At 42.8% G+C, this 72089-nt stretch overlaps 1 protein-coding gene across 1 annotated transcript; it reads right to left on the bottom strand.

Annotated features, from left to right (window-relative positions):
* Positions 1-33841: 33841 nt before the first annotated feature.
* On the bottom strand, positions 33842-41319 carry LOC119648429. Its single transcript, XM_038050183.1, has 3 exons — positions 41240-41319; positions 34031-34200; positions 33842-33963 (listed from the first exon to the last, which is right to left on the bottom strand). The coding sequence occupies exons 1-3, from the start codon at positions 41317-41319 to the stop codon at positions 33869-33871; spliced, it is 345 nt and encodes a 114-aa protein (XP_037906111.1). The 3' UTR covers positions 33842-33868.
* Positions 41320-72089: the final 30770 nt, after the last annotated feature.

The following is a 72089-nucleotide window of genomic DNA, read 5'->3' as shown; positions in this document are numbered from 1 at the left end:
CTCATAAATTTTCCGCTGTTATTCGTTCTTCCAGTTCTGAGCCGTTTCGCAATGTGCCTAATAAATTAAGGCATAGGATTTTAGATATGCATGCATTCCTTCACTTCCGTTCTAAATACAATCGAAAACGCGTGAGAGAATTCTTTCGTGATATGACCAAGGATTTGCATTTCGTATATCAGAAAAACGTCAGCGTTTTAATTAAAATGTTGATTTTTTGGAATTTAACGAACTGATTGGGTGCAAGGTGTTATACGCAGAAAACAAACTTTCCTCTCCTGGAAGGAGGATTGCTAATCCTCTCGTTAGTCAGTGGGATTTAATACCAAGTAAGCATGAAATTGGATTCTGTGGATGCTCTTAATGTCACCTAAATAAGTTCTAGTTTTCGATAATCGGAAAGTGGCTTTCCTAATTCATCGTCTCCAGTTCTGTCAATGACCATAACGCTCAGTACTTAATAATGAAGTACTGGTGCATTGGCTGATTCCTCCCATCTTTTCTCGGCTCCGATAAATGTGAAGCTTTCACTATTTTATGAAATTGGAGGCTTGCGGACCGTCGTATATACCATACAGCTCTTTGTTATACCTGATTGTCTCCATCTGCCATCTTCTCGAATTGCTCAAAGAATTTTTTCAACAAATTTCCTTCAATGGCGTTTCACCATCGTCATCAACGGCGCAACAACCGGTATCCGGTCTAGGCCTTAATAAGGAACTCCAGATATCCCGGTTTTGCGCCGAGGTTCACCAATTCGATATCCCTAAAAGCTGTCTGGCGTCCTGACCTACGCCATCGCTTCACCTTAGGCAAGGTCTGTCCGCCTTCTTTTTCTATCATAGATATTGCCCTTATAGATTTTCCGATTTTCTCTTTAAGTCCACCCAACTACTGGCCTATGCTGACGTAGCCACCAGCAAATTTGCCTTACCTTCATTGATGTGCAGCCCAAGATCTCGCACCGTCTGCTCGATGGATGACTTTCTCCAGGGACAGGTGAAAGAGGACGCATAAGAGGGCATCCCCTTGTCGTAGACCGTTGTTGAAGTCGAGTGGTCTTGAGAGTTCGATGAAGAGATGCAACTGATGGCTATAATCCAACAGTTTTTCCATCGCTTGTCGCAGAGAGAAAATCGGATCTGTTGCTAATTTACCTGGAGTGAAGTCTCTTTGGTATGGGCCAATGATGTTCTGAGTGTATGGGGCTACCCGGCCTAGCAACGTAGCGGAGAATATCTTATAGATGATACTCAGCAACGTGATACCTCTATAATTGCTGCACTGTGTGATATCTCCCTTTTTATGTATGAGACAGATAATGCCTCTTTTCCAGTCGTCGGGCATTGATTCGCTCTCCCGCACCTTGAGCACTAGTTGATGAACCACCTGGTGTAATTGGTCGCCTCCATATTTAACCAATTCGGCTGTAATTCCATCGGCTCCTGGCGACTTATTATTTTTAAGTCGATGAATTGCACGGACTGTTTCTTCTTTGTTCGTCTGTGGAGTTGCTTCTCCGGTCGCCGGAGTTCGTGATAAGTCTCCGCGCGTGCCCGCGTCCTTTGAGAATGCAGCATTACTCGGTATGCGGCATTCTTCCGTTGCGTGACTAGCTTATATTCATCGTCAAACCAGCCGTTCCGACTGTTTTTGCGGCTAGGGCCAAGTATGTTTGTGGCCGTATTTATGATAACTTTCTTCAGGTGATTGAGAAGATCATTTGTTGGTGCTTCCTCTCCAGGATCTCTGTTGACTAAGGTTATTGCGGCATCCGTTTCTCTCTCAGTGGGTTTTAGCAATTTTTAAGAGGCCTTGATCAAAGTTAAAATTTAGTATTTGTAACATAATGTGGGTCTGATATTTGGTTGACACGTAGCTTCGTCTTGAAACTCAAACTTCTATAATTTACTCCTCAAGTATGTAAACTTATCAACACTCCCTAAGTTATATTCATCAATTGTGAAACTTTACCCAGCTGGCATCTTTTCTTTAGTTTGTACCATGGTACTACCTCTTTCGTTGTTAAACTTCTTGAAGGTTTCTTTGGAGCCGAGGAGGTTTTGCGGTAAGATATTGACGTATCAACAGGGGCGTTACTGACTGCAAACCGTCCCGCTGTATGAAACCGTTGCATGTTAAAAATGAATAAGCTAGATTGTTAGTAATTTGCACCTGCAAAGTTGAGCCTGTCCTGACTATTTTCGTGAGACGAACTAGATTTGTTGGGATGCCAAACTTTGTACAGTACCTTGCGATGGATACTGTCGTATGCTCATTTGAAGACAATGAATATTTAGCAGATGCAGAACCGACAGGACTGGTTTCAGGGTGAAGACTTGATCACGGCCCTCTCCGATGACTGTTACTGACAGGTGCTGATGCCAAACCATTATGACTGATTACACGATTGAGCATCACTCCTAAATGACAAAACTTTTATATCCAAATTAGTGGTCGTTAATAGAAATATAGTGTAATGTGACCCTTTCAAGTTGCCTCTCCAATATCTGATGACCATATTTCAGGCAGCCCGCTCAGTAAACGATCAGCCAACTCACTCACAGTGAAACGCTAGATCGGTCGCTAATACCACCGATGTTGATAGAATTCTGTAGTCTTCAACTTGGCGAATTTTACATAGTAACATATACTTGCACCCCTACAAGATTCAACCGACCAAGGAGTTTAAGGTTAATGGCCATAAACAACGTCCTTTGTTCGCTGAGTGATTTTTGGAACGCTTGGACGGATACTCCAACTTTGATAAAAAAAGTTATTTTTAGCGAAAAGTCGTATTTTGGACGAAAATCCACAAAATTGTCATATATATATGGGTCGACGCCAACCCTCACGAAGCTCACCAATCGGTTTTCGTTTTTTAAGGTTTTGTGTAAAAGAAAACCCTTTTATAATCGCTTTGTTGCCACACGCACTTTTCTCTAAAACGGCTAGAGCGATTCAAACGAATTTTCGTCAACATATGAAATTCCACGTATACAGTGAGTGATATAAATTTAGATGGAGTTTAAATGGGAGGGTATACCATTTTTCTTTCACCGGTCAGTACCAGTACCAGCAGAGTTTAGTTTGTTTTCACATAACCTGTAAAATTAGTGCGCTTATATCAACTCTACTCCTCAAAATATGTCCCACTGAAATATTAAACTGCCATATACGAAGAAGAAGCTACTTCTCTTCAGCCCTTTTGTCCTTTACCGTTATTAGGTGAGGCGTTTTTAATGTTTTGTGTAAAACAAAAACTTATTTGAATCGATTCGATGTCTGTCTGTCACAAAACTAGATGAGAATGTGTAATCTCTGAACCCTTTTACATATACCAAGTGGCGCCATTTTGTGTTCAGTTTGAAGCGGGTCCCCCTTACATGTGAAAGGGGAGTGTACATTTTTTTCAACAGTATATATTCGTGTGGGATCTCAAATGAATGGGATCAGTTAGTACTTTTCGAAACTGATGATATTTTTGATACTGGGTAAAACATAGGGAAGTGAGGGCTCAAAACGTGTGCCCCAAAAAGTGTAACAGGTTTCGTTCTCCAAACATGTGATGAATCCATATGAAATAAAGCCCTCAAAATACGTCCCATTCTAATATCAGCTTAAGGGGACGTGGCAGGTTCAATGTTTGTAATTTAAAATATGATTGATTTTGTTTGAAAATACATCCGAAAATATGTGGTAAGAATATGAAAGTCATATACGATTTTAAAAATGGGTAGCCAGTGTATATAGCGCTGCTGGTCAAAGCCGCGTTTTGAGCCCCTTACTTCTTGTTTCGAGCCTTTCCCTTCGAAACGTCTACTTTATGTGTGTTGTTTCACATTCTCGTTTTGTTAGCATGCTGTATAAATAGAAGGGAACACTTTGAGAAATGATGATGATTCGGCTTTCGTACTGAAAAGTTACTACTGTCAATAAGGTAGTAAATTTTTAAACGCGTTTTTCTGAAAGCATTGTTTTTTAAGTTGGCCTGGAAGATTAAAAAAACACTTTACCATTCGCTTTGAAATTTTAATGTCGTTGCACACATTCAAAGCAATAGAATGAACCTCAGAGGTAGGTACTAAATATTTCGATCAGGTTTTGACGCCAAAAACAGAAAAATTTAAAAAATCGCCGCCAGTTTGTTATTTTTTGGCGAAATTTTTTGGAGGTGGTTCATTCTATAGAGAATTTCAAGTTAATTCAAACTCCCGTTTTTGTTTTTTTCTCAGACTTTTCAGTAGGCCGAAATCAACCACGCCGTCAATTTTGGACTTTTTATTAAAAAAATCTTTAAAACTTTAATATCCTGATAATGTATATGGAAAATTTCATCAAAAAGGCATACAAATCAAAATTTGAGCTCGTCATGCCCCTTAAATAATGTTAATAATAGTATATTACTATATTTTAGAAATTTACCCGAAAGCCCCCCTAAGTTCATTCTAGAAATTTGCTGTGGTTATAAGTAATAACGTAATGCATAATTTTGGAAAGTTTGACAAAAATCCAAATATTATTATCAAAGTTATAGAAGGGTCAATTGTGTCACTCGTGTATGTATCATCATATAAAGTGAATTCATATAAAGGGCGGCATTGAAGTTGGAAAATACATATATATATCAAAGAATATTTTGAATTGGAGGTATATGCGAATGGGAAAATGTTAATTCGCGGTACAGTTGGCCCAATGTTTAAGGTCGTGGGTATAATGGCTACAGCCAAACACTGTGATTTATTATCGAGGTCTATGCTACCTCATTCTCGTGACAAATTGGACAACGGTTGGACTATAATATCCGACAATAATCCGAATCTTTCAGTTTGAATGGCGAATAGTTAGCTGGCTAACATTCATATGAACGCCCTTCAATGGCCTGCACAAACCATTGACTTGAATTTCATCAAATATTTTTGGGAAATCATTGACAAAGAGCTCAGGGAACGTAATTTCATAAAAACAACTGACTTATTCACTGGCAGTGAGTAAGGGTTCGCGAGATTTCCAACGGATCTGATTTCTTGGTTTGCAGTTACTACTGCGAAACAGGGAAAAGCATTCGGAAGGGTCGGAAAGTATTTCGTTTTGCATGCCAGACATACGACAACATATGTAAAAAAACGTAATAAAAAGCAAATTTCTCAAAATGATTTCAGCCGTACCTGCCTTGACTCTCAACTTCCTCGAGTTTTCGTCCTAATCTGGTAATACAGAGAGCACAATTTTAAACGGATCTTTTCACACAATACGAATATGCAGACGGTCCCGGGTTTCAGTTGATTTCCTTGGATGTCCGCTAAAGTAGGCAAAAATTGAAATTATGCATCTAATTCTATATAAGATATGCTATGAAATCATATATAACATAAAGATTAAAAATACATTCATTTTTTTAACGGAAAACATCTTTAAAAACTGTGAGCACGTTTTTTTTTACGCCACTACTGTATAAACTCACACCACATTAAGCCACCCGTTAGATGAAAGCGTTTTGCTGGCCACATATTCTCACTAAATGCACTAAATGCATTACGTTTAGCCTTGTTCAAGTTAATTGGGTGTGGAAAACAACGGTGACGGTTCTTTACTCCACACCTACGCAAAGGAAATGAAATCCGCGATGTCCAAAGCGAAATCAGCGCCCATGGAAAACCTGTGATACTGGATCAAGTACGAGTCATTAGATCTGGGTACCTCGAAATTTTAAGCTCTATAGGATGCCAAACAATGACTCCCCTTTCAGAGGGTCTCTTTGGTTTCCATGGTAGCAGATAACCTGGGATGAGGCTTCATAGCAAGAGCCACTTCAGCTGAGTCAACTGTATACTAAGTCTGATGGCCTTGTTGGGGAATACATAGGCCTTCAGTGTCACCAAACCACCCATGGCACCTGCCCGTCTTTTTGCCATGACCATTGTCTTTGTGTCGAATATTTGCGGCAAGGCAACCTAACACGCTTAAGCGGTCAACAATAAGTCTTACGGTCGACTGAAGTGATAGTGACCTTCATCATATAGCCTCCGAATCGCTCAATTTCTCTAAATAAATCACCGAAGCTCTCAAAAATGGCACTGCCGACATCATAGTGAGCGTGGGAACTGCTAAAGTATGTTCTATGTCGCAGCTCTTAGTACTACGGGGGGTGCATTCCTTCGAACGCCTTTGTCAGTGTCTTGGACGCGTTAGTGCTTTGCCGAGGTGTGATATCCTTATTATAAATTGGCGTGATCTCCCTTTGTTAACGCCACCCGAGCTTATAAAAAGCTCATAATGAAAGAATGTGTGGAGAACGACCAGTGCAGAATGTGTGGTTATGCGTTAGAGACGTTGGACCATGTCATTTTTGGCTGTACGGCTGTGGCACCGGTGCAATACACCACCAGGCATAATGCAGCAGTACACCATTCTGCATGTGTGCTCGGTATTGCGGGGAGTTCTTGACGGATTCTCTCATTGACTTACCACCGGCCACTACCACCAGCGTCCCTTTATAATTTAAGTAGGCATGATCGTCCGAGCCTAAATGCTTGGCACTTGGTGCCAGTATTAGGTAAAATCCGGCATCCGGATGAACGTCTGGAAAGTCCGATGGCGCAGTTTTCAACAGATTCATGAACAACATCGGAGCAGCACTTGTAGGATCTCTGCTCGATGTGCTCGATGAAGCAATAAATGTGCTCGATGATGAAATAAACTCGTTATTGATCAATTCTGGCCTTCAGAATATAACACGGAAGTAATGCCGACAAGAACTCAAAGAAGATCAAACTTAAAGTGGGGGACTAATCCATCAACTTACAAACAGCAGTCAAATATCTAAGATCGCTTGTAATACAGAGTCAAAAGGGACCTATAATGGTGGTTCAATGATTGAGAGAATATCAGCAAATATTATACAAAGAGGCCGAGGCAGATGATTAGCTTTATATATAGCCCCCTTTATATATAGCGCAATGAATAAGAAGGTGGTCTAAATATCGGTCCCTACAGAATATTGTCGGAAGACGTAGTACTTTCTTTATCAAAAATGAATCCAGATGTCTCTTCAACGGATGATTCAATTTATGAGTGGGCACGGAGGTTACCGGGCTTACTTCCGTCGATTTGGATATGACGATTCACCGTATTACCCCAAATGTTTGAACGAAGCAGATAGCGGACAACGTGCATTAGTTGAATGCCCAAGCGCTTTGACACAAGCGGAAATTGAAAACCATGGTAACCCCAGTTGAAATATGGACTGGAATCGAAAAAGCGATGGTAATTATTCTTAATAAACTCGAACAGAAGGAGTTTACAACAACACGAGGTTGGAATTCATACTCTTCCAAGGTACCCCCACCGCGGTGACATAAGGTACTGTCATTAATCCGTGATCTTCTGCTTCAACATAATGCACATGAAGAGTTGGCCCAGCTATGCAATATTTTCTATTTTCCCCCATTTATTGTCTAATCTGCATCAAATTAACACGGAACTATCAACAAATATTTACATGCACAATAGGACCCTTTGTATATTTACATGACCCAAAAAGTCATGCCTTTTTCCTCACTGATGACTAATTCCGTTTAAGTTTGCAAAAGAAGATCTGCTGAAGGCGGAGATCCCATACGTTATTGAAATGTCAATACCGCACTCAATCAACTTATCTACCGAAAACATTTCTTTCTGTAACTGGCAGACGGGCAGGTATAAATCCAGAAAAAGGTTATGCACCCGTTTTTCTTTCAACTTCTAAATTTTCCATTTTCATTTTTTCTACCTATGATTTGAAGAAAAAGGTGAAGGAATTGTTTGCAACCTTACCGTTTCTCACCTGAATATACGGTTGGTCGTTGGGTCGGCCGGTCGTCAGTCGTACGGAGGATTAAGCTGTGGAGAAGGCACTCGTGCAAATATGATTCACATTCTTTCTCGCTTCATTGTTAGATATATCGAAAAGGACGCTCTACCTGTCCGACCCTTATCGCATCAATTCCTTAAGATTCTTTGAGACGCTCAATTCAGGTGATTGAATGGGCAAATGCACTTTGCTGGAACACCTGTTATGTGGATTTTATTTTATCAGATGATTGCCCGCCCTTCGGTTGATGTCATGGAATTTTCCATCTTCTTTCAACGGATTGAGAATTTTCATTGTAATACCATTTGGTAAGGTGAAAAGTTGCAGTTAAGATGACTATACCCTTGAGTGAAATACTTTCAATTGAATGTCCTCCTAAATTGCATTCACATCTCATGTGGAAAATAATCCCTGAAAATTCAAAAGCAGCTTTCTGACACAGTGTGTTTGGAAGGTCCTCGTTCTCGGATCTACTTAACTGATACGGTTCAAGTACGAGTACTTGGCAGTCTTTCAGCAGGACTTACTTCAAAAGGAGGATTTACTTCATTCATGAAATCTCAATACGTAGGCAGTAGGAACCAAAGTCTTAGACGACATCTCTGGACCGAAAACTAGACTCGTAAGACTAAAGAAGGGCAGTTCCATCCCTACCATTTTAGTTGAAAACAGACAGGAACAAAAGAGTAACTGAAGCTGTTATTAATTAGCTGGTAATCATCAGCGATAAAGCTTCGGAATCAACTTAGATAATTTAACTCCTCTTTTCTGATTTTCGCGTATAATTTTCTGCTTTCTAATCGAGCAGGTGCAAGGATATATTTTTAAATAGAAACCCAACTTACTCTTAGTAAATTAGTTTTGGCTAGTACTATCCAAAAGTTTGTACTACTCAGAATGTTTTCGGGAAGAGTTTGTAAGATCATTTACACTCATTATCTATTCCGTGAAATTCTCTTCGCTTCTCGCGGGTGTCCCCGGGAAAACATATGGGAGTCTGACTATACACGTTGATGTGGATTACTGAAACTATTCAGAGAGTCTGACATGATATCATGGCCAGTTCCGCTACAAGAAGCTAATCGAAGTGAATCACGCAGGCAAGTTTAATTCAAATCCAAGTCCAAGCGTGATTTGTCGGTGAAATTAGCACGTCATTATAAGGTAAGGTTGATAGGGTGGAGAACTCCCTAAAGGAGATAAGAACGCCACGATCAATTTCTTCGAGACCATTGACATAAGGTCTAAGTCGTAGGTCAACCCAGTCCAACATCCAAATACGAATGGGTCGATGGACTCATGCTTCGTGAAAAACGGCATGTTGACAAATATTCAGAGGAATTTGATGCGTGTGTAGAATCCATGTTTCCGTATAATGCAATTCATTTCGTTTTACATTGGTCATGAAGAGAGCTGACGAAAAGATCTATTGACTTGTGTTATCCAATTTCTCTTAATTCCTATCCTATCGCCTCTGTGAAATAGCTACGACAAAACCCATTTGCGTTTTTGCCTAACGGATCCGCTCAGGCGCTTGTGAAACTTTTATGCATTTTTTGCGCTTTGTGATCTTCGTGCAGCAATCTGGATCGCACGTGAGATCAACGCATTCTAATGCGCCAGAAATAAATTCAATTTTAAAATAAATTGAGATTTCAAAGCTGGAGCGAAACGAGGTACTTCAGATTAAGTGCTGTTATGCACGTCTTTGTTTGGACATAGAAATGCTCAGTGCTAAGGCTAAGGTAGACAAATGCGATTACGTACTGATTGCTGAACTCCCGCAATGATAAGTCGTCAGACTATTAGCTAAATACCTTCCCGTCAACAAAAAGCTGTCCTGAAACCGTTTGACAAATTACTTTGAGCAAACATTTCTATTCTCCGAACTTAGGGAACCTCCAAGCAAGGAAATTGTTCTTACAAGCCAGCGGAAGGGGCGAGTAAAATAATAATAATAATCATTCGCGCGACAATCTAATTGGTTCAGTACCTTGAAGTGTGTTAGAGCACTTCTTTCAAGAACGCAGCGGTGCATCACAGGAGTACAGTATACTATAGATGGTAATGTGATCAGCATTGCGCTCGCCCGTGATTATTACCCTGATTTGACCCAGATACTCATTCACAGCTGAGTCGGCCAGTATCCGACATAGGATAATGATACAAATCCCCCTCCCGGTGGAATTCTTCTTCTGCTATGGCAGCTTAGTGCTCTAACCACTGCACCACCCGGACGCACGAGATTAGAAAGGGAAGTTTTTAATTCAGAGAACATCTGCCACTCGGCCCTTTCATACACCGAGCCCACTTCTCAAGAAGAAGAACCCGAATGTAATGTGCAACCCGGCACTGTTTGTCAGCGCACTTCAATATCTCTTTGACAGTGTTGTCCGAAGGGAGCTACCTTGAGTTTCTGAAGAGTTGCTAATCAATCTCACTTCACGTTTCAGAAGAAAAAGGGGGCGATCGGCGTCGGTCAACAATCCACCATATCGTGCCTAACCGATCTTGTGCAGATGATACTGTAAACCTCCATGCTCGTTTAAAAACGAGATAAGAAAATAATTGTCATGTTTCCGCTCCAGGTACGGCCCTTAGTTTCTGATAAACTGCGCGGTCCATTTACACCCTACTCGTCTTTTCAAAACAGCTGGCATTATCTCAGTGAATGCTGCCGTTTCTTACAAGCAACCTCCTATCTTGAGTTCTTTTCCTTGCCCTCATTAATGCTTTTGCGTCCCTTAGTATGGAGGGCGATAGGGATGGCTTTCATAACCAGTATCGCAAGGGGCTCTTCGGAAGCACAGTAGGCAGACACTCCCTAGAAAGACCGCTAATGATACAACTCTTAAATTCCGAGCATCATCCCATATATGACCGGTAATATAACCGACTAGGTGCGACTCTTTTGGCAAGTTAACTTAGGTTCTTCTTTGCCTTCGCCAATCAGGGTGAGCTTAGCCACCTTCCCTCTTCCAGGTAAACGTTCGCCCAATGATGACACGCCGGGCGTTGGCACCTTCTTATTTTTCTAGCTCTTTTCTATGGAATCCTAGAATCCTTGATGTAATCCAATGTACAGAGGATAATGATCATAGTTCGTATGACCTGTTTTAAACCAAGTTCTCAATTGGTTCCGATCCACTTCGTCTGCTCACTCTAAACAACCGTTAGTTTTGATTTTATTTATCACCATGCCGGGTCTCCTTGTAGTCGATATGTTATCTACTCTTCTGGTGCTCCTCATATATCAACCCTTTCACTGTTTAGTTTGTTTCATTCCGCTCTACTCCAATACATGAAAGACTTGTGCACGGGACATGGAAGCCTTTTGAAGTGACCCCAAGTGTGGATGTGCTGCCTCGTGAACTGCGACGATTTTGAAAATATTCACCTTCGCAACGTTTCAGGAAGAGTGGCTGGCCGGCGTATATCGAGTGGTCAATGTTACCCACTTTGATCACAATGTTTTAATGGGCGCTTGCTTAGAAGTCTTCCAGAACCCTTTACCCCTCATCCAACGATATAAATGATTATGAAGGAAACATTATCTTGAAAATGCAACCTCTGCAGTTGGAAATGGATTCGATGTTTAAAACGACGAATTCTTTCCTCACAACCATTTCGAGGGTTTGTTCCTTTCCCCTTTTTAGTCTGAATGAGGTAAACTCCATTCAAGTGACCTCGTCTTAAAAAACTACTCAAACCAAGATCCATCCCACCATCTTCAGGACGGCGCTGCAAAAGCCCTACCTTAGACACCGAATCCAGGCAAAGCTATCACTCCACCTTTAGTCTAAGATAACCCAGGTGGCTGCGATTCGTGATGCTATGAAACTGGGTCCCTTGTGCGCTATCGTACTGCATCAAATTGCTCTAGCAAACTATTGATGTTGATTTACAAAATACAGACCATGTTAGCCGGATTCTAGCCCTTTGCAGTTCTATCCTAAAAACCAGGCGTCGCTCCGAGCCAACAATAACGCTCTACCTGCACGCCTCTAAAGTTTGTTGTGCCCCGGGTAGGCTCTCGTCATATTGTGGATGTGCGTCCATATTCTATCTCTAAGCTTCAACGCGTCTTGTTTGGCAACTCAACACAAAGCGAGTTTTTGGTCTTCAGAATTCATAGAGATAAGGCCTAATCTATAAGGGCAATATCTATGGTAGAAAACGAGGACGAGACAGACCCTGCCTAAGGTGGAGCGATGGCGTAGGCCAGGACGTCAGACAGCTTTTAGGGATATTGAATTGGTGGACCACGGCGCAAAACCGGGATATCTTATTAAGGCGGGCCTATACCGGATACCGGTTGTTGCGCCGTTGATGATGATGATGAATGCGTAACCGAGAATTGGTTGGATATGATCATTCACCCTCGATACCTTCTTCGATTACGGTCTTCTCTGTAAAACAACCAAGATCAAAATTTCCGACTTGAACAGGGTATAGGCTCCCTTCCTAGTATAGCCTTGCCCCTCTACAGAACGTACCCTTATCAATTGTCTTCAGACCTAATACAAAAACAGAGGTTCCACCAGCCCACATTGTTCGTTTTTGAAAGACACTTCCGCTTCAATGTCTTTGGGTTTGATCTTACAGTGGATCTCGTCGAAGATATCAGCAAAAGTGTTGTCTTCCGCTGCTTTAGTGAACATCGGCGATCAACTCCAACTTGGTTTGGTCTTTTCTTTTGTTTGTTGTTGCCATTCATATGCATATACCAAACTTTAGGTAGACTGATTTCTATCTGTTCAATTTTTATCGCTTAATTTGCTGGTGTCCTTCTTATCCCCTCGCCTCCCCTCCCCACTTTGCGTACAAAGCACTACCTGCATCTCCCTATGTGCCTAGCCACCGAAGACCTTATGCGATAATTTTGGTGTTGTTTGCTTCGTTTGCTTCTCTAAAGTGTTCCATGACAATAGTGTGGACCAATTTCTCCCTGCTCGGTGAAGATCAAGTCGCATTTTGGGCAATTGTTCTTGTAAATCTGGCTCCGCTGTGGTTACTTTCTTTGTAGATAGTAGATACTTTAGCTTTGAGCAAAAATTGTCTGATCGTTATTGCAACATTGAAACACCCGTTTTTTATGGAAGTACTTTATGTCAAATATGTGTTTCTGGTAGGTTTTAGTGGCCGCACCGAGGAGCTAACCAGCGCTGTGATGTGCCGTTTTGATGGCAAAAACTTCTAAAACCATGACTGCTGTGATAAAAACAAGGAGATAGAGTTCAACCAGCTCAGGTCTTCAGAGTCAGTCAGTTTCTCGTGAAGTTTGGGTTGGGTATGGCGTAGTCCGTGGGGAATGCCGACAGTCCCAAGGTATTCCGCTTAGGATGTTGCTATGGCCGTAAGGCTCCGCTGTCTGCACCTGGACTTATGTAGTTTGAGAGCACTGCACAGTATAACGTATTTAATGTGAAGGTTTAGGAGGAGGAACCGCAGGAGTACATGGACGGCATTTACTCGGCAGAACTGCAGAGTCCTCATGTTTTAAGCTGTTGAGCTTTGTTCTATTGTACTTTTTGCTCAGCCCCTGCCATCATATAGCTACGCCTGTGTACCACCAGAGAATCATCCCCCGCCCGAGACCTCATTTGTTTGTAAAGGTCCTCTTGCAGCATAGAAGGCTATAAAGTCTTCTTAACCCTGAGTTCAATCTTTAATTTAGCTTCAAGTCCAGGATTATACCCAGATACTTTACATTGGATGCTTGGATTTACGCTGAGTCCGCGTCTTTCAGCCCGCAGACACATCTTTCCCAAAGCTCCTTCCATGTTGTTGCTGATAATGGAGAGAAACATTCCTGACACCAGTATCACCAAGTTGTTGACATACGGCTTCCCCTTGCTCCTGTTCAATATCCATAAAATTTCATCCATCACTATCAACCAGAGCACCGTTGAAATGATGCTATCCTCTGGCATGCCTCTGACACAGTTCTGGCCAAGTGGCTACCTCCCTGATCAGATTGGATTATCCTGGTTCTTAGAGTGGTTATTATCCAATGCGTAAAATATCCTTTCAATCGAACACTGTTCAAAGCTTCCTTGATGGCGTTCATATTAACGCTGTTGGATTCTCCCGCTAAATCCAGGAAGGAAACCAGAGTATACTGTTAATGGGTGGCTGTTATCTACTTGTTGTGTTTCGTGTCTTTACTTTTGAGGAAACTTGACCGTTTTATTATGCTTAAGTTTGCCCAACGCAAAAAAGGGCTTCCATGAGGGTGCAATTGTAAACATAATTAAAAGAAATGGTTTATCTCCGTTTTTAATAGTTGCTTAGAACTGGGTTCTTTTTCGAGGCTGCGACAAAAGTGGTTGTAGGTGCTGGCAATAAGTAGAAATAAACCACCTGACCAAACCGCGTGCCACGTGTTTATTGAACGGCTTCAAGACAATTAGCCAGAACTACTACGACTATAAAGCAAAGAGGGGGTAGACGAATATTGCGCCGACAAATCAATGATGGATATCACGGGGACTGCAGTTAGTCTAACATATGGAGCATTAAGAGGTGTGAAATGGAAAGATAACACGAAGAAATACTGCGTAGATACTACCATCGATGTGGAGAACGTCTTAAAATCTGCATAGAGGGAGCTTCTCATAGATTCCCTCAAAGCATGCAGGTATACTAATTAAGAAAATAGCAAGCAGGCCTACCATACTAAGAAGGGTTCGAGCCAGTCCAAAAATAAGTTCAAAGAAAAAGGTTTGAACCAGAAAAGTACTCTTCGTTGAATTTTGCCAATCAAATGGGTAGGGTCCCCTTAGCGACGTGAAGAGCTAGGGGTTTTAAGGACATCGACGTAGCCGAACTTAGCAGAAACAAACCTGCACGGTAATTAATTTGTCTAATCGAAACATTGATGACATGAGCATAAGAGCTTACCGAAAGAACAGAACTTTGCCAACGCATAAGAACAAATCATCCAAGTCAAATCAAGAATATACTCCCTTCCGTCCGAAGAAGCCAATGAAATACGGAGAAGAATTGTTATATACTTTCCAAAAAAAAATCCGCGCCTCAACCTAACGAGATAAAACAAAAATTCCAACATCATCGTCCTTCCAGCCGACAAAGGAAACACGACAGTAATCCTGAATAAAATCGACTACAACTCTGGTATCTCAGAATTTATAACCCATGGCTCCTATAGTAATCTCAGTAAAAGTAACATTAATAAACTATCAACAACACCAAAAACTTTCTGAAGAAGTCATAGTTACCGAAGATACACGAAACTCATCCTAGGGAATCAAATAATCCCACGATAATATGGCTTGCCAAAAATCCATAAACAAAATGTGCCACTCAGATCAATTGTAAGCACTATCAACTCTCCAATATACAAACTGGCACGCTACTTAACCGAACGAGAGAGAGGAGTCCCAAAGATCAAAACATGGACTCACAGTGTCGAGTAAAGTCGAACCAACAACAGTCGCGGTATTACTTTACACAAAAGGCAGTACGGAGCAAATCGGGAGAATCTTTAGAAAACACAGAATCCACACCATCTTCAGGTCCTAGACTAATATAGGCGCTACTTCAGACACCAGGAGTATATCAAATTCCTTGCTCCTGGGGAAAAGTCTATATAGGGGAATCCGGCAGAACGCTTCAATAACGGATTAAGGAGCATGAAAGCGATGTAAAACACAACCGATTCGCAGAGTCAGCCCTAGCGGAACACAAATTGGTATCTGGGCATCAATTTTCCTTTGGCAGGATCGAGGTACTGTCAAAAACCGCCTCACATTATTCCCGAAAACAACATGAGGCCATCAACAGGGCCCAGTATTACACCATAAATTCCTTATTAGATATTATGATTTAGGTAAACAACAGTCTCTTATAATTAAAATACACATACAATATAGGGTTAGATATAGACGCTGGGCGTCAGTGTCAAGTCTACCCTGAAGAAGTGGGCCGGACCGCTCACGAAACGTTGGAAATGGAAACAAATTACGGGACCGAGAATCCGGAAAATATCCAAAACAAGTCGAAAACCGGAAACTTAGCGCTTTAGGTATGAAACGTTTTGTTGATTTTTTATGTAAAGATATTTGACTACACAATGGTTCCACCTATATATAGCTAGTAGTATTTGACGTGGTACTGACATTTTATCTCATGGGGTGTTGTAATTTGACGCAAAAGGAGCAACTTTGACCTACTATAACCTTGTTAATAATAGTAGGACATTCACCAAACTTTCCAGTATGATGCTTCCTTTTAAAGTCGATATTTTTTTTACGGATCTTGTATGAACTTAAGGGGGTTTTCCCAGCAAATTTTTACTTTTTGATTACTTATCGTAATGGGGAGTATTTTGGGGGGGCCGCCTTGATTTTTTCGGATTTTTAGGTGGGGTAGTTTCTGGGAAGGCGCCTTGAACTAATTAACCCGTTTCCGACCTCCGCACACCACTATGGAACCAATGTCAAAACTAACCGTTTCTTCATAAACGACTGATTAAGACCTTTCATTTGATAACCGCACACGCTGAAGAAAAATTTACACCCACTCCATCGGTTCAACTGTATCGATCATATTTGAAGATGGTTTACTTGAAATTCTACAGTAAAATATCGGAAGCAAAAATCGATTATGAACAATTTATCCTAAACACGGGAAAACCAAGATATGCATTGATCAACGCCGTAGTTTCACATTTCGTGGGAACAAGAAGTTAGAGCCAGTGCTTAGTGGTCTGAGCACGCTGTAAGTAGCTTTACGGAAATCAAAGCTAAAATTTTCTTTAATTTAAAAAATAAGTTTGCCAAATGGGGGGAAAATCTTGTTCGTAATGACAAGAAATAAATTCAACTGGTTGGTCGAATGGTTTTTTCCCGCTAAAGGTCAAAAAGTGCCATAATATGCCCATTTCAATAGTTCAACGCTACACAGCTCCGTTTTCAAGAAATCTCAACCAAATTCAAGCGCATCGAGGGTCGTGCTCAACCCAGTGAACTCTAACATGATATAACTACTTTTTTCTCTCTAATTCATCTATCTATGTATCCGCACTAGTTGAGCTGATGGAAAGTATAAAGTAACATCCAAGAAAAGCAAAACAGAAGTGCAAAAAATGAAGCGGAGCAGAATGAGCCCAGCTACTATGTTTTGCTACGAACTATATGTTGTGCTATAATAGATTGGATCGAGATCAAGTTTCTGTTGTGTAGCTACGAAGCCTATCCCTGCTGTATCTTATTACAGTTTGTATTCTTATGGCACTCATTGTTGCTCCTCTACTTCTTGCTGGCGTAGGCAGTCGACTTGTTATTTTCCTCACTGCAAACACCAACAACGGCGAGTCTTTATTGTACTGCACAGTGAACCTCATTCGGTAGGAAAATGAAAACGTCACGATGATGGAGCTGGTGGTAGAGTTAACAGTTCGAAGACGAAAGCAGCCAAAGCCCAAATTATAGAAATCGGTAAATTACTGCTGATTAATCTTAACCAGCCATTTTTTCGCCGTGTCTGCCAGTGGAAATTCTGATCGACTAATTTCAACTATGAGTAAACAAAGGTGTTGCTTCGAGCCGCTGACTATCTAGTCTGGCAGCGCAGACTGCACAAATAGAAAACCCCAAATTTTAGATTTGTAAATTTCATAAATAGATACACGTGTTCCCCTTATTTGGGCAAATACGGAGCTTGTGATTTCCGGAACATGCATATTCGCAAGTGGCGTGAGGAATACGGTTGATTCCATTGATTTTTTGCACATGCAGCCATACAAGACACAGTGAACTCAGCCCCAATCGAACAGGTATCCATCTGAGGTGATTAACATAACCACCTGATCCCCCCGCTAAGGTGGACATCGAAAAATCTAATTAAAGTAGAGATAAAACATTCAAGTTTTTGTCAGGGGCTCGAATTTCCCTGGCAGCAAATTGGTGATATCACAAAGCACATTTGCATATCGATTTCATTATAAATGCATATATCTTCTGCAATGTCAATAGCATCAATTAGATATTCAATTTCAACATAAACACTCATTAAATTTGTTCATGTCTAATTGCACGTAAATATATCTGGTTGCAAGAGCTGGCGCCTTGGTGTACCGCCCAGCCCTCCCCCACCCTGGCAGAAAACCCGACTTGGGTTTTCGTTTCAAGTTGTTCACGCATAGATATCACAACTTGTTTTTGACGCTATCAAGACTCGGGGGCCCGCGAATGAAATTTATTGAGGCCCAGTTATAGAGCAGCTAATAATCTTTCTTTGAAAAGTCGACGACAATGAGAGAGAAGAAAAATCAGCCGCCAGCGCGAGTGCAATGAACCTTCTCCCCATTCTGCCTCATTGGGCCCCATCGAATGATAGCTGGCAGCGGTCATATCATAGCAACTTTCATTTCGACTGCAACTCGGATTTCATAGCCCGAGCCAGACTTGAATGGGCTCACAGCTAGCTCTTGGGGGCCAATATTACTAGCACTAATAATAACGTTGATGACTTCGACGAGAGCTTGGGGCTTCGGAGCTAAGCTACCAGCTAACTGCTCAATGGCCTATAATTAGGACCCGCTGACTGAGCAGTGCTTGAATTCGAAACCAACTTGTTAGCGTCGACGAAAATCGCTAATGTCTTCGGCACACACCTTTACGGAGTTGTGGCGTCTAAAGAGAAAGTTTCCAGCAGATTATTAATAGACGATTTTCTTGGTCTTCGCTGAACCTACCTGCCTAACTGTGAGGTGTCAAAACGATTAAATGGGCGCACTATGTACTCCTACGATGACTTCAAGAAAAACTCAGGGCATCGCACTGTGCGTAGCGCAGCCTAACGATTTTATTGTATTTGGATTATCTTACTTAGAGGTTGCTTCGTAATTGATGCAATCATTTCACGTAAACGGGCATCGACATATATATCTTCACTGCAGCGAGTATCAGTGCCATTAAATTTACGGTCGATTACCGGATTATGAAATAAATGGAAACTCAATTGGATGGAGTTTCTCTTGAACACTGCTGCTCCAGTGGGGCTGTCAATTTTCAAGTTGGATACCTTAAAAGCGAATAAAAGATACTATCAATTGCTGCAATCGTTAATTTTAGCCCATTTAGCACGGGGGATTGTTCTTGATCATGTATTTAAAAGGACTTCCCGGACTGATTTGTAATGAGAAGTTCGGAAATTTGATTGCTTTCACGGGCGCACATGGGGGAACACTGTGAAGAAACGTTAGCTCAATACGGTTCCTTGCAAATGTTGCTTTCATTACGAGAAAGATTCCAGATATAAATTTGCGTAAATTAGCTTACAAATATATGTTACTCGTCTGCAAGCTACCAACATACATAGCTGCAAATAAAAAGTTAAGGGACTAAACTATCGGTGACAAGTGGAAGATCAAATAACTCTTAGAGTTGATTTTTATCACTCAAGAAGGCAGAGAGGTAAGACTAGTTGTCAAAATGTTAGCGAATGATGAACGGACAGATTCACTCCCATCTCCAAATAACGATTTCAATTGCGCTAGGATGCTGTAGCGGTAGTTAGTTCATGAGGCCATAGGTTGGAATGTTATTTCCTATGTATATCCCTCACCATACTGGTCAGGAAAGTCACTTACTCTTACCCCATTGCTTCACTAATCAAATACGAGTATATCCTCTACTTGGAATATCAATAACTGCCAATGGAACGATTTTATGCACAAGCCGTCATTTTCTCATGTGTGGAATTCTGCCCGCTAAAACCACCTCTCGCGAAGCTACGACTAAGGCCTCGTCATCTAGCTTCCAGTGGCCAATTCCAGCACCTTGGCTGGCTTTGCAGTGGAACCGGTTATACCTCAAAAGCTCAAGTCCTTAGGTAGTGTGTCCTTTATGATAGTAAATCATTCAGTCGTCTCATTAGACTTGTGAAATCTGTCAATATTTGGTCTTCGTTATTCTCATGGGAAGGTAATCGCTCATTATGTTATGTATACACACGTTTCCATGCAGATGTTCGTTTCAAATGCATAAACCAACGCTTTTAATAAACTTGAACAGAAGAACAGAACCAGTACATAAAAATTTGAAATCGACCCAGGAAGCAGAAACTACCAACTAAAATGCGCAAAGCCACTCAATTCCCTCATGTTTTGAATCATATGAGGAATGTTCTTGGAGCCCTTACCCTTCGTGACATTTGTATTGCCTACCGCTCAGTGGTTGCTTGCGAATCTAAACGGGTCGTTCACGATACGGGGAATGAGGTTCCTGAAATGCTCGACTAAGTAATTTATAACCTCGATAGTACATTCGTCCTAGGTAGAAATCTTGAGAAAATTTCTAGGGGAAGAGTGAACCACAAGGAACCAATACAGGTAGAGGCACATTGGGTTTCCGCGGCCAAGATGGCAGTTGTCGCGTGCCATTCGGGACCCTGGTGGAAGGAATCCAGTAGGAGTCCTTGCCTTGAGCGTTCGAAGTTCCGCCAGTAATTTCTGGGATCAATTAAACTATTCAGGGATCAAGGGTAGAAGTTCCCACCCCAAAGGTACACCTATTCCCGACTATTGCCGCTCGCTCCCTTGCATTCTATATACCAGCGCATAATCTCCATGAAGATGCAATGCAAACCGAGGAGATAGTAGGGGAGCAGAAAGGCCTGCTAAATTTAGTCGCAGTATGAAGATATGTCGCCCACTGAGGTGAAGAGGGTATCAATGACTGAAATATTCGTGAAAACTTCAGGATGCACAAGATAAAATGAAACGAAAATATTCCAAAATGATGTGACTGTCGGTGGCCAAAATTCGGCACTCTGTAAGGCTCCAAAATCGAGAAAACGGAGCAGATAGCATTAAACTACCGGACCGTATTTCCTCAGGCGGATATGGATGGCAACAAAAGATGCGCGAAAAGCAGAAGCAGCCGTAATTCCTCTTAGAGCATCGTAATCGCTAAACAGACCACAGATAGTCCGTTGTGAACTGGGAAAAAGCCGAAAGAATAAAGACTCCCTGGGGCATATTACATCTAGGTAGCTCCTAAAGCACAAAAAGCTAATGCGAAGAAGAAGAGGAAGAAACGGCTCGCGACGCCAATAAAAAATCACTTGGTTAAAATCAAAGCGGATATGAATGGCAGTAACAAAACAAAAGGCGAGGAAGCGAAGAAGGGCTAGACCGCGACGTCTGCTCATTAAACCGAAGAGCAAGATACACTACAAGATCAAGTCCGGAGATAACAGAGCGGGCTTGTAGTTTTAAACAAGGGTATGTTCTGTTAAGCAGTCACCCACACACAGGTTAATAGCAGAGTAGGCTTTAGTAGGCTATGAAGCTATGTGCACTTGCATCTTGACAGTTCTACAGAAAAAAAAAAGAAACTCTTCAGGGAGGGAGAAATCCCAATTAGTTGGCTAATATGTGTGAGTACGAGCAGTCCCGACGAAGAGTTACAGATTTGTAAATTATGAGCAAGAGGACAATATGCCTCAGTTGCGGCCTGGTTTTCTGCAACGCTCAAAACTTCTAACGAGAAGTTGTATTCCCTGCAGGGACATTGGTGTGGATAATAAGAGTGTTACGCATGCTGCTCGGGACGGTATCCAATCTTAAGAGTGGAACTAAATGCGGTTCGAGCATGACCTTACATGCAATGGGTCATCAGCTCCTGATCTACTTGATTGCGAAGGAAAAAGCTGCCCTAGATGCTAATCACCGAATAATACTGGAACAAGGCCTCAGCTTTATGGTATCTCGATTCATTGCATTCCGCTAGTATTTGAATTTAGTGCGGCACCCAGCTGTCCAAGTACGAGACACGTTGATTTGATGCTTTGAATGGCACCGCCCAAGGCGCCAATGGGCAAATCCTAGTTAGGAGAGACTTCAGTACCAGATTATTTGAATAAGGTATGCGTAATAGTGACGGAAACAGATTCTGTAATGGCAGACTCATCGAAGTTCTTGGGACAGAAAAAAAAATGCATACTTCGGGGGTGGAGAGGTTCCCATTTACATTGTCGTAAAATTAATTATTGACCTGATAGAGTAGATAAGTCCTAATTATTGCCGAGGTATGCCGTTTTGGTAGAAAATAAACCCTGGTCAAGATAGCCTGTGTGGTTTTCATGGCCCGCTCAGCGGATAATAGAAATTTTCGAAGCAGTATCATAAGCTCCACCGTTTAGCACAGCACTCAAACGACTGGGAGCAAGCATGCACCAGAGTGCAGACCATCTGAAAGAAGACTCCCAACTCGATAAATAAAATTAAAGTAAGTGATACTAAAATGCTTTCCAAATAGAGCGGGGAGGAATGAAGGCTGATGAAGTTGACCATTATTGATCGCACTATTCGCTTCTTCACTGCATACGCACCAGAGATAGGTCGATCTGATGCCGAGAAAGATGCCTTCTGGCAACTTCTCAATTAAAAGACTTGTAACTACCTGCGGATGACTATATCATCATTGCCGGCGATCTTAATGGTCATACGGGTGAAAAGGCAAACGGTAACAAGTGCCATGGGAAACGGGGTTTAGAGCACGCAATGCGGGTGGTCATCGCATAATCGATTTTGCGGACACCCATGACCTTGTACTTATGAATCCATGGTTCACCAACGATTGCCTCATCTTCCTACATTCTATAGTGGGAAAAGTAAAACGGAAATCGATTATGTTTTTATAAGACATTTTAGCACTGTCACAGATTACAAAGTCGTTCCCTATGAATTAAGGGAGCGATAAAACGAACGAAATCGGGGAAAGCCACAGGATGTGACGACATCGCATCTGAGCTCTGGAAAGCGAAGAGGTGAGACTCAACACTGAGGCCAGTGAATTCTTTAATCGGCTTATTGAGGAAGGTAGAACACCACCTGATTGGCAAGGAAGTACGACAGTTCCAATATGGAAAAAGAAAGGTAGTCCAGCAGAATGTTCAAATCACCGTCCGATTCGGTTACTTTCGCATACTATGAAGATCTTTGAACGCATTCTTGAAAACCGTATTCGCGAAGTCGTTGAAATAACCGTGAATCAAGCCGGATTTGTCAAGAACTGTGGAACTACTGACACAATACACTCTGCGAAGCATCGCCATCTTTACTTTGCATTTCTGGATCCGGAGAAAGCACTTGACCGTGTGCCATACGAACTCGTCTGGTATGCTCTACGACAACGTTTAGTGCCACAAGAGCTCGTGCGCTGTATTCAATTGCTTTACCACGATCCGAAAAGTGAAGCTCAAAGTGGGGCAGGTATATCAAAACCGCTTTGTGCCTCTATTGATTTTCTTGAAGGAAGTGCCCTCTCATCACTCCTCTTTCTTCTTGTTATGGACACCGTCACACGGAACATCTAACGTACAGCGCCCTATACACTGATTTATGCAGAGGATGTTTTATTAGTGTCTAATAGCGCAAATGATCTCGAACGACGTATCTAAAAATGGATTGGTCGCCTCATGCAAAACGGTCTCAGATTGAATCTGAATAAAATTGAATTTTTAACAATAGATCTCCATAAGACAGGCACTGTCAGCGGTAGTGACCTGCCCAGAATTTGCTAGTTTAAATATCTCGGGTATATGTTATCACCCAATGGATAACTGCGATATAAAACTGCTTCACACATTAACGCAACTTGAATAAAATGGCATTCCACAACTGGACTTCTTTGTGGTCGACGTATCAAGGAACGTCGCAAATCTAAAATTTATCGCAGTATCATCCGACCCGTCGACCTCTATGATTCTCTATAATAATGAGTGTAGGTCGACTATGAAAGACAATAAATGGCGTCCTGCGGTAATGCAGACGAAGATGTTGCGTTGCACTAGTGGCGTGACACGTTTTGATCATATCCGAAATGAGGATATTCGTGATCGATGTGGAGTTGCACTGATCGTGGAAAAATTGCCAGAGAGGCGTCCTTGATGGAATGGTCAAGTAATTCGCGCTAATGAGAATTTGTCTGAACATCGAAGTCGATGGTAGGGACCAAAAGGCCGGCCAACACAATGGTGGCTTGATACGTTGGATGGGGATTTAAAAGCCTCGCGATTGCATCCAGATCAGGCATTTGATAGAGCCAAATGGCGAAATCGATCACGACGAGCTGACCCCGCTTTTGAACGGGACAAAGGCTGAAGAAAAAGAAGAGGTAATTTGCGCGGACAATAATTTCTTTCAACTGGTTCGTTGAAATCATACAACGCCAAGGTCTTCCGTTCTTCGTGGTTGACGCCATAACGTCTAAGGGCTTAGAACCACTCTGGTGATGTTGAACGACCCTAAACCGTGTTGGGTGCTGCCTTTCGTTTTCCTGGGATTCCATCAAAAAAATTTGAAATAAGATCCCCAATTTTTTCCCATGAGTAGTGAGGAGCGTTGCAACAGAGTCCCAAGTATTATTTATTAGTATTATTTATACGTCATGTCAAAAGAAAAAGCTATTTCAGTGTGGATGTCTGAAGTACTAAAAAGAGCTGAAACTCTGGAGAGTCTTCTTCATGTTTGTGGGAAATTCGACCTTGGACCAGGAAGGTGTATCCGAAGGGTTCAGCTTTATCATGGTGATGCAATACCATATCCTGCAACCAGAATCACCTATAAACTGTCTAAGACGCATTGGCATGCCTTTTCGTATATATTCGAACCTAAATTAAAATTACGCCCAATCACCGTACATAATGAATTTCTTTCTGAAGATGGAGAGCGGTCCCTTGACGGTTCCTAAATACAAAACTAAATTGCTGCTTTGTGGAAATCGAAGGAAATTCTCGTCTCCCTCAATATGTGACGAAACCAGGGTACGATTTCTATAATGTAAGATGCGAGCTCGAGAAGTGGTAAATTGGTGACCAGCTTTCTACTCAAGAGGTTCTTCGTTCCAACGTTAAGTGCTTAACTGCCTTCTGCTAACTGTGAAAATCGGCAATTAGGAATATGTAACCATCCATTGGTGAAATTCTGAAGCAATCGACACCACAAATTTCATTTCTCCTCCAACAACACTTTACACACACACTTACGAAATGTGGGCGAAGTTGACCTCTAATGTATGCCCTAATGACGAAAAATAGTCTCCGAAAGTTGTTATTGGACTAATCCCAGTCAATTATGTTAATGTTTACATTATGAAAATTTGTATGTGTCATACCATTTTGGTTGGGTGTTCTTTGTTTGGAAACTTGTTTACAGCTAAATTTATTAAGTGGAACACATCTTCATATGTGTCGAGCTTTCCTTGTGTATCAACGTGTGATATGTTTCCAATTTGAATGCGCTCACGCAGGGAAAAAAGTTCGAAGACTGTAAAAAAGTCAGTATCGCTTGTAAAGAAAGATACTTAGTACGTGACCACAATCAGCTATTCTCTAAAATTGCAGTTAGTATTTATTGTGCGAGTAATGCTAGTGCATTCAGGCTGGCCTAGCAACACGGGGAGCCCGCGGACCGGGGACCCGCTTGACGTGGCGCTCCCCGAACAGGTGCTACAAAGGCTGGGTTCACTGGAGTTGTTGCTGGAAAACTCATAGACAGCATCTGGCGGAACTCTGGGTTCACTCCGGTTACTGGTGAATGTGAGCATAGTCGTTTTCCGATATTTTCCGCCCGTATTTCAACCGTAACCGAAGATAAACTGCTTTAAATGATTAATGAACTTAAACTGAATGTAGATGGCCATCAGATGCTTTGTTGAGAGTTGGTAGATGTGGAACTTCCTCCGAAAGTGGGGCAGAGATAGCTTGGCTGATAGGTCGCTTACCAGGTCAGTTACCAAAGTTTGGATTTATGATGACTTTTGCCTTTGGTTTTGTGGTCTTTCGCTGTAGAGCACCTCAATTTTTACAGAAACATTAGTCACTGCGCTCACAAACGATCCATAGGTTGTCGCTCTATATTTTTCGAATTTTCTTAATTCTATATGGTGCCTCGACGTGTTTTCCATACGTAACGCCAAATGCTGTTACTTCAGAGGTGCTGTTGTTTTCGCAATTAATAAACAATTGTTTTTGGAGCCAATAAACAATGGTTGCTGAAAAGTTCGAAATGAACGCATGTATAATGTACTGGCCGAACGTGTTATGAATAGGAACTCGCAGCAGACACACGAAAGCAAAAGTTATACCGAATTATAACTCCATTGTGGTTCTATTTTCGTCGAAGACAATCGTGATAGGTTATCATATAAAAAGGAAAATATTCGATATTAATCTGTCCATGATGATTTTGCCTCCTTGCCTTGCACTATTCATTTTATATCCTCATTAATTTTTATGGAGGGATAGTCTGCAACAGCAAAAGCTCCAGAGTCTACGTGTCAATAAACCAGTCTCACAAATTTTCTTCCAAACTGGAGGACGGTTTTTAATAAATGATGAGTAACAATGGTAGTCAATTATGCCTCCTTGTGGTGTGAGACACTATACATTCATATATCAGCGAAGGGTCGGCAATGTGCAATGGGCTTAGATGGTCGAAATACTAAGCCGGGTTCACTTAGTCAGGAGGGCAGACTTGCTCCAAAGGTCGAAGAAGTAGCTGGGTAAGTCCGCCAGTACATAAGCGTAGCTTCACTGGAATATTGGGTCCACATCCACTTACACGTCTCTATGCTACCCAAGTTTGGGAATTTTTAGACGCATCAGTTCCTCACAAGCCGTGTATATAACTTCACATATTTTATACATTATGTGTGGAAGACCATGGAGGCCAACTATGAAGAAACTTAAGACTTAAAAAACAAAAGAATTCGAGAGCACTTGATGATGACGATCCAACCCTGAGCTCTTCGATGGAGAACCTGAGTGTAGATTAAAAATCGCCACTTATTCAAGTGGGAACCAAACCTATTGGGATCCAGTCCTTAACGGGTGAACCGAAGCAGACCGCTACTGTCAGCATTCCTCCGGGTTCCAATCAGCGCCACCAGCTGAGGCTAAAGTCTTAACTACGGATAAGCATCTGCCTTCGGGCAGCAAACAGCTTCCGGCAACCAGCCTTCGGGAAAAATACTGCCTCTGGGCAAAAAGCCCTGCGGGAAAACCGCCTCTGGACAAACCGCCTTCGGGCAAACCGCCTCCGAGCAAAACATAACCCCCGGATTGTCCCAATGTTGAAGGGAAAGGATCATGTGCAGTATCTGCGGCTAAGGGCAGACCAAAGCGGCAGCGATCTTCTGATGATCCCAACGCTTCGGCTCAAATGGCTGTAAAAAAGGCTCGGCGGGCAACGGCTAAGTCTTCATTTGCAGCCAAGGCTATCGAAGCCGATGAATGGGTGTTGTATGACGACACCAATCCTTCCAGTTACGATACAGAGCAGTGTGAGCAGCTTAGAAGGAAACTCCTCCTAGCTGTAAGGACTGAATCTTTACTTTACGCTTGGAGTCGATAGTTGTATACCGTAATATGTTACGGATAAACTTTGCCGACGAAGGCACGAACGAGTGGCTTACACAGTGCTGCTCCTCCTTCAACGATGTGTGGGTGCATGGGCGACTGACCCTGAAGCCGGTTCCCGAGCTACCATCGTTTAGAAAGTGTTTTTTCTAGCTCCCAGAAGAGCATCGTAATGCTGCAACAACTTGAAGTCCAGAATAACCTCAACACCTTCATCTGCTGTGCTACTAGGTAACAAAAAGGGGAAAGAGCCGATAGGCCGGAAAATATCGCCGTTCCTGGACCAGATATTAAGGAGGTTCGGGAACAAACGGGCTATTGGTTCTACTATGGGCTTGGAACCGTCACATTACAAGTGTTGGCTCCTAAAACCATCGAGGGAGACGTGCTGCCAACGGCATCGTCATCTGAACCATAGATGAGGTGTCACATCTCTCAGATCGTAAAGCGGCGACTGCACTTATAAGCCGTCGGATCAATAGCTGCAAGTAAAATACCTCATGCAAGAAACCTCCAAGCTATCTTGGTTAACGATCTATGTGATGTCGATACTACAATGATCCAATTGACCATAAAAAGCGAACAAGGAAATAAGGAGATCCTATGGTGCTCTATTTATTTCCCTTATTACGTAGATGAAGTATGAAGTAGCAGAAGGTAAAGTCATGGGAATAATGGCAGGATATGATGTTAAAGCCCACCATATATGCTGGAGGAGTTCCAACATCAACGCGAGTGGATCGAGACTACCGGAATATCTGGCAGGAACCGAAATGCAGATCCTCAATTTGGGTAATGAACTCACTTTTTCCAACGTGGACAGGCAAGAAGTCATCGACACCGCAGTTGCATCGCTTGATATTGCGACTCTTGTCGGAGAGTGGACCACAGGTGCATTGGTTTCGTAATGGCCATGGATCCGTAATGGGCGACGTACAAAACAGAACTGACCACTCGAGTTACAATCCCTGGGAGACGCATCAAATCCATTGCTAGAATTGAGAAACCAACCCAAATGATAACAGCTAGCATGAGAGAAGCTTTTGTAGAGAACCCTCCCCTCATGGTGCCAAAAAGGATAAAAAACTATGGTGGAACTCGGATTTGGCGAAACAGAGGAGAACTACAGGGATGTTCCTCAATCGAGCTAGAAAGTTTGATTCAGTCGCCTGCTGAATTTGTTATAAAGAGGCTCTAAAGAAGAACATAAGGGCGGCCAAACAATCATCATGGAGGCTTTTTTGCAAAGTGACCAACTTTCTTCAGGCGATCTTAAAGCTAGAGCGGATGCTTGTCAAAGAACTTAGCCACCCGTTGGGTTATCTACGTTTAGAGAGCGGGAGGCACACAGAAAGTGATGAGGAACACTTCCCAGGCAGCATCTAAAATCTCATCTCGGGGCGACAGACATATACAGCCCTCAACCGAAAGATTGCACTCTGGCATCCAAAGCAGTTTCATGCAAGCGAGTGAACCGTTTTACGATGGTTGCCTGTTCAAAACACTCTAAAAGTGTGCGGCTGAGAGTTTTCAATTGATGTTCTATCGCCAAAAGAGTCCTTGTGCACCTAGTGAGCACAAATTTATCACCAGGAGATTCATTGAACTTTGTCCAATCCGTTTTCCTAGGATTCCAGCTTTGTATTACAGGCTGTTCGTCTGCAATAGTCAGACTAAATTTTAAGTAAGTTTCTACAACTTGAACAACTTTGAAGTGCAGATTGTTAGGTCAATTGCTTCACTTCTTTTTGGCTTCATGAATGTAGGAGCGCATCCTAGGTTCACGGTCATCAGACCAGCTGAAGTAATAAAACCAAACAGATTCTCTCCTCTAGGATTGCATTTGCTACTCTCCCAACAAATATGCGAGGATTCAAGTTCAATGCCACTTGATTCTGCATACACTCCTAGATCCCTTCGTTCTTGCGTCGTCGGAGGGCACAAAGAATCATCTCTTACCATTAACCTGGTATTGTAACAACAACACAACAAGGTCCTGGGAACAGAATTGTCTCAACATGGTTGCCTTCGACAATTTTGACATCAGAGCACAGGCCCTCGGTCTCGAGGATCTTTCATCGAAGAAGATCTTAGTCCCCTTAACTGATCCAATACCAAAGATTCTGTTAAATAGAACCCATGGCTCTTGAACCAGAAATATATTAGGACAGTCCTGCAACTTTGCCAGCCTTGCCACCAGGAAGAAGCTTTGGCATGTTGTAGATTAATTTGACTGACTCTTATGATTGTAGCCATAAGTGCAGTCTAATATGAAAACCGTCGCTAACTGAAACGTCTGCTGCGTTCAGTGTGGATCTCATCGCGGTTACCAGCCTGTCTTCACCTTCTGTGCCACACTTGATGGTGTAGCAACATCCAGGTCCTCATTCCCAAGAAACTTCGCCTTCTTTGGCAGTCTCTTTCATTGTCGTCGGGTAGGAGCCCTCCCAGATTCACGGTGTCCGGGCGGCATGAGTTTGTTTTCACATACTGGCGCTTCCCTTTCTTCCGTGTCTTTAGTCTCTTCTCCTTTGTGGCTATCGAGCCTTCCTCTCCCATATTTTAGACGAGTTAGGCAACAGTGTCATCGACAGGTCGGCCTTAGTCAGATTTCCAATTCCTCTCATTAAAGGAGTTGCTGTACTATCCCGTCTGGCTGACCGCACTGTAGACACCGAGTGTATATTTTCCCCCGAAGTGGAGAGCTTGTCTTCCACAGATTTCTCCGTGTGGGAACATGAATTTGGTGAGGCCTCCAAAATCCGTGCTTCGGTCACGACCCGATTTCTCAATGAGGCGGGTGTATTCGAACTCTGTGATTTCTTACCACTTGGAGAGTTACAATCCTTTGTTTCCATCTTCATATGTTTTTGAACACCCTTAGTATAGTAGAAAATTACCACAAGCTTCCCCACCACGACAGGCTGGTGTCCGAGAGGAAGACGCAATCCATTCAACAGCGATTTGTCCACACACACACAACACACATCATCAACATATTTAACCCAAAAAGTGGACATTATCCGACTCTGTTCCATTAGTTCCTCTAGACGTGCCATAATCATTTCGCTTAGTAGAGGGGTAGTGGGTTACCCATTGGGGTTTTGTGAAGTAGTTTTCACTCATACGTATTGAAGCTAGCTTTGAATATTGGCGATTCTTCCTCTTTTCCTTCGTTGAGGTGCGCTATTTGTTGAGCCACGTTTCGAAATTGTGTACGGCCTGTTTGACGAAATTAGGATTTCATGTTGCCCAATTTTGTGATCGTTCAGTTTCTCGACTACCTGAGAGCTGTTTTTTACGGCATATTTGCTACGATAGTCACCGATAGGGTTGAATTCTTGTAGTAACCATTTCGCAATATTGTAGGTGGGGGAAATAGTGTCTGCGATAATTTCCCATATTTCGTTACTATTTTTATGTGCCTTGGGTTGTATTTTGAACCTAGGCAAAGAGGGATTAGGCATGCCTAATGCGGCTATGTTCTTAACACATTCCGTTGGTGTTTTCTCCACTCTTTTAATCGACTCTGGTAGAGCTCCAAGAAGCTGCCGTTATTTAGATTTGGGAATGCCAGGTCTTCATACGCCGTTCAGTCTAGTATTTCCAGTTTGTTACCTTTATCTGCTCTGAGGTAAAAAACTGGTTTTTGGCTTAGTTTTTTTTAATGACCCGCTCTTCCTTATTGTGTTGTTTATTTGTCCCTTTGCTGTATTGCTGACTAAGATTTTTAACGAGAGACCTTGCCTTCTTTCGATCATGCTTTTCCACGCAACTCTTAAATAAAATTTATAGGTAAACTGGAAACTTTTCCTTCTAATAGTTTTACTTAAATTAAACGCAGTTGGAGAGAGGCTTTCTAAATGTGACATTGCCATCATGATGGGTAATCTGAATGCCAAGATTGGATCTGACAACGCATTGCTTGGATATATGAACGCAACGGTTCGTGGATTTCTGTAACTTCTGTCGCCTCGCATATTATTCGAGAACAGAGCTGAGTTTGATTATAACTGACCGCGAACCCCCGTAAGAGCAATCAGATCGCAGTAGATTTAGGAGTTGTCACTTGAATGTGCATAACAGGAGAGGCGACATTTGCCTCGAAAGAATCATCATCTGATGGTCGCTTACTTTCGCTGTTGTGTTGCATACGTCACTACTCGCAGCGTCGGAGAGTTGCGATACCTAAGTTCAGCATCGACCGCCTGTATGACCCACCTGTCGTTTGACAGTGGGAGAGCCGTCTTGCTGGTCGATGCACGGAAGAAGTTGCATGCTCTATCGCCAACTACGAGTAATGGCGGAGGCGACGCGCTTCAACTCCTATACTGAGTGAAATCCCGAGGAGTTCAGCGTAGTATACGCCGTGATAAGACAGAATTTGCCATTGCGCTGGTCAGGGAAGCGGAAAATGCTGCAGATTACAATGATTGCGGAAATGTACAATGCACCAATCTTTCGATGGTCCTGGGAAGGACGTCATCGACTTCTCATCCACGATGATGAACTTCACCATGGTTCTTAACAGTATCACATCCAGTGAAGTTCCTCCTCTTGTGGAAGAAAAGGCTAATCACTGCAGCATACTGATACAAACTGTTCCTCCAAGCAGAAGAAGAATTATTTCGGTCATCAATGCATCAAACGGAGTAAAGTCGGTAAGCTGGACAGTCTCGCCGCTGCGCTTGACGGTCTCGACCCAGAGTTTTTTTTGGCTGCACCTACAGTTGCTGCATGTCTGCTATTCCCAGTCGTACAGAAATTTTGGGAATCGGAGATTTTCCACCCATGTGTTGCACTGAGGTAAAATCTCATCGATTTTATAGCTTCTTATTATCGATGACGTTCTTCATACTGCCTTGTCTGCCAATGGACGATGACATCTTTCCTCAAACACCTCGGCTACGCTGATGACATCTCTTTGTTCCTTCGCCGGATCATGGACCTTGGTTGAATGACTTTGAATTTATAAAGAGAGACAATTCGAATTGGACTGAAGATAAACACCAACAAAACCAAGGTTCTGAGTCTAATGGGTCATCGCACTGTCTATATATCTGTATTAATAGGCAGAGCATCCAAGGCGTCCATCAGTGTGCGTATATAGAAAGCATGGTTTCCACCGACCCGACGCATTAACAGTGCTAGATCCGCTTTCGCTGCCTTGTCTAAAATCGGGAAATGCAATTATCTCAACACCAAGATCTAGTTGAGTCTGTTCCGTGCTAGTGTTCTTTCTGTGCTGGTATATGAGAGTAAAACATGGAAGGTGAACTCCACTATTATTCAAAAGCTCCAAGCTTTCGTAAACACTTGTATGTGTTGTATCATTGGAATACGCTAGATTGAGACTATTTCAAACGAAGAACTTGGTCGCCTGCCACTAATTACGCACTCTGATTGAAAAGTGGAAGTAGATAGGTAACACATTAAGGAGGGGCGAAATTTTCATTGTTATTTACGCCATGCAGTGAAATCCACTCTCTCAAAATGGCCGACGAGTAGCTCTCTCCAAGGGCACTTGGCACAGATTAGTATAGAAGGAGTGCGAGCGTCGCGAGAAGTCGTGGGATAAGCTGAAGCGCATTTCAGGTAACCGCGAACAACGTCGCGTAGGTGTGGTTGACGCACTATATCCGGCGGCCTTAACGTGGATGGAATGTAATTGGTCCGCCAGTCTTGACTGTTCAGACGGTCGGTGATCGAAAGAAACATAATTCGTCCAACTGGCCACATATGCTTGTTTAGGATGTGAGCGAAAATTCTATGTTGGCGAACATTTTCTGGACATCTTTATCGCTAATGAACATTTTTGATGGATCCCAAATTCTCGTCTCAAGGCCTTCTACGTCTTGAGTTGAACTAATGATATTGCGGCTTGCCAGTACGTGGACGGTGCTTTCAGTTTACGTGGCGGCCGGGTGTATTGCGGACTTTTCCGGCGCAACTGACAGGTTGAACTGAAGGTAGATGACGGGCTTTATGAGTTATTTTGGTAATACACTGTCAGACTCATTCCATAAGTACGCACACATAGACAGTAGTAGCTCAATAAGTGGTGTAATAGCCCTTCGTGGCCAACATGCGAGAAATCGCCAGATTGAACGGGGAGTGATTTCGGACCACGTAAATGAAATGCTAACTGCGGCAAAAGGACATCAAATTTATTTATTTTTACAAATAATCCGTTTATGGAAAATTCAGTGATCGCGGTTCTACCTGCAATTCAGAGGTCATTTCTCCCTGCTCGCCACGAACTGATGAAATATCCTTCTTGTTGATAATCATATCAGAGCATCTACTGCAGCCACATGGATATGTAATACACCCTCGCATAAGTTTGCATGGTGTGTCCTATGTCCTACACAGATACATACATACAAATAGAGGCGCTGAAGAAATCGATCTACAATTATTCTATTTAATTAGGTTCAGCAAACTCGAGGAAAAATTGAGAAATGATATCCGATATTTTAGCCGTTCTCTATGTTTACAATATTTACAAACGCATATCGGCAAAAAAAGGATATGAATGTCCTACTTTCCCAATCCAACAGGCGAAATAGAATCCCGTTTTCTTCTCGACTGCATCCATTCTTTGTCTAGCAATATTAATTGTTTTCATAAGGTTCGGAAGTGATATTTCATTCGTCTCATTCCATTCACTCGGGAATTTTTATAGTCCTGAATAAAACGAAATACCAAATCGTTGCTCCCTGAAAAGATAAAGTGGTTGTGGTTCACTAGCAGCTATCAATCTTGTTGTTTCATTCATTTTCCTACTCCAGGCTGAAGTACTGGCCTCCGCGTTGCTGTTGCTGCTGCTTGTCCGATTGCCGATGTCCTTGTTGAGGAGGGTTGTAATGGAAAATTCCACAGATCCATATAACGGAGTGCAAACGTAGAGCAAAACTATAAAGACCAGGACGGCCGAAAATACTCTCAGATAAAACCTATGAAGGGATACGTTAGGAAAAAAAGTACACAATGTGGAAAGGGATTAGAAATAAGGACGAAAGCGTATGTTACAGCAACTGTGAATGTTTTCGTTGCATATGGGCGTAGAGGAGAGCGGGACAGCTAAGCTCAGACTTTGGTCTTACTACAAAGAGTAAAGAAAGATTGATAACATCTGGACTGCCATAGAACAAACGATATTTTTGGTTACATAGATCTTTAGAATGAGAAAAGGTTTATTGGATGGAAGTTACTAAATTTAGATGTTTTGATTTCATAATAATTAAATTTGTTGATTCCATCACGTCACATGTATGAGACTCACTATTTCCTGCCTACTTTCTATATTTCATGTCATCTTTAAGTATATTAATACGAAATGTGCAATAAACGTTTTATTTTAACCCAATTCAGTAAAATTTCAAAACGCTGAACAAATTGCATACATTTTTTATTTTATTGGTTGCCTGGGTCACAGTTTTGATGGCATTCTAAATTTGAATCCAGAGAAAAAAATGTCCGTCTGAAAAAAATCAAGAGGCTGTCACTATAAAGTGCCTTGGCTCCGAAATACGACCACTCAAATGTTTTTAAAAAAGAAATACACAAAACCTTTCATGCCTGAAGCATTCAGCTTACGTTTACCCGACTTGTTAAAGCATAATATAGTATTTCCGGTTGGCTCAAATTGTTAGAGCGCGGGGCTGCCGCTGCGGAACGTCGCGGTTCAAATATCAAATGTCGGATGCCCGTGCAAAGTAGGGATAATGTTTATCAAGACAAGCCTTGACGAGAAGCAATGCTTTATTAAAACACGAAATTCCTTTTTATCCATTTTTTCCAAACTAACAAAAGTTGCTTGACTCAAAATGCTTTATTCCGCAAACTAATAATCCGATAGCTGTAAAAGTTGTGCATGTGGCTTTTGACGGTTAGGGTTAACTAAAAATAATATGAATTTAATAGTAATAGCGCAACAACAGGTATCCGGTCTGGGCCTGCCTTAATAAGGAACACCAGACACCCCAGTTTTGCGCCGAGTTCCACCAATTCGATATTCTTAAAAAATGGCTGGCGTCCTGACCTACCTCTGAGGAATACAGGAAGACTGGTAAGTCTTGTACGATAAGAGCGTTGACCCTATGATGGGACATTTCGATCGGTACAGTTTTTGTAAGCTAAAATAGACTTTTTTTGGTTGCGGATTTCATCGTTATAGCTGTGTCGGTTGTGATTTTCGACCCCAGATAGGACAAATTTTCAACGGTCTCAAAGTTGTGGTGCGATTCGATGTTGTTCGTTTCTTTGGTTTTTGGCGCTGACGTTGCCACCATGTACTTCGTCTTGCCTTCATTAGTGTGCAGCCCGAGATCTCGTGCCTCTCGCATTCACACGTGCATCGCGAATCATTTTCTCCAGGACCTGGTTAACGAGGACGTATGATAGGGCATTCCCTTGTCTTTGACCGTTGTTGATGTTGAATTGTCTCGAGAGTGACCCTGCTGCTTTCATTTGGCCTCGCACATTGGTAAGGTCAGCTTAGTCAGTCTTATCAATTTCACTGGCATACCGAATTCTTTCATGGCCGTGTATAGTTTTATCTTGGCTGTGCTGTCATAGACGGTTTCCCAATCGATGAAAAGATGATGCAATTGATGGCCATATTTCAGCAGTTTTTCCATTGCTTGCCGCAGAGAGAAAATCTGATCTGATTTGATATGGGCCAATGATGTTCCGGGCGTATGAAGCCAACCGGCCTAGCAAGATTGCGGAGAATATCTTATAGATGGTACTCAGCAACGTGATACCGCTATAATTGCTACATCCTGTGATATCCCCCTTTCTATGTATGAAAAGATAATGTCTCAGCTATCCCACAGCATGAGCATCAGTTCATGAACCGCTTGGTGTAGTTAGTCGCCTCCATATTTAAACAATTCGGCTGTAATTCCATCGGCTCCTGGCGACTTGTGCGTTTTAAGTCGGTGGATTGCACGGACTGTTTCTTCTATACTTGGTGGTGGCAGCATTTGTCCGTCGTCTTCAGTTGGCGGAACCTCCAACTCGTCGATATTTTGGTTGTTGAGCAGTTCATCAATGCAGCCATTCTGTCGGAAATCAGATTTCCCTCTTTGTCTTGGCAGGATGAGCATCGAGGTGTAGGGCTTCATCCTGCTGCCTTGTTGGTGAAACTTCCGCGGTTGGTGCGATTGCTTTCTGTACTTCTCGAGTTCACAGACCTGTTGGTTCTCCCAGGCTTCCTTGTCCGTCTGTGAAGTCACTTCTTCCCTCGGCGGAATTCGTGAGAAGCCTCTGCGCGTGCCAGCGTTCCCTTTCCGTTGCTAGCTTACATTCATCGTCGAGCCAACCATTCCAACTTTTCTTGCGGCTCTTTAGGTGGTTGTGAAGGTCATTTGTTGATACTTCATCTTCAGGACATCTGTTAGCTGCGGTTATTGCGGCGTCCATTTCCCCCTAATAGATGTTATAGAGTGCTATTTTGTGAATGGCTTCAGTATTCAGTCTCATCTGATTGTCACAAGGGATCATAGATAGTGGTCCGAGTCTATTTTGGCCCCACCAATGTTCTGACATTCTTCAAGGCTGAGAGTTGGCGGCGTTTAATGAGCACGTACCCAATTTGGTTGTAAGTGCTCCCGTCTGGAGAGACCCATGTACGTTTGTGGACCACTTTCTGCACAGACCAGGTACTTCCAAAGGCCATTTCGTGCGATACTGCTAACTAAATAATCCGTAGTCGTTGCCGGGTTCGTCGCTTTAAAGTCCATCCGTAACGAGTTGTTTTCCGTGTAAGGTTGCCAGCCCTACCCAACCCCCAACCTGTGGGACCGTCTGTTGCAGTTTGTCCCGGTTTTAGGCGCGGGAGACTCGCCTTCATCCTTTTCCGTCTGCAGTTTGGTCTGGGTTTGGTAGAGCTGTTGGTGTTGGTTCAGCAGGCGTTTTCCAGGTTTTATGCTCCATTGTGGGTATCGATCCACGTTTCGCCCTGGGACCTATACTACCCTTTGACCGCCCTACGAATAACAGTTCGACAATCCAAGCGACTTAATAACTTCGCCACAGGCTCTCCATAGATTATCATTTAACCGACCTTATAATTTTCTTCAGAGCTTTCTAAGCCTCTTTGTACTGAGGACAACCTACAAGTGAAACAGACAGCTCGCCCCGGAAGCTTCTCTTATATTGTGATCATGTAGGTGGTTTTCATAATTCATTCCGCATTGAATTTGATGTACCTCCCAGGGATAGTAGCTTGAGTATTTGCGACTAGCTTGTGCGTTACCCATTCTGTGTAGCGCGGATTCCAAAATAAAACGCACGATGGAGGTCCATCCTCGTTACAAAATTGTAGTGCCTATCTGTGTGTACTAGAGGTTACCTCCTTGACGTCGACGACTTCTCGCCTGGGCTTTCCTTCCTCTATTGTGCTGCCGAGTAGCATCCAGGCGGAAGTATTGAGGATGGTGTGGTCATATATATGTTCGAGAAAATATTTACTGAACGATATCAATTCAGTGAAACTCTTCAGGGTTACCCACACACATCCTTGAGGGAAGAGCAGTATTGCTTGAGCCAATCGTTTGTGTTTTCTTTGGCAAATTTTAGCCCTAATATTTAACTATATACACTTGCTGACTCAAAACAAATAATAATAATCGTTGGCGCAACAATCCATATTGGATCAGGGTTTTGAATTATGTTAGAGCACTTCATTTTAAAGACCGTAACGGTTCACTACAGGATAGCCTGTAGGAGGCAATGCATTCGCCCGAGATTATTACCCTGATTTGACTCAGGTACTCATTCACAGCTGAGTCGGCTGGTATCCAACGTCAGATCATGGTACAAATACCACTGGCACCAGTGAGATTTGGGCCACGACCTTTCGTACGACAGCCTTGTGCTCTAACCACTCAGCTATCCGGACACACTTAAAACAAAGATAAAATCTTTACAACTAGGAAGAATTTTTTCGTAAGCTGCTCGCTGTTGAATTCTGTGGATCCGCCGCATAAATGTCGGAGCTACAGCGGGCGCGTGTGGGTTTCATACCGACTAAAAACCACCTCCGGTCTCTCGAGCAACGCGGGACCACCACTTGGGTATTACTTCGCAGGGTAGGTTTACCCTTAGGCCCTCGTCCTTCTCCTTCTTTCGGCTTTCATCCTTTCTTTCTCTTTCATCAATTCCTTCTATATTTGCACTATTGCTGAGCAAGCTGTAAGCGTTGTAATTGGATTTCAGCATTTCTGCAACTAACTGCTACGGGTTCACGCTCCACGCGCGGTTTGGGTTCCTCCTCCACATTGCCAATCTTGGGCAATGGAACATCTCATGTTCTGGTTTGTCCGGTATGCCACAATTCGGAGAATCATCCAACTCAAAGCGGTGCAGATACCACCTATAGCAACCATCGTGTCTTGAGAAGAACTGGGTAATGTGGTAGTTGGTCTCCCTACATTTCCGCTCAAGCCACACCCTAATGTTGGGAATAAGCCTGTACCCACCGACCCTTCGTAGACTCATCCCATCTGCGTTGCCAGAGATCTCCATACGTCTTGCATGGTACAGCATGCCGCCAGAATGTCAACAGGGGTCATTTCTGCCACCACTATTACTGTCTGGTTCTAAGAGCACTACAAACCCTCAGAGCCATTAGCCGGTAAACCGAGTTCATCTGCTTTCTACTCTGAGAGTTTGCAAACGCCTCTGCCCCCACAGGTAAAGAGTAGAGCAGGATGGAACGCACCACTCCGACTAGAGGCAACCTCGGATAGTGTTTCAGCCGCTAATATCCGGCAGCATTTTTGCAAGTGACGCGTGCCGCTGGCTGCCTTTTGGCATGCATACTTGTTCTCTAAAGCTCAATTTGGTGTCAGTTATCACCCCCAGGTATTTGATAGCCGGCTTTCATACGACCGTCTATCCACCAACTTCCACTTTCTCAGTGTTATTTTTCCTGCGGTAGTTTATTAAGACCGTACCCCGGCTGTGATAATGTACTCTTTGGCGCCCTCATTCGTTCCGTACCAGAGCGTCCTCTCTGAGAAGCAGTTTTCCATTCAATTCGCTAAATACCCGGGGATGCCTATGTCGGCTAACACTTCTTTAATTCTGTTTCAGTTGGCCGAGTTAAATATGTTTTTACATCCAGCGCCAACACGGCAGCCACCAGAAATCAGTGCGCCTTTTGTCAGGTTTACTAACATGCTAATTGCGTCCACTGTAGAGTGGGCACGTCGGAAACTGGCGTTCTGACAAGCCATTGCTGGCTTCAACGATGCGTAGGAGTCTGTTCCTCTTGCTCCCTAAAACGACACATAACCCACCCTATTCTCACTCTCCCTGCTGCTAACAGTTTGAGTGCTGTCTCTACTGGTAGGCTGATGATGATCAGCGTTTTCACCGCTGACTCTTGTAGTCCGATAAGGTCGAACTGTTCCTCCAACTCTTCGCGAACCTCCTCCTTCGTGGTGATTTCATCTATTTATATCTTTGCAGATTATAGTGATCTTCGGCTTGCTAGCCCTTATGTCGGCTCCCTCTCCTAACGACTTTCTAATTTGGATCAACAATTTGTCAGCAGTTACATCCTTAGATTTCTTGAAGTCTAACATAAGATTTCCCTTCTGGACCATCTAATGCGGCTGACATTGTCTCCGAAGTTGGGAAGTTTGGAGTCTGCCTTCACTCTCCTGAGAATTTTAGCATATAACCTTTCACCTCGTTTGGAAATCACCTCTGGTCTTACCTTATTCTGATCGCATTTTTTTCTGCGGTTCCACTTCCTTTCAGACACCCGCATTCGACTTTGAATGTTCGGTCTCTTTTCTCGAGGTCGTCGTTACAACAGCTTCGCTGGCTGCTTCAGTTGTTGTCCTCATGTGCTCCGCCTTTTTGGGAGTTGAATCCTTTTTCGCGCAGCTTTTTCCCCGGTTTCCCCTTTCGTATTTTGAGCAGGCGTTACTTGAGTCGCCTGGTTCACTTTTTCATTCGACTCCTTTCCCTCTCTTTCGTCCTGGGCCTTGCCGTACCCCAAACGGATGCCTCCTGTCATGGCCCTTATATTCTGGTGAATGTTTCTGCACTCTTTTACGAATTCACACAGCCCCATGATCTTTTTACCCAAAGCATGAAGGGAGCTCCTGACTTCACCAAGGATACTTCCTTATCAAAGACTCCCGCTACACACTTCTCACTGGGGGTGCCCGTGTGGGAGAGGACTTGCGAAGAATCGAGCGTCTTCTGAACGAGTCCGCCGATGGAGCCAGTTCTAGTCCCTCCCGTACGCTTCTAACATTAGATGCCATAGTAGCCAAGGTTCCTATTACTGAAGCATTGCGGCCTTTGGATATCTACGGCCGTCAGTACTGGGCTTTCGAAACCCTGCACCTAACTTTATTTTCCTTCTTCAATATTTGGTTTTCTTTAGGCGTTTCTTTCCAATAGCTAAAGGAAAATCTTAAACGAGCAGATATCCACCGCTTTGCGGTATCTTTTATAAAATATGTGAGCGGAGCAGGATGCATTCCTAATTAATGGCTCAGTTGGATCTGTACATTGTATACAAACTCCTCCGCTCTGGCGAGTAGTGGAAGAAACGAAATTTCGCTGCAAACATCCTTGAAATTTTTATTATCTTTGGCTGTAAAGACTACCGAATATATGCACGGGATTCTATGTACGAACGTGTGTACATCTGTATATGTGGATAGATAGACATAACAAAGTTTTTATTAAACTTTTGGAAAGAACCTTTACTCGCCACGTACATAATTTGATGCTGGCTACCATGGCTACTCAAAGCACCCAATAAGCACTTACACCCCCAATATTTCCATTAAAGTCAAACTTTTCAAAGGAAATTCTCGTTAACTTTATTTTCCAGATTTATCCAGAATTTTTAAATTGTTTACACCCCTTTCCTGTTAAATTTTAGAAGTCCACAGAACTTGTATAAACACACATATGTACTTACATATGCGTACCTATATGTGCCTTCGAGTCATGTACGCCACGGACGTGTTGTCCCAAGACACAGGTCCTCCTCGTATTTCCACAAAATACAAATCCAAATTCTGTGTTGGATCCATTTTCGTGGGCGCATGAAATATTTTAATTCCTTTTTGGTCTTTATTTATGTTGGACATTTTTTTCCTCATGTGTTCTTGCCACTGGGTCAGAGTCAAGGAAAAAATGTGAGGATGTTTGTGTGCACACGAGGAGTTGTTCGGATGGCTGCTTCTTGCTGTTAGCAAGGACAGGTTATTCATGTGATGAAGGAAGTCATTTACTAGAAAGTGGCAGAAAAAACCAAAACGTGTTCAAGCGAAGTTGCTCGAGACTTGTACATGCAGAGATGCCATAACTTCCTCCATAGTTCACGTGAAACCTATGTATGTACATATGTAGATTCGGGTTCAGATGCGGCAGATACGTAGGTAAGTCTATAGTAAATATGAGGCTATAACAATCTTGAGATTTCAGGGAATTTGACTGGATTTTCTGAAAATTGAATGAATGAAGGGAAAACTCGGAGTTCCAGGTGATCTCCATTAAATATAGACTTGTCTAGAATCTCACTCCGTTAGGAATTACATTCTTTCATATCAAATTAAAAGGGATCTAGGTAATAGGTCTGAGGAGAAAATCTTTTTCCCGAATATCTTATGGATAACAACGATCTGAAACGTCTAGCTCGTTTCCACGTTTGGGAACAAGTGACTTTTGCCATGAATGGCCTCTTTTAATCAGATCGATTAGGAGAAGTGATTTAAATGATATTCAATATAATCACAAACTCTCAGGGTGTCTATACAGAATAGGACAACACAATATCTCAAACATATTATACGAAACTGTGTGGATCATTACTTTTGAGTTGGGGTGTAAGAATATATTCAAAATATCGCTTGTCGAAAACGGTAGGCGTTAGTGTCCTACAAACCTGCAAATCCCAAAACACTGTTGCTACCGGAACGTCAGTCGCGCTTGGGATATAAGCTGATCCTATGGCTATGATTTAAACATGTATTCATATGTGGTTATCGCAATGTATATATTCTTTTCATCAACGGCAGGAAGGACAGCTAGAATCCCCGCTTTTTCCAACACGAGTGAGGATTCCGGCGATTTAACTTTGACATTCTGGGCCTAAGCGAGGAAAGGTAGCGTACTCTGGGGGGTATTCTTATTCTTCAAGCCAGTCCAGGACTGAGAGCGTTACAATAGTGAAGTGTTACGCACCTGATATAGAGAGGAATGTTTTCTATGAACAATTTCCCGCAGTTCACGAAAGGCTTCCTAAAGGTGATATTGTAATGGTGATGAGTGTTCCAAATGTCAAGGTGGGCTTTGATAGCACCTTGCTCAGGCATGTGATGGAGAGTTACGGCTGAACGATTTGTAGACATTTGCAACTTTCATTTGCCGTAGTCGTCACTGTCGGGGCACTATTCGAGCACAGTACCTGCCACAAGATCAGTTGGGTTCCTGACCCGCAAACGAATTTCGAATTATATTGAAAATACCACAATCAGTAGCATATTTAGGAGTTGCCTTCCCAATGCATATAAAAAACGATGTTACCATCCGCCTAGTTGACAGTTGTGTTAATGGCATCACCTTACAAAAGTACGAGAAGTACAACATAGCGTACACTATGACAAAAGGACTTTCACCATTGCTTTACCGACTGAAACATAAACTGCGGTAAAAAATAATGAGTTTTGCTACCGTATAATGTATCAGGAAAGAGCTAGGCCAACGATAGGTTTCTCATCTACGATTATGAGCAGCTGAAGATATGGAAAACACAGTCCAACACGAATTTGAATCGAGTAACATTCGGCAAAGTTATGCCTAACAAAAAGTGGAAAAGAGGGTTACTTTCTCAGAGCCCAAAGTTAGAGGGCCCATGCACCATGACATCCTTTCTCAAATTTCTCCATTACGCTGATAACATCTATTTGGCCTCTCACTGAGACATGGATTTTGGTCCGATCGCCTTGGAGTTGGACAAAAGATCAACATCAGTGAGGTCAAGTTTTTAGTTCTGAGTGGGTATCTCGCTCTTTCTATTTCTACTGATGGGCAGAACATAGATATTGTCGAATAATTGGTATATTTAGATAGGATTGTTTCTGCTGCCATCCCGGCAGTGCTAAACCCACCGTAGCCATTTTATTCAAAATTTGCAAATGTAACTTTCTGAATACCAACGTCAAGTTGATAAAATTCAGACGACTACGGTTTTGTCCAAGGCAGTGGTAAGGCCTCTACCGTGAGAGCAGTGGCAAATTAGTATAAGCGAGCGAACAACATCCTTGAACCGCTTGACCGGTCGCGCTGCGTCTAATAAGTTGCCTCTGCCCAGAACGAAACTGTAGTCGTCTCTTTTGAAGGTTTTGTGTAAAACAAAATTTTTTTCACTAAATATAGGGGTGTTGGGTATCAAATGAAAGGTCTCAGTTAGTACTTTTCAAAGCTGGTTTTAGTTTCGACATTTGTTGAAAAGGTGGGGAAGGTGGGGGTCGAAAGTGATCATTTCTTTAATGGACCCATTCTCAGAAACTATCCAACCGAAAAATCAGAAAAAAACAAGGGGCTGCCATTATATGGTGCACAGGCTCCGAAATACCTTACATACCGATATCTGTGCAAATAAAGCTAATAAGAGTATATTACTACAATTTTCAGTAATTGGCTGCAAAACCCTCCTTAAGCTCATCCTACCACACCATTGCAGCAATGTAGGTTATCATATAGGGCATGATCCTACCAAGTTTGGTAGAAACCGCAATATTATGAACACAATTATAATAAGTCAAATTTGTCGCCTCTTTGCAAATTTTAGACTTTGAATGTCAATATCACTTGAAAAGGCAAACGCACACCCAATTCTCTGCATAAACAAAATACACAAAACCTTTCATACCTGAAGCGTCTGGCTTCCGGTTTCCCGACTTGTTTTAAATGTTGGGTGGTACTCTAAAAGGAGGAGCCCATTGACCAGCAAGTTGAGAGAAAGTCTCTTTCCAATTGGCCAACTACGCCATCAAGTGGATGGTGGACTTAGTGCTTCGGGTTGTTTCGCATGGACTGAATAGTACATGGAAAGTGACCGCCACTGTTACTCGAAAACTTCAAGTTTTTATTACCTCGTGTACGCGTTATGTTTTTGAGGGAAGTGGCGTTATGTTATTGAGGAAGTGGCTACGTAGGTTGGATAGGTTACATATTAAGGAAGTGCGCTGCCTCCAATTTTGCACTGTTTTCATCAAAGGAATCTGCCCAGCGCTTCCACAGTTTTGCCGTCGATCTTTGTCCGTTTTAGGTATCGACTATCGTTTGTACGTTGAACGTGTCCAGCTCCGAAAAAGCTTCCGAAATTTGATTATTCTGGAGACTTCAGGACTCTCCAATCCCTAAAAAAGTTGTCGTGGTTGTATCTGATTCGCCACTGGTCGATTTCCCGTTTTGCTCCTATTATTCCCTTCAGGACGCTGCTCTTCAAGATAGTGGCCGGTTTTCTGTAGTTTATATTCGTCTGCTTCATTTCCATCTTCCATCAGTTGTACACCTAAATAAATAAATTTGCCTAATTTGCCAAGTTGTACTCGTCAAGCACTAAAGAAAACCGCATTGCATTATTTTCGTATTGACGCTGTTTGTACTCTGGCCTTTTTAAAGAACTGATGTAAGTTTCACTGGTTCGCTCTAACTAGTAAGCTGCTAGAGTCAAGCGTCCTTTGAGGTTTTAGCCCCACTAACTTACCATCTTAATCTCTCAGGGGCGTCATGAAGGTAAGAGGAGCTTAAAATTTTGGTTGTTGCTTTAAGGACTTGGTGAATGTTCAGGAGGTTGGGGGAAGTATGAGACCTTATTCTAGACATTCGTATTCTTCGTACAGTCAGGAATTACGTTCGTAAAAATGGGCTGTCGTGTTAATCACCCGAAAAATATTTTTCCTTCATTTAGGACACATTAAGGTAGGGGAGTGGTTACAGATATATTTATAAGCAACATGATTAAAAAAACTCAAAATTTCAAAATGAAGTTAAGGACTGTGTGTGGTGGCTAGGAGACGTGGTGAAACAGACAAGCAAGGATGGGTGTAAAAATCATGTTTAATTTTGTTTACATACTTTGCTTCCTCCGCAAACAGCTTTGCCCCAATTGTGGTGGTGAAAGGAGATTTTCCTGTGTTAGCTCTCAGAAGGCTATCCCAGCTTCCAAGTACTAAAACACCTTTGTCAAGGTTTCGTAGGAAGAATCACTTCATCCGAATCCCTTGCACACTTAACTCTTAACTTTTAACCGCAAGCAGTCCTAAGCCAGAAAACATCACTAACTATATACCTTTGCAGTAATGTTTCGCCCCTATTGATTATCAGGTTGTACGCTAAATTACCTTTAAATCATGAGTTGAAATACCCAACAGTACTTGAATAGCATCGGTGGAAACCGTACAACATATAAGAAGGCATCCAGATACAGCAATATGTTGGCAGACAAGCAGCGATTTCTGTCATGTACTGCCGTTGCATATTTACTTAAAAAAGGGTATCTATAAATTTGCGCATCTAAGGATCTAATAATATGCCATCATGGTTACACCCTATTTACCCTTCAGCACTCGCGCATTGAGCTTAATTAGGTGCGGGTATAAGGACATGGTTTCCCCGATGGTAACTTAAAAAAAATCGTTAAGATCTTCTCGTATTTCAGCCCTCTATTCTGTTTCGTAACCCTTCCTCCTAGAAGTAAAATGCCTTTTAGTCCCTCTAGTGGTGCGAAAGGTTTCAATTTTTTCGGTATAATGTAATTTATTAAGGGAATATTGTATTTCCGGAATCAGTTGTTCACGTTTTCATTAAAATACAGGATGCTCAATCCCGGGGGTAAGCGATGTGTTTTTTAATCCTTTGCTTAGTCTCTCAAGTATGAACAAGAAGGGGTATAACCCTTATATTAAGAAAAGAACTAGGTTCTTTCCCTTATTCTGTAATTTTTTAGATCTCTTTAGCGTACAATTGTTTCAGGGACCACGTGCCTTCTTCATCAATGCTAATGCCTAATTGATTGATCTGCCTTAAACTACCCCTAGGCTTTCGACTCTACTAATTGTTTTGAGTTCGCTGTTCTTGCTGCTGAAGGCGACGTCCCAACAATGTCTCCCCAGTTTTTATTTCAACGAAACGAAAATTTGGTTGAATTCCAAAGTTATTCTCCGTCTGTGCTGTTGATTCAGGATCACCTTGTTGAGCGCTTGCCGTTGGAGCGTTATCTTTCGTTTGCTGACCAAGCTGTTGTAGGTGTGGTCGATGTATCCATTTTATCTGGCAGGCGAGGGAATGGGAAGAGTTAGCATCCGGTGAATCACGTGCTTGAAAGAGACGAATTTGTGCTGATGTGTGCGGTTCAAAGTGCTGGGGATGACTCGTTTGGTGTCTGTCAATTTTCTGTAGATTTCCAAGTCTAATTTCTTTTGCTTCCTCCTCAACATCAGGTCCAAGAAAGGTTATTAACTTTCCTTTTTCATCTCCAAGGTGAACAGGGTGATACAAAACAAAACTTTATTAAAATTAGCTCACTGTCTGGCTGTCTGCCAGACACACTTCTCTCAGAAATAGTTACATCTATTAACATGAAATTTGGTGGAAAGGTGGGAACAGTGAACTCCCACATATGTAGTAAATGTTACACGTTGAACTCACTGGGTCATGAATCTTGGCCAGATAGCTCTGGATTCGGAAAGACAGTCAAGTAGAGTTGGACTGAAGATAAACACAAACTAAACCAAGGTTCTAAGTCTAACGGGTTATCGCACTCTCCTTATATGCACTAATGTCAAACTTGTGGCTTAAATGGAGCACCTCATTCTCAGGAGCAGATGACAGGTTGAAAGTCCCCGAAGCGCAAAATTTTGGCAACGAGAATCGTTCCTGCACGATGCAACCCTATCCAGTGAACAACATGCTCACATATGGCCTTTTAGATTATTTGATTTAGCTTTAAACTACTTAACATAGACCCACTCCGAAGGAGAAGGATATCCATCACCTTCTTCTACTCGTCTTCGGGTGGTACCAGCAGAGTAACCTCCTCTGATTTCAAACGGTTCAGAGTGTAAGACCTGATCTGTAGTGACCTACACTATGACCTTCGTGCACAAATCATCCAGTTAGAGTTGTACATCGGGTTTTCGTTATTAATTGCTGTGTTCAACTTCTGTGTATTTCGACTGATTGATCATTAAGGGAAACTCAAAATGTTGTCCTTACGCAGATTAACAAACGTCTTGCCACATGGTTTCACACTTTTTCCACTAAAGTCGAAACCTTCAACTGCCAACGTGAGCTTATCTATTCGAAGACCCTCTGTATGGATGTATATTTTACGCTTTTGCATAAAACATTTTGAATTTATTTCTATCAAATTGTTTGGATATTTAAAGATAATGTCTGTATAAACATGCCGCACACCTACGAACGCCAATCTTCATGCATGAGATACAATACGTTAGGCGAAAATTTCGTTGACTGACTCTTTTGAATGTTATTCAAGCCATAAACCATATTTACCTAATAAAATCTCGTTTTTACGAGTGTAGTGCAGTAATAGCTTTCCACAGTTTAATATCGAACATTAATAACGAATAACCCCTGGAACGGCCGCATTCATACACGTACTTTGACATCGTGTTTTCGCACATAAACATTAGCCAGGGAAATTCAATGTTCATCAATTATTCCCGACTAACGGCTTGGAAAAAATGGGTATGCTAAAAAAATGTTTTATAGGTAATGGTTTAATGATTTATTCGGATGAAATGCGGATCCAGAAGACGGTAGCGTATTTATAGTTGTAAGGGAAATTTATGTGCGAACATAAATGTTCCGTAAGTATATCAACAATAATCAACATTTATTTTCCCATAATATTGACGGAACATAAGTGATTGCTACCCCGAAGATTAGGGTCTTGGGTATAGGTTGAAAGGATTTGAATCTTTCCCGATGCCCCAGTTGTGGCTCACCCAGTCTATGTACAACTCAACTGGATGGGGAATAGCTGCTCCTTTATATGTAAGCTATAGCAGATTCCCCAAGCAGATGCCAAATGGAATTTGTGACAAAATGGATCGATAGAAATTTAAATATATGTGGCAATCGAAATATGGATGTCACTTCCTTCGTGATCCTATTGACAGAAATAATATGAAAGGATTTCCAAACAAGACAATTGGCGGTTAAGTTCAGTAACATGGTCAACTTCATAGGTAGTGTTATCTCACTTTATTCATAAGAGATAGAAGTCAACCCAGCAAATCCCTTACAATCGGCAAATGTCGACCAGGAGGATAGAACTCACCTCAAAGTTGGAAAAGTGTTCAAAAGCGAAGAGACAGATCCATTAAAACCTATTGCTTCCAAGAAGAAATGCTCTACGCTTTTTATATATTGAAGGAATCCAAAGCTGTTTCTACGTGAAACTACTAAACCTCTTTTTCCCCATTCTTAACCTCTTTCAAGCATGCAGGTGCCATCCACGGTTCCTGTCTCTGTCTTAACACTACCTACTCCCACGAGGTTATCATCGCCTTAATCGAAACTAAATACATTTGGCTGCAGCCAGTAGCTCCTTCCTATTTCGTCTGATAAATAATTGCTTGCTTAACGCCTACTGCGTTAAAACATGAAGATGTCCCTAGATCCCACATGTTCCAAAAAAGGTGAAAATCTCATCGGTTTTTTAAGATATAAGCTCATTTTTAGATATAAGCTCATTAGGGACAATCGAAATGAATATATTATCATCATCAACCGCGCAACAACCGATATCCGGTCTAGGCCTGCCTTAATAAGGAACTCTAGACATCCCGGTTTTGCGCCGAGGTCCACCAATTAGATATCCCTAAAAGCTTTCTGGCATCTTGGCCTACGCCATCGCTCCATCTTAGGCAGGGTCTGCCTCGTCTTCTTTTTCTACCATAGATATTGCCCTTATAGCCTTTCCGTGCTGGATCATCCTCATCCATACGGAGTAAGTGACCCGCCCAACGTATTGAGCCGGATTTTATCCAAAACCGGACGGTCATGGTATCGCTCATAGATTTCGTCATTGTGTAGGCTACGGAATCGTCTATCCTCACGTAGGAGGCCAAAAATTCTTCGGAGGATTCTTCTCTCGAATGCGGCCAAGAGTTTACAATTTTTCTTGCTAAGAACCTAAGTTTCCGAGGAATACATGAGGACTGGCAAGATCATAGTCTTGTACAGTAAGAGCTTTGACCCTATGGTGAGACGTTTCGAGCGGAACAGTCTTTGTAAGCTGAAATAGGCTGTGTTGGCTGACAATAACCGTGCGGATTTCATGATCGTAGCTGTTATCGGTTGTGATTTTCGACCCTAGATAGGAGAAATTATCAACGGTCTCAAAGTTGTATTCTCCTATCCTTATTCTCCTTGTTTGGCCAGTGCGGTTTGGAGGGAATATATATATATGAATTAACCGGCCACGTGGCCATCCGCGCTCTCTCCGGTATCATTTCGCCACAGCACTACGCCCCCAGGGATTTCGGCGAGAAAACCCGGGGGGCTATCCAGTCCCCACCATACCCACATTCTTCGAATTCCCTAGTAGTATGGACCGCCGGCTGGGAGTTGAAAGTCCTCCCCGTAGACAGCTCAGCAGAGCTGCGCAAGACCTGCGACCAGGACGGCTCGTCGGGCGCCATAATGGCTGCCTTCAGCGTCCGGTCCCAACGTCCTAACATCCCAGTGGACTACAGGTGTTATGCGTTTGTCCGCTGACTCATTGTTTGTTGTTGGGATTTAAGGGGGTCATCCCGTGTGTCGGATTCGAGAAATCGATTTTTTTTGTGTCATCAATTGTATCTAGATATAGTGTAGGATATATGGACAAAGTGATTTTTTGATATTCGGAGTGGTTCGGAAATTACAGTGTTAAACATAATAAACAACAATGTCGCATGCCAGGTTTATGTCGATCGGCGTAATAAAGGGCGTATTTATCGGTCCGAATGACTTCGCTAAAATCATAAAAATTGAAGCTAAGGCTTTACATGTGTTTCTTCACTTGAAGGTCAGTTAAGATTTTATGGTTAAAAATCGCATTCTACTTTTCAAAAGCATTCTTCTCGAAACTGTATGTTGAAAATTTGCTGCCCCTTCTCTAAGATAATCACAGCCCCCTCTAGCGCGATAGCGGAAAAATACCCTTTTTTGGAAATGGGTGTATAAATTGCTCTATATTTCAGTAGCGAATTATGCTATCGGGCTGGAAAAAAATTTAAGCATTCTCAAGATATTAATAAATATATGGTGTACCTTTATTCAATTCTTCACAAAAAATTTCTACAAGAACGGCCTTCACACGGGATGACCCCCTTAACCGTAAAGCAAACGTCAGAGGCTTATGGTCTATGAACAAGGTGAACAACCTGCCTTCAAGGGAATATCGGAAGTGCTTAATAACCACGACTAATAATTCACGATCATATCCGTAATTTCGTTGAACGGGATTCAACTGTGGTGAAGAGCAGCGCGATCGCTTGCACGTTGTCTGAATCGGGTTGTAAGCCATCAGGGGTGATAAAGTGGCTTAAAAATTTCACCTGCTGTGGAAAAATTCGCATTCGTCAACTTTGAGAGTCTTGAGAATATCTTCAGGAGCTACATGGATTTGATGGTAAGCCTTGGCGAGATCCAAGGTCGAGAAAACACGACAGTTTGCCAAATAAGTTTTGGATGAGTGGAATGAGTTATCTGGCCAGAATTGGCTGAGCATTCAAGCGTCTATTATCTCCTCAAAGTCGCAATTCGCCTTGTGGAACAAATGGAGTGGAGACGACCCACTGCTGTTGGAAGATCTACATATAGACCCTGCTTAAGCAGCTGTTCAAACTCTTTCCGCGAAACAGCGAACTTCTGGTAGAGGACTCACCTTCGAGAAGATTGGGGAACCAGCAGTGGTGACGGAGTGCCGGATATCACGCTTAACTGACGGAGAGAGACTACATTCAGTAGTAATGTTGTGATATTTTAGGAGGAGTGGCCGAATGCGTGTATCGCCAACGTCCTCAAAAATGATAGAAAGAATGATATTGTTCGAGGAAGCTCTGACGACCGGAGTGAGGTTGTGGAGTCTATCTGGGACCTATGCTGCATATCCACCAGCAGCCCATAGTGATAAAGGAAGTCCACGCCTAATATGGAGACAGTCATGTCAGCCAAAATGCCTGTAGTCGTAGTTGCGATGAGCTTGGAATTTTGGTCACTAATTTCAGTTGCTGAGGAAATAGCTTTTTGGGTCTGGAGATGGGGAAGACATCTTTTTCTCCTTGAACAGTGTGAAGCACGTGCTGATCCTTTTCCACGTATCAGCAGCTTCCTGCTGTAAAGTGCGCCCATCAAAACAATTGAACCATCTCTTTAGAAATACATGCCTTCAAAGTCTGTGTACAACTCCATCTAATTTATATCTTCTCGCGGTAATTAGTTAATAACCTGCTTCCGCTGGTAGTTAATTCAGAACATCTTCCAGAGGCAAAGAGTGCATAGATTCCTTATCGAACCTTCCCGAGGTATTTTCGTCAAAAGTCTAAAGGAGGCAGCCAAATGCATGTCAACTTTAGGACCATCCCCTCCTCTTCCCCATATAGGCTACACATGGCCACTCTACTTGCGTACTTTTATTATAATTTTCGCCTGCTAGCTTTCGGTAGAGGCAACCTTTGCAGCTTTAGTAACCAAACCCTTAGCAAGCCAGTCTGTCATTCGAGTTCCCTAGCATCCATAGCAGATGTATACGAAGTTGCTTTAAAGAGTATTGCTCTGTAGTGCTGATTTCGCGCTGGTGGATGTTGTAATCCTATCAATTTTGTTGCAGCCGTTCTTCGTTGGTAATCACAACAGAGTATATCTTCTCAAAGACAAATCTGGAAACCATATGATTATTAGTCAGCAGAGTTGCCTGATGGTTTACTAGGGGTTTCTATTATAGATTGACGCTTGACCATACGATTGATCACCTTTTTATGCGCCAATGATATCAAGTTGATATGTATGATTGATTGCTTCCCGTTTCTCTTTCAAATAAATTAAGGGTAAATCTAGGGTACCGCCAAGTGCCGCGGACATCATAATAATGTATTCATGGGTGCTTATGCAAGATTCTTCTAAGTTAGCTGTACTAATGCATACTCTTTTTAAAATATCGCGTTCGCTGTCTTCGAAGTGCTGCCTTTCTGAATTTGCCTTCTGATAGGCGTACTTCCTGTAGTGAAACCGTTATCTGGGAATATATTCTCACTTAGGAACCACTCTCGCAATATAAGTAGAATGAAAATTAGACTAACCGATCGGAAGCCTTTTGCACCCATGTAAGTGACTTTCTTTGGTTTGGAAGTAAATATCACCTCCCTTCCTTCCTCCCTCCCTAATAAGAATATAAACGTGTCAAACGTCTCAAATCTAAAATTTACCGCAATGTGGTCCGTCCTGTCGCTCTCTATGGTTCTGAGTGTTGGCCAACTATAAAAGACAATCAACGGCGTCTTGCGGTAATGGAGACAAAGACATTGCTGGACGGGTGGCGTGACACGATTTGATCACAGCCGAAATGAAGATATCTGTGATCGATATAGGTTTGCACCGATCGTGGAAAAATTTCGAGAGAGGTGTCTTCGATGGTATGGTCACGTAATTCGTGCTAACGACAATTCACTTGCCAAGATTGGTCTGAGCATAAAAGTCGATGGTAAACGACCAAAAGGTCGGTTGAAACAAAGGTGGCTTGATACGCTGGATGGCGATTTAAAAGCCTCGAGATTGCATTCAGATCAGGCATTTGATAAAATAAAATGGCAAAACCGATCACGACGAGCCGACCCCGCTTGTGAACGGCTGAAGAAGAAAAAAAAGTACTGAGCGGCGCCTCTCTTAAACTAATTATGATCATCTAGGTTGTTTCTCGACTTCGGTAAACGATTCGTTGCGCTTCCCAGAGATAGCATGGCCGGAAGTAGTTCTATGCCCATTATAATGATAAACGTTATCGCAATAATCCAATTAGTAATTTTATCGAAAATGTTTAGCCGTAACATTTTATGGCAAAATGTGATTCCTTCCGGTAATGCAACCCTTGCAGCTAGGAGGATACATTTCCTAGTTGGTGCCACCATAGACGACCCTTCCAACTGCTTCTGAAAGCTTGATAGTAAATGAAGGCTTATCCATTATGAGGCGAGCCTTCTTTATTGCCATTTAGGTTAAGGCATTAAACTAGACTTAGCCCCACTTGGCCAGTAAATCGGGGAAAATCCCAGAACTAAGTGTGGGAGGGATAAAAGACAATTAACATACCACCAGCCCATAAATCCGCTCTTCATTCTACCAAAAGTGATCGAATAACTACTAGTTCCACCGCGTTTAATGGACAACAAAGTGATTTCCAGGCAATGTTTTGGCTTTCGAGAGAAAAGCAATCAACTTCACCTGATCGGCTCTGAGATAAGGAGTGCAGTATAGGATAAAAAGTATTGCTCAATGGTTTTCTCGGAAGAGACCGAAACCTTCGATAAAATATGACACGGAGGACCATTTTTTAAATAAAGATTTTGGCTTCAGGGCAGCTTCACGGAATCTTTTCTTTTGGGGCGCGAATTCAGTGTGAAATATAAAAGGTTCTTGCTTTGTAATTGGTAGAATTCCTCCAAGCTGCGACCTATAAACGGTACTCTATCTCGTCTACACGTGGGATCTACCAGCTAACCTTAATCCAACATTCTTCCAGGTGATAATGTGATTTTAGATATCTATCGTGATCCCCCCTAAAAAGTGGCTTCCAAAAAAGAGAAATCACGTCAGCGAAATAAAATGTCCTGATAGTCAAATTACTACAATGCGTTAAGGTCTCAGTGGATTGTGTAATGATACCTCACGTAAATGAGGCAAAGAAGTTCGGTATACCCCTGAATCGTCGAGGAGACATATAGACACAAACAATCCGGATGTTCGGCTTCAGCTGCGAAGCTTAGCGTGAACAGCCAATATCGAGCTGTGCAAAAGGTCGAATTCAGGATACTACGAATGTTCATCCGTACATCCCGATATATGAAAAACGTAAGTATCCAAAGAAATTTTAGAAATGTGATAATAAGAGTAGAGTTCTCGCTAGAGATAATGAAGTCGAAAGGAAAGCTAGCCCCTCATCCTAATCCTTTAGCCAAGAACCTGCTTCAACAGCCTGATGTCGGCTGGTTAAAAAGATTGAACTTTCTGAAAGGTAGAAAAAAACACGACATAATTTTACATTGATAATAATATATTCACTTCGGTTTATCCGTGGCCAGCGGTGTCTCGGACGATCTCTTCCCTTCAACCTTGCTAGAACATGAGGGTTGTGGTTTGCCCGAAGGCCGTTTGAGTGAAGGCCATTTCATTATCATCAACGGTGCAACAACTGCTATCCGGTCTAAGCCTGCCTTAATAAGGAACTCCACACATCCCAGTTTTGCAAAGAGGTCCACCAATTCGATATCCCTAAAAGCTGTCTGGAGTCCTGACTTACGCCATCGCTCCATCTTAGGCAGGGTCTGCCTCGTCTTCTTTTTCTACCATAGATATTGACCTTATAGACTTTCTGGGCTGGATCATCCTCATCCATACGGATTAAATGACCCGCCCACCGCAACCGTTTGAGCCGGATTTTATCCCCAACCGGACGGTCATGCTATCGCTCATAGATTTCGTCGTTATGTAGGCTACGGAATCGTCCATCTTCATGTAGGTGGCCAAAAATTCTTCGGAGGTTTCTTCTCTCGAACGCGGCCAAGAGTTCGCAACTCTTCTTGCTAAGAACCCAAGTCTCCGAGGAATACATGAGGACTGGCAAGATCATTGTCTTGTACAGTAATAGCTTCGACCCTATGGTGAGACGTTTCGAGGAACAGTTTTTGTAAGCCGGAGTAGGCTCTGTTGGCTGACAACAACCGTGCGCGGATTTCCTCATCGTAACTGTTATCGGTTGTGATTTTCGACCCTAGATAGGAGAAATTATCAACGGTCTCAAAGTTGTAGTCTCCTATCTTTATTCTTCCGCACTGGTCAAACAGCGGTTTGATGTTGTTGGTTGGTTGGTTTTCTGTGCTGACGTTGCCACTATATATTTTGTCTTGCCTTCATTGATACGCAGCCCAAGATCTCGTACTGATAGCCGCCTGCTGGATCTGGATGAAAGCAGTTTGTACGTCTCGGGTGGCTCTTTCCAGTAGTTGGGTGGACTTAAAGAGGATCGTACCTCTAGCATTTACCTCAGCATCCCGGATCACTTTCTCGAGGAGCAGGTTAAAGAGGACATATGATAGGGCATCCCCTTGTCGTAGACCGTTGTTGATGTCGAATGGTCTTGAGAGTGATCTTGCTGTTTTTATCTGGCCTCGCACATTGGTCAGGGTCAGCAGTCTTATCAATTTCGTTGGGATATCGAATTCTCTCATGGCGGTATACTGTTTTGCCCTGGCTATGCTATCATAGGCAACAGTTTTTCCATCGCTTGCCGCAGAGAGAAAGTCTGATCTGTTACTGATTTGCCTGGAGTGGAGCCTCTTTGGACCAATGATGTTCTAGGCGTATGGGGCTATCCGGCCTAGCAAGATAGCGGAGAATATCTTATAGATGGTACTAAGCAACGTGATACCTCTATAATTGCTGCACTGCGTGATATCTTCCTTTTTATGTATGAGGCAGATAATGCCTCGTTGCCAATCGTCAGGCATTGATTCGATGCCCATACCTTGAGCGCAAGTTGATGAACCACTTGGTGTAACTGGTCGCCTCCATATTTAACCAGTTCGGTTGTAATCCCATCGGTTTTCAGCCGATGAATCGCGTGGACTGTTTCTCCTATACTTGGTGGTGGCAGTATTTGTCCGTTGTCTTCAGTTGGCGGGACCTCCAACTCTCCGATGTTCTGGTTGTTCAGTAGTTCATTAACATTAGTGCTCAACCCATCGCTCCAATATGCCAATTCTGTCGGAAATCAGATTTCCCTCTTTGTCTCGGCAGCATGAGCATCGAGGTGTATAAGGCTTCATCCTGCTGCCTTGTTGGTAAAACTTGCGCGCCTGGTGCGGTTACTCCCTGTACTTTTTGAATTCGCAGACTTGTTGGTTCTACCAAGCTTTCTTTTTCCATCTGTCAAGTCGGTTCTCCGCTCGACGGAGTTCGTGATAAGTCTCTGCGCGTGCCCGCGTTCTTTAAGAATGCAACATTACTCGGTATGCAGCATTCTTCCCTTCTGTCGCTAGCTTACATTCATCGTCAAACCAGCCGTTCCGACTCCTTTTGCGGCAGGGATCAAGTATGTTTGTGGCCGTATCAATGATAACGTTGTTCAGGTGGTTGTGAAGATCATTTGTTGATGCGTGATCTCCAAGTTCTCTGTTGACTGCGGTTATTGCGGCATCCATTTCCCTCTTATAGGTGTTGAGGAAGACTGTGTTGTGAATGGCTTTAGTGTTAACTCTCACCTGATTGTCAGAGGAGATTCTGGGTGGTGTTGTTATTCGAGCTCGGAGCACCATGCCAAGGAGACAGTGATCCGAGTCTATATTGACCCCTCTATATGTTCTGACATTCATCAAGGCTGAGAGGTGGGGGCGTTCGATCAACACGTGGTCAATTTGGTTGAAAGTGTTCCCGTCTGGAGAGGCTCATGTATGTTTGTGGACTGCTTTCCGCGCAAACCAGGTACTTCCAGCAACCATTTCGTGTGATACTGCGAATTGAGTAATCCGCAGTCCGTTATCATTTGTAGTATTTTGATGTAAGCTATGGGAGCCAACGTATCGCCTGAATACGGGCTCCTTCCCTACTTGGCTGGTAAAATCCCCAAGTATGATTTTGATATCATATCTGGGACAGGCTTCGAGGGTTCGTTCTACTGCCTCGTAGAGGTATCCTTCTCCGAGTCTGCAGTCTCCTCTGCAGGGGCGTGAACGTTAATGGGGTTTATATTTCTAAATTTGCCTTGCAAGCGCAGAGTGCAGGTTTCATTTTTTGGCTAACTAAGAAACCTACTCCGAGCACATGGTTTCCTGGATGGCCACTATAATATATGGTGTAGCGGCTCTTCTCCAGGAAACCGGTCCCTGTCCAACGCATCTCTTGTAAAGCTGTTACATCAGCCCTATATTGGCTAGCTGCTTATCAGCTTGATCTCTGTACAGGGAGCCCACGTTCCATGAGAAAATGCGCAAATCGTTATTCCTTTGTCGTTGCCGGGTTCGTCGTTGTGTAATCCGTCCAGTCCGAGGCTCCTGTTGTAGCTTCGTTACATGTTGTTGGAGGACCAGTTGGTACAATTTGTCCCGTTTTTAGGCGCGGGTGACTCGCCTTCATCCTTCTCCGTCTGCAGCTTTTCGTTAAGAAAGAGTTCCCAGCGGTCACCACGTGGAGGTGGAGATAGGATTTGGTATTAGGGCTGTTGGTGTTGGTTCAGCAGGCATTTCCCAGGTTTTATGTTGTTTTTCTTGGAGAAATTGTGGAATTGGGGAAAGTAGGCCGAAATCAGCAGCTTTGCTGTTTTTCGAGACAAGACTAGTTCAAACTCACAGTTCATTTTCGACACAAATACTTCGTTTTATCCTTGACTATCCAGGCTATCCAGAGGATCGACCTTATAACTGGAAGGTCAGTAAACTTTGGGGGAAGTACAAAAAGCCACTTTTCGGCCACTTTTCTTTGACATACTATGGACCGCAAAGTCGTTCAGTAACCCCTCGTTACCTAGTATCTTTTTTTCAATAAAATAACAAGGAAATTAAATGAAGCGGGTTGTAGAAAGGACTTGAAACAAAGGAGACTTAATATGCATTAAAAAGGTCATGTCCACTTAGAATGGAAGAGAAATACTAATAAGGCTGTGCAGGTCCATCAGCATCTCATATCGCAAAGATAAATATCGGCATCTGTTTGCATTTTCCTACGATGACCAGCTCAAAACCGGGAGAAGTCTCCTGTTTGACATCATTTAATAAAGTCACGTGTCTCACTTCGTTAACCTAATTAGAAAAATCTACTGAACATCAAAGGATGCGCATACGTACGAGCTCTGAAAAAGTACATAGAGGCAGTTATGTGCAATGACAACAATGAGCCAAGGGTGTCTAAATACTTACCCGATTAGCATCTGAAATATTCAGACATATTTGTTCAACGGGTAATTTTTAAATTGAATCTAGATCTATTTGCATAATACTCTCCTGACACCTTGGATTATTGATTTAACCTTGCCATTCTAAAGAAGTATAGGGCAGATGTGTATCTTACGTCACTCGAGCAACAGCACATCTTCCAGGAGCGCTACCGAAATGAATTTGAAGTCAAAAGGTGTGCTGTAAGATAACCGCCTTTGATACTCAAGAATAGATACGCTCATTACACCTAAAGAATAGTTGATATTATTAAGCATTATTTAGGGTGTTTAGTCGAACGAGGGGCACTTCAACCAGGACTAAAGATGATCGAGCACCCACTGCACTGACAGTTGCAGCAGCTCTGTGTCTTCTCCCGAAGGAATCTCATTATAGCTTTAACATAGTCAATGTTCAGAGCCATAATACAATACATGCATGTGTCGTAATAAATTTCTCGAGTATAAGTGTTCATATTTTCTTTGCACTCGACTCGCCGTGTCAAAAACATCCTGCAAACACTTTCACTCGCCATCCATTCCCTGCTCTGGTATCTTGTAATGACACCATAGTCCTCATCCGAATTGCTCACTTTAATTTTCCTCAAATTTCATTTCAATATTTGGACTAGGGCCGAAAAAATCAATACAAGAGCAACCACTTAGTTATTCCTGAAGGAAGCAGATAAGATGTTCTTTTGAAAACATTCAAGACAAGGAGCCGTCACAAATTAAATTTCAGAGTTGCCCAACATTAGCATACCAACGTATGTAATACATTGCCAGACTGGACCAAGGGTTCTCCCATCCCCTGCCGCAAGAAGGAGACACTCGGCAGTGTTGGAAACATAAGTGCAAGTTAAGTCAAGGAGAAATAATTGCATTAAAGTGGAACCTTATCCCGCTGTGCAGATTGAAAGAAGGAAGGGCCGGTGCCACTGGTTTCCGAGCAATAAAAAACATAAACGTGACAACGTGCATCTTTTTCGGGGGTTTTAAAAGGATCACGTCAAAAAGTAATTACCACATTGAATACTGAATAAATTTTGGAATTGGTGAGTCGTTAAGCAGATCTGGGGAAGAATGAAGTCAAAGGAAAGGCGTTTGTATATACATATCTCGTTCCCCAGGACTATTTGTCAAGATAGTTGCTTCTAACTTCGTCCTCAGTTGTGATGTCCTCTTGCTTCCTTGTTTGCGAACGGAATATTTATTCATGGACTCCCTAAATAATTATAATATTTTTCACGATGGAGCGACGACTTGTTCAATCATTCTCGAGTGTACAACTTGTAAATAAGATTGAAATATTAAGCATTTCGTCCTTCTGACACTTTCACTTTATCTCGGGTCCTTTTCCGAAGTTCCCATAACGATAATAGTCAAATGCTATTCACAGGGACATCGTCAAGTATTGACGCGTCCCCGACTGCGAGCATGATACATTTCTTCACGTCCTTGTTTAACTTCTTCTGTCCCAACAATGTCGTAAACTGTAATTAAGACAATAATATGCTGACATTAATTATATTCCGTCATTTTGTTTGGCGTTCAGTAACGCCATAAGGAAGATTAACTAAATTGTTTCGTTCAATCTAATAAAACTCCTCGTCGTTGGGCCGCTCGTTAAAATCGTTCCAGTGAACATTCGCCGTTGGCCCTCTCATCCGTTGCTGGGTTGTCCTGAAGTGGCGGCGGTGGTGGAGGCAGTCACGTTTTCCTTCCATTATGAAATTAACGCAAAAAATGTTTTGCATGATTTCATCCCATTAGACGCTAGTAATTTTTCATTTCACCATCATTAAGCCATTGAAATGAGTGAATCATTACCATTAGCAATCTAACTCGTCGGCATTAGTTCTCCGTTTCCACTTTTGTCAAGTCATAGAAACTACTTAAGATGTTCGCCTTCAAACATACCTCATATATTTTTCGACCCATTTCCCTTGAAAAAATAAACGAGAACGAGAACGAACAACAGTTTCGGAAAATCGGTGAGCTCCATTTTCCCGCTCGCCATTGTGGAATCGCTAAATGGAGAAACCACTGTCTCCGAACTCGCTGCATGGCATAAACAAAGGCAGATCAATGGAGTGGAGAATCAACAAAGCAGAGTCGCAGAGTTTCCTTGATTATAGGGAAATTGCTGGAAACCCTCATAAATAACTTTTCCCTTCTTTCGCTGGAAATGTTTCTTATTTTCTCCGGTTCCATTCCCGTAAGTGCAAGGATAATGATAGCGTGGCGAAAGCAATTTATCATCATAATTGCAGTAATTGTCTTTTATTACTAATATCGAAGGTTTCGTTATTGTTCTTTGTGGATTTCCTTAATAGGAAGCCGGAATTTGTGCCGCTTGGGACCGAGTCAGCTGTAAACCGTAATCCACATAATGCATGAAATCCATTTCCGATCGCATCGTGTTTATAATCTCTGCCCTATAAGGCTCGCAGCATTGAAATCCCAGGCGTTCTGAAAATCCCAGGCCTTCTGAATATGTACTTATCCGGTCCCTGCAATTGCAGACATCTGTTTGTGATTTTGAAAATTTGACACCAAACTTTCGAAGAACTGTATGATATGCGCTCATGGGCAGATGTAAATACACATATTTATGTATACTCAGCGCTCTTTTTCCAACATGTTTCATCGCATACATATGTACATATGTTGGAAACAATTATTTTCATAGGTTTTGCAAATTATTTAAAAATTGTGAAAAAAGTGGGAAAAGATAATACAACAAAAACATAAGATTACTTTTTCCAAACCCCACTGTTATTGATGTATGGTTACAATTTACCCCTCCCGCGTCAACCACACCTGCGCGTCATCGTTCGCGGTTACCTGAATTGCGCTTCAGCTCCCTCCAGGATTTCCTAAGACGCCGACACTCCTTCTCTACTGTTCTGCGCCAAGTGCCCGTCGGCCATCTTGGGAGAGTAGATTCCACTGCATGGCGTAGATCCACTGTCACTTCCTCTTTTCGATTACAGTGCGTACGAGTGCCAGGCCTACCAAGTTACTCTCATATAACAGTGCAGAAAAAACAATAGCAAGGAACAGCCTCAAATCGGTTTTGGTGTTGAGATAACTGTCATTTCCAGATTTTAGAGAAAGCAGCGAAAGCGCTTTCTCGCCCTGTTAATGCGTCGGGCAACATTTAATTCGATGCTACCGTCACGATTAATTGATATACAAATTGATCAACGCCTTCGATGCTCTGTCCATTAATGCAGGTAGACTAAGAACCTTGGTTTTGCTGGTGTTTATTTGCGGTTCGTTCGAAATCTGATAATGTTTCAGCAAAAGTATCGTAGTCGATTGAAATCCTCCACATCCTCCGGAGAACGCCTCCGATAAAAAGAGGAAATCATATCAGTGACATGGCGCGATCATGGCAGACTCTACTTTGGATCGGAGTTCCTCTGAGATTTTACCTCGATGCAGCACGAGATATTTTGCATCATCATACGTCGCTCTGATAATAGATATTAGTTTTTAGTTTATTCCCCGATCACACCATCGAAAGCTTTCTTAAAATCGATGAAGAGCAAATGCAGTGAAGATCTTAATTCCACTTCCAAAATGATCCATAGGATGTTGATGTGGTCAATGCAGGGTGTTCCAGAGCGGAAACCTGTCTATTCTCTGGCGATCAACCTATCAAGATGTTTTTTGATGCGTTCCCGCCTTATTTTAGTTAAATTCTCAGCAACGACAGGGAGCATCCAGATACCCCTTCAATTCCCACTCTCAAAACGGGTCCCCTCTTTTGGGATCTTGACGATAGTCTCCTTTTTCCACTCTCTGGGAAAGGTCTCGGATTCTCAAGATATCCGTACGAGACCTTGAAGCCAAGTGGCTTTATTCCTGTTGATGTTACGGTGGCTAGTGATTTCATCCGCAACAGGGTGAACTCCACCGGATTTGATACAGTTAAGAAACATGGTGAAGTGTTCTTTCCACCTTTTCGGTTGTTCATCGTGGATGACCGTTAACATCCTTGACAGGACATCGAAAGATTTGCAACTACATGCAGCTCTTTCGGGATTCAATTCTGAAATGATTGCGTCCTGCGGCATCTTCTGCTTTCCTGACCAGCGCAATAGCTAATTTTCTCTTGTCACGGCGTACACTAGGCTGAATTTTCCGGGATTTCGCTGGGTATCGGAGTTCGGACGCGTCATGCCCGCCGTCGTCAATCGCAGCGGCCAACAGAGCTTGCAACGCCTTTCGTTCATACATCCGCTTAGACGATTCCACATTCAGGCAGATATTATGACCTCCGAGAAAAGAGCATTTTCTTTAACTCGGACCGGAATTTTACAGTCAGAAGTCTGTCAGAAACCGACACACGGATCAAAAGAGCGTATCTTACGGTAGTCATCAGAAATAACCCAAGACTAGATTTGCATCCGCTAACACTTGCTTTCCAGAGTACGAAAGCTTATTGCCATTAGTGTGGCAAGAGAGACGAGTACTCCCCAGGGTCTCACTATCTTCCTTCGCCTGGGCCCATAATGTCCTCGCTACCGTAGTCAAAGAGTGTGTTCACAATCTAGAAATCAGTGATAATCCGTTAATATGTTTTCGATAGCCAAAGGTGGTAGTCTTTAGGTCAGTCCCTATCCGAGGCGGTGTTGACGTTTCGATAGCAATAAAGTTTCTAAATTTGTAGATTGCTACCCCAAAAATGTCTATCCTTTTTAGTCGCCTGTTACAACAAGCAGGGATGAATTTGAGTGCATTAAAAAAAAGTTCACAGGGTCAATAGCCTTCAACATTTTGTCACTTAACATAAACGAGGGATTTTAATCATCGAAGGGAGGGTCTCAGCTTTGATGATTATCTGCGACCGTCTGTATCACATGCTCGTCCAAATATTTAGCGTTCTATTGAAATTCCGTTTAATAGTTACGTACCTCTTGGTCTCGTGACTACTCTTTAAGCTACTGTAAATGCAGTAATGTTTTCAGAAATGAAGTCATCAATAGCCTAACTAGGGATATTCAAATCAATCGATTGTTCACTCCAGAGGCTCGTAAATTGGAAAAACTAGTAGTTTAACTTTGTGGAAGGAACAGCAGCTCTCAGCACTCATGCCTTATGTGAGGCTTATTAGATCATCCTCCAAAATGTTCTAGTCAATGTTCTTTGGCCTGTGGTGCTCGCGATCTACTAGTATTTCCAGTCCTTTTAGCAGAAAAGGAGATTGATCCGTCCGAAAATGGAATACAAGTGTGTCATGCATGCCGGGTATATATTGCGAGCATGGGTACCTAACGCATCACCAACATTTTCGAGAGTTGGTTGGAGCTGCCGCTTCTACGCCCAGCAACGAGCACGCTCAATTGATTGTAAATAAACTTATTCTTAACTTCTGGAGTTAAGTATTGTCACATTTAACTCGGCGTCCCTGATCGCCCAACGTCCCATCGCTCAATCGTTAATCAACACTTTCAGACTCAGTTCGAACGGACTGGCCTTTCGAGGACTAAAACTACCGATAGGAGCCGGATCTTCTTGGTCTCCGCCTATATCAAATGTAATTCTAAAGTCGAGCAATTAAGCCACAGCTACAGTACAAGACATACACGAGAACTATTTTTAATTCAAAGGTAGGTATTTAAGTCTATTTCCGAGGTAGATATTAGGAATTCGTTAGCCTCACTAATTGTTCCTCAGGTAAAAACTTTGGATGCGGAGTTAATCTGATCAGCGCAATAAAATAGAGAGCTAAAACTAGCCTTCTCTCAGAGGATCAAGCAGCCGAGCGTTGACGTCCTTGATCGGGCAGTCCAAAACTTTGCGACCACCTGCAAGTTCTTTTGTGATGAGGCATTCGGTTCGAAAATCATTGTCATTTGCAACAACTGTCTGCTTCCATCATCAGCGCGTTTGTCACGTCATACCTTATGCAGATTTCTCACCGTGTTCGAGCTCGAGCACATTCCATTCGCCATCACTCGCAGTGATCAAAAGAGCTCTCAGCTCTTTTCATTTGTTGATTCGCCTCCACGTTTTCGCAGTCAAGTAGGTCTTGTAACATCCCTTTGGGGCGCGGCTTCATCCGCATAAAGTCACTTTTGATGGCGACGCAATGCCCATCCAACGGCAATTGGATCATGTAAGCAGCCAATTTTGGACTTGGGGTGTTAAGGCTCTATGACAAGCAAGGGACGAAATACGCCAACGAAAGCGATGATCTTTTTCGAGACCGACATCCGCGCCTCTCGTGTTGCACATATCTACCATTGATTGGAATGTGGTCGATCTGCCTGTTCTCACGCTGCCAGTCAGTTAAAACCCAACTGGTGTCATGACCGGCTCTATGAATAATGTATCACCAAAGATGATGAACAAACCGGGCTTTCCTATCACATGTCAGAGCGAGGTGCAGTAACGGGCCACTTTGGCACCCAAATCACCCTTTATGATCGCGATGTTACCCTCAGGAAACTTCTCCTTGGGTCCATTCAATTATTCGTGGAAAGGCTCCTTCACCTCTGTACATATCGGTCTCTGCTAGTGAGCACGGTACTATTAAAATATTGTTGATTCTCGCTGTGGCTATCCTGTCCGAAATTTAGGCTTTAGGCCTCCCAAGGGAGCATCCCTGCTATACCTGGTCGTCCCCAATATTTCGCTTATTCTAGTTTCTGGTATCATACATGGAATTAGAAATGTTGATTGAAGAGATGTTTTTTCTTAATTGTCGGAAAAAGGATGCTGGTTGATGACGAGTATTCGGTTGCAAAAAGAAGTATGTATAGTGAGGCTGTGCCTGACTGTCGCCAATACTTCGTCTCTAGTCAACTTTCTGATTAGTTTGGCACGTGCCGTTGTGTTTTGGTTTCCATCTTCCCTCTTTGTAGGGGAGTTTCTCCTTTTAAGTTTCGCGTATTTGTATATTTCTATGACAGGGGAGGACTCTTCGATGTTGTTGTTACACTTTGGACATTAAGGGGTATCTTCGAATTTTATGACCTGAGAAATGGAGAAATGGACATCAGAGGCTGGAGAAGCATCGGCTAAGAGTATGATCCGTCGTCGATCTTTCCTCTCGTTCGTAACACTCGGGTCCGGATTTATTTTTTTCTTTTCCATTTCTCGTCAACTGAGCGCAATATCCTGATGTTTGTTTGGTTTTTTTAGGTTCCGGTGTGAAGCCACGCATTAGTATAAGGACACGTGCAGCTTTGTTAAATGATACGTAAGGCATCAAAATGCTCAAAGAATACCCCGCATTATCGAACCTGGCTAGCAAGTCACAAGAACATGTCGACGGAATACTTCGGTTAAGCTCCAATATTTGCGGGCGGAACTTCACGGGCAATTTCACCAACGCTCAAGATGGTCGTCTGACCATCGACAAATCCATTTTGTCATTGTAATCTCTGGTAAAAGAAGAAAGGGTGTTACACCCTACCTTAGACGGCGTAAGCCGAACCGCCAGTCAGTTTCTACGAATATCCCATTCGCTTACCTAGGTCCGAAACCGGAAAATTGAAGGTTTTGTATTAAGGAAGGACACCGGTTGTTGGGTTGGTGGTAACGATGTTAATGCATGTAAAGGGTATAAAGCGCAACGTTCAACTAGCAAGAATTATGCAGGCGGGTGTTCCTGTTGAACACTTTGACCACTATTCGTCAATGTTCCGATATGGGGTATATCCCTGCCATCGTATTTGATAAAAGTCAGCTAAGAATGCTCTTTTAGACGACTCCGTATTTCTGATTAATTACAGTGCTTTGGGTGCCTGGCATAGTGCTGTAGAAAGTGATATTGGCCGAGAAATCAATGTATCTTTAGCACCCAATATTCTGCCTACGTTTATTTATATCGTGTGATCTAATCTCTAATTTCAAAATAATCAAGAGGGTTGAAAACAGTAGTTGATTATCAAATATCAAAGCCGCATTTGGTCGACAAACTGAGTTGGCTTGCTTGTGACGGCGAATGGTGGAAAATTTTTCGTTGTTGCATAAACACCGTTTTATGGCAGTCTTAAACCTTCCACATAATCTCAAAAGCTGCACTTGCGAACTACATAAATGGGCCTTGTTTCCTATTTGCAAAAGATTTCCAACGAATTAGTAGTTCTTCCCGTATTTGTACAAGTTTTTGCCGGGCTTTGATATTCACATGAAAGTATCTTTTCTGCTAGCTTGCATAACATCTTTCCGGTGACGTAACGGGAATATCCTAAAGGGATTTCCTTGCTATTTAAAAGCACATTAGGTTAAATCACACTCAAATAAAATTCAACCGGCACTACAATCGCTGGAATCTCACGTTGTCTGTGAGGTAAACTTATCTGAAGCCTGTCTGCGAAATATCTCGTCAAGTGCGAGATCGCTCTTAATGCTCGTGTTTAATTACATGATCAAGTGCATATGCCCAAAAAAGGTGAAGCATGCAAACAAGTCTCGGCAGCTCACACTTGTTTGTCACATCGTTTCTGCACGGCGAGCAATATATCTGTCTAGCGAGTAGCTTATCGTCATCGTGGTAGTAAAATGCTCCTTCAAGATTAAAAATTACAGAAGATAGCTGTTTGTCATCACCCCCTACTTCGTCAAGTGGCTGCGCTCTGCATATCTTGCACTGCAGGCGGTCCACGAGTGACGAGTTGTTAATATGGATGTGATATACACTCAGTTTCGAGCGTTCACAACCCCGAATGGTGCAAGTATGGCATGTGCATTCAAGATTGTCTTCTGGAGGAAACTATCTTGTGTCTAGGACGTATGAGTATTTTAACTTCAATTAGAAATATAATAACTTGGCGTGGATGGGGTTGCTATGAGAGTTGTTATGTCGGCCTAGGTCTTGAATTTATGTGCGTTCGTCTCATATGAAATTCTATATTGGATGGGACTGGAACACATATGATTCCCAAATGAGCATGGTAACAGCTTGTATACGAGAAATCCGTAAGATGAGAAGAGTTGTGGGAATTCCGAATGCCTTGCTTTCTTCTTAATGTCGTATTGAATATTTTTGAGCTTGGGGGAATTTCAGATATTTGAATTCTGCGGTCTCCAGCTGACTTGCCTGCCTTACATATGTATCTGTATAGATACAATGGGATGCATTCAGCCGGGGAGAACAGATCATGTATCAAAAGCTGTAGGAATGCATGAAAATAACTCAACCACTGGAGCAGGAGTTAAGTTTTCTAATTCAAAATTTCCACCCATCCAATTAACCTTCACCAAATACATGTGAAACGCAGCACCTCTAAAATATAGAATAGTATCGTTACGTATCTATACTTCGCTACCACTCTGCATAAAGCTTCAGGAATAGTGGCTTCAGCGGCAAGAAGAAATAGACAGTTGTAGGCATACATACATTTGTTTAAGATATGCACATACCCCAGGCGGGTTCTAGAGGGTATAAGGAACCGCAGCTCCCTCGAATAAGTTTCGGCATAACCTTACCAATTTAAGTGTATCGCTATCGTAATCTTTCGCCGATGGGTTTCAATTTATCTTACGAGCCGAACAACACAAGCCACTCTGCTCACGCAATGTCACTGAATATTTCCTGAGCTTCGAGTTGAACGAATCGAGCAAACCCAGAACTAATGAAGGTTTCCGTTGTGCCAAAACACTTGAGTGTGTTTCCTTTTTCTCGAATCAAAATTCAGGGATGTTAGTACGGCAAGTGGAGCTACTTAAGATTGTATTCATAAGCCCGGAGAATAATTCAGGTAAAATATGAAGGTACCTGCCATTACCAGGTTATGAAAGGAGGTGTTGCGGAGTTTTTCGCTAGCTAAGGAGCAAACTACGCTCCTGTGTCATTCGTTGCGAATATGGTCGGGTTAGCTACGACGTCGTTCGGGGCGTGCTTCTGGAAAGTGTAGTTCATGCCGTATACATGCACATCTATTTATGATTTGAGCCTTAAAAGCGGATATCCTGCTTTCCGTAACAAGAGGTACTACACACGAGTACATACGTGTACAATTTGTTCTGAAACCGAATGCGCATATTTATGTCCTATGAATATGCTTACAGTTGTATGTGCATGCTGATACCGGAACACCTACATATATTGGACGTAGAAATAAAATCAAATCAAACCGTGCATGAAAGCCGGGGCCAGAAGGTAGCTCCTTCCATTTCGCCTGGCATGTGGCAAACGGAAGGTAATGATGACATTCATTTCGAATCCAATATCCTGTTTCATAAATCAATTTCGATGATTACGAGGCATCCTATCTAGCGGAGCACAGTTTCCACACATACTGCTCGCATGGAGACGACACACACATTTCCATATAAAGGAAATTGTAGATGGTCACAGAATGTAGTGTACGTAGGACAGCTCTAATTCAGATAGATGTACACTCGGTTTCACTGAGGTTTGCAGCTATCCAACCGAGGAAGTAGAGACATTTTCATAAATACACAGAGCAATATTCATAAACCAAGGAGAGGACGAACAGGGACCCATCCAAAAGCTAGAAAGGTAAATGCATGTCTAAAAATAACAATGGAACTGATTTGCTTTTCACATCCTGCGTTGAAAATTTATATTGGAGTTAGAAAGTATCATAGCAACCTGTTGGAAGGTATATGGAAATCATATTTAGTATCGTTCTTATTCCATACAATGGGGATTTGAATGTCATCTTTACGAAAGATGGTCCCAAGCGCAGTTCCAAGGTGCAAAAAATCAGAGGAGCTTGAAGGGGCGGATAGGGAGTAAGGAGTTGAAAAGGGGGCATGGATAGAGTTACCATCGTTACCCTCAATGTATTAACTATCTAGCCGAAGTAGTTACTTGCTTGTGATATCTAATAGGGTTGAATATGATAGGTAGGTGGTTATCAACGGCCGGTCCGGGGAGGACATTTAGGACTATGTTGCGCTGCTTTGATGTTACAAACTCCTAAAATCATGACTGTTGCGATAAGAAGCAGGATCCAGCCGGCTTAGCTCTTCAGAGCCACCCTGTAGCATTCAAGAACGAAAACACTTAGGTTCTGAAGAATGATTTACCTAGTGTCCGTACCTTATTTGAAGCAAGTGGCTCTCTTCTTCTTCGCAGGTTCGCCAATGGGAATTGTAAGGTATGTCGAGTCTGGCAGCATGGTCCGCCATAGGCCATTGCCCCGTGTAGATTGCCGTAATTTTGTATGCATTTGGCATAAAAGCCCTCGCGATGGAGTTTTGCTCCTCTCTATCACCAGGAACCCAGAGGAAAGTGACCTTCGGCACGCTCAAGACTGCTCAAGGCGTTTCAGAAGTGCCACAGAGCCAAAGGCCTCAATGGCCGCTTGGCTGTCAGTCAGAATGACTATGTTACGCTTGGCGCCCGGATGGTGCCCCTGCCATCGCCAGGCTTCCAGTAACGCCAGTACTTCTGCTGACGAATCCTGAGAAGCCGCACGATTAAGATACATTGCGTGCATCCGAGAAAACTACCACGCCGACTACACACACCATCTTTGATCTGTGAAAAACACTGTTTTATAGCCTTGCAACTGGTCTTCCACTCTGCCCCGGTTGAAAAGTCTCTCGTCAAGTTTGGCATGCGTGTGGCATAGTCCGTGAAAAATGCCCAGAGCGTACGTCGTCTTGAATGTTACTATGGCCACAGAGCTTCGCTGCCCTGCATCCGGACTCATGGAGTCTGACAGCATTGCACGCTACAATGTAGTTAAAATGAAGGCCTAGTGGGAGGAGATGTAAGAGTAGTGTCCCTCCAAACCAATACTGGTCAAAAAGGTAAGGTTGATTGGTCAAAAGTCCTTAACAGACTCATGGCCACACCTGCCTGCTTGCGGTATGTAGCAGTTTTTCACTGATTTCTGAGATGGCCCAAAACTTATGCATTGGCGTCGCAGCCTATCAATAAGGCAGCCTTTTTCCTGCTATGGTGGACGTGAGACATGTAACCCGAGGAAATATATACGTTGTAACTGAGGTCCGGACTAAGGAAGGCGTGGAGACCCTCCCTCTCGGAGATACGTGCTCTAGTTCCATCCTACCCAGCCTCTCTTGTGCTTTGAAATAGTGCGTTGATGTCTACCTCTCGGAAGCGCACTTCGAGTACTGCACATTTATCTGCGTTACCATCAGCATGATCTGCTTGCGTAGGGGAACCGTCGGACTGTCGATCCTCATCCCCTTCAACAGTTCATTGTCGGTGTTGAGTGAATCTAGGTCGTCGTAGAACTTCGCGGAGCAGAACACTTTCACCTTTGCGTTCCTGAATCCGACTCGCACTTGCCTTTTCCAGTGCGTCCAGACATTATCCGTTTATATAGACCAGAAAAGGTTGACTATTCACCTGGGGTTCCTCCTCCTTGGTAACTACCTAGTCGTTAATGGGAATCCTGGTGTTTTGAAGGCGTAGGCATTGGATAAGCGTGTCTTTATCCATGCGGATTTTTGGCAACCAGATGTAACATGGAACATGGGACCCACGGATCACCTGAGAGTAATCGCGGCTGGGCGTGAATCTCGTGTGTTTAACTTTGCCGTCCAGGAGGTGATAGATGATCATCCAACAGTCTGGCCTCAACATTGGTCTACACCTCCGGCGCAAGTTTGCCGCTAACGGAATTGCTATTAGCCAGCTTATCTGTTTGCAGAGCTTGTTTAGCGTCCGACCATTGCACGTTCTGCCCTACTTGAGTTTTTTTCGACCTCGCCTTAAGATCGATTCTATGTAAGAGCGGTAGGCTTGGTCTTCTACTCGTCTGTCAGGCGTTTGCTGTTATAATTTTCAACAATCGCCTGGTATTTAACAACGTCCCTCTCATCCCATTCTTAAACATTACCGGCCTTCTTATTCTTCGCAAACTTCCCCAGAATATGTATCGCGTGTTGGTACTGGCTCTTGAGCAGAACTCCAGTGGACCTCCGACTGTAAGCCGGTTTCCGGTAACCGACATTCTTGTCAGCCCTTGCTCAGCCCCCAAACGTCGACGGTTTCGTGTTGAAAGTACTATGATTGGTACTCGCTACACCGAGATCGACGACTGTGGATTCCAAGCTAGAAACCACTAGTCCGTCTGCCACTCCAGAAGGTCCTAACGGTTGGTTTCAGCACAGCTCCAGCAGCGCTACAGTTGGCACCCGACTGTACTGCATTCGACGGCTACTTATTCATGCCTGGATGTCAACAGCTCGTTCTCCGATGTTGCGCGTGGCATCACCACTTCTTCTTCTATCGTCTGTTTTTTTTGTGTTTTTACTCCATGTCTTGGTCCCACTAGTAGTCCGGGAGGAATGTCCACCATAGCTAGCTCGGTCTCCAGGGTAAGAGTCTTATTTGAAAATAAAGGTGCCGAAATTATCCAGAGCTCGAATACTAAAGACCAAGTTCCCCGCAACGCAGCCCTAAGCGTATGCTGTTCTACCTTGGCTTGGTGTCGTGTTAGCATGCTCTCCGGGGCAAGGAGGGCGATTTCCGCGCTGTTGCTTCGGCGCATCCCTCCCCAAATCCGCTTGCTCCGAACACATAACCATCAGGCAAATAGATCCTCATCATTTGGGTAAAACTACTCCTAGTCCGCCATACGCACTCTTGGCTCATCTAAACTAGCGCCTTATATTGATTTTGAGCATAAGAGTTTGCGTCAACCCGTGCGTGACTTCCCGCTTGGATACATA

This window comes from Hermetia illucens, chromosome 2 (genome assembly GCF_905115235.1).
Source record: "Hermetia illucens chromosome 2, iHerIll2.2.curated.20191125, whole genome shotgun sequence".
NCBI lineage: Eukaryota > Metazoa > Arthropoda > Insecta > Diptera > Stratiomyidae > Hermetia > Hermetia illucens.
Note: the sequence above shows the minus strand (reverse complement) of the source record. Positions and strands in the feature narration are given on the sequence as shown.

What these genes read in the sequence shown, in the direction of transcription:
- LOC119648429 (XM_038050183.1), bottom strand. Translation starts at nt 41,319, where the DNA reads ATGGATCCAACACAGAATTTGGATTTGTATTTTGTGGAAATACGAGGA. An exon ending in TGGGACAACACGTCCGTGGC is followed by an intron (nt 34,201 to 41,239) that starts GTACATGACTCG and finishes ATCCCTTCATAG; the next exon opens with GTTTTATCTGAGAGTATTTT. An exon ending in GGCCAGTACTTCAGCCTGGA is followed by an intron (nt 33,964 to 34,030) that starts GTAGGAAAATGA and finishes TTATCTTTTCAG; the next exon opens with GGAGCAACGATTTGGTATTT.